A 71546-nucleotide genomic window follows, 5' to 3' on the forward strand; every position below is an offset into this window, starting at 1 on the left:
TATTATATGCAAGGGTTTATCATTCATGAGATTATCTGTGATGTTACATCAGCATAAAATTAAAACCACAATTGTTGCCAGCATGACTATCAATGGGCACAATTACTTGCTGTTTTTAGCATCATTCAGTCCAGTGTGAGCTCTTTGACTCATAAAAGTCCATGTGGGTAGATGATGGATCACTAAATGACATATAAAAGGCAATTTAATGCTGAAACCCACAGACAGAAAGCAGATAAAAGGAGTAAATTAATAAAGTTCTGACCGCTATTATCACAATTCATATTACAATTATGGCACTACCCCCAGTGTCCTCATTTCACCCTCTGCAGCGATACGACGACTCCCGCCTGCTAATAAAATGATCACGATCTGTGAAATAAACACAGAGCTGCAGCATCTGTTAGCTGCCTCCAGTTCCTCCAGTAATAAATACATTTAACTAATGCCTTGGTTGGAAAGAAAATCATTTCTTGGCAACCTTTGTTGATACAGAGCCTGTAAAGATTCTCTTTGTTTATCAGAAAAACAATGAATACATTATATCAAGATTTAAAGGGAAAATCCACTGAAAATGTGTGAAATGTAAATAAGAGGTTATTTATCATCTTAGGAAAATTAAATTAAAAAATTATGTTTGTACTAATGATGATGTCACCATCATGATATTGTTGGTCAGTTACGTGACATATGAGAATTTTGTGATCTGCTGTTAAGTTGTATTTTAGTGAGATTCAGGCACATTAACTACTTGATTAACCCTCCTGTCGTCCTCCTGGGTCAAACTGACCCCATCTGTTTTGACTGTTCGTTCGTTTGTTCCTTCCTTCCTTCCTTCCTTCTTCCCTACTTTCCTTCCTTCTTTCCTCTGTCCGTCCGTCCTTCCTTTCTTTCTTTCCTTCTTTCCTGTCCTCCCTTCCTTCCTTTCTTCCTTCCCTCCTTCCTTCTCCTTCCTTCCTACTTTCCTCCCTCCTTTCCTTCCTTCTTCCCTTCCATCCTTTCGTTCCTTCTTCCTCCCTTCCTTCCTTGACTCGAGGACAACAGGAGGGTTAAGCAAACAGTAATGAAAGTCGGTAAGAAACAGAAAATAAAACATCAGTCTCCTGTACATCACTTTATGGTCCTTCGTTTTTTGTTTGTTAGCATTTGGAATCACGTGAAGACAGTTAAAAGACTTTAAATTGCACATGAAAAATAAGCATTTCTGTATTATCCAACAGATCATAATTAAAAATAAAGGTCTGATTTGCTTTTTGTAACATTTCTGCTGTTAAAACAAACCTGTGGGAACAACATTGTTTACGTTTGCTTTGTACCTGTAAAGAGCAATTTGAGGTTATACTTCCCATTTTGGTACAGTTTTGTTGTTTGATTGTGTATTTTTCTCATTTCTAGCAGCTACAATGGAGTTTCTAAAACATCAATGACAAACGTTAGGCTTTGGTGTCAGTCACTCACAATCAAAAAGCCAAGGGCTTATTTCTAATCTCACAATTTTTCACCGACGTTCAATAATCAAACAGGGAGAAATCCATCATAGACGGCGCACAGAGACTAATTTCTCCACCAGCAACAGCCTCAAGAGACTGAATGCAATATAGCCGCGTGTTGCACTGGGAGTTAAAAGATACAGTCACTCCTGGGGCCTGATGCATAAACAATACATATGCACAAAAAGCACTATGCATACAACAGTTCCTGCACATAAACTGGCATGTATAAACACTGAATGTGCAGTGAGATTCTGCACATCTCACAGCTTCGTCACATAATCTGAGGATGATGTGATGAGATGGAGATGAAATATAAGGTGGGAGACAGAATCTTTTCATAAAACATTAGGTTGATAATAACCAGCTGCACTGATGTCATTTGTTGTGTGTTTAACCCTTGTGTCGTCCTGTTTTGACTGTTCCTCCCTTCCTTCCTCTGTTCCTTCCTTCCTTCCTTCCTTCTTCCTCCCTTACTCCTTTCCATCATTCTTCCTCCATTCCTTACTCCCTCCTTTCCTTCCTTCTTCCCTTCCATCCTCCCTCCTTTCTTCCTTCCTTCTTCCCTTCCTCACTCCTTCCCTTCCTTTTTCCCTTCCATCCGCCCTCCTTTCCTTCCTAACTTCCTTCCTTCCTTCCTTCCTTCCTCCCTCCTTTCCTTCCTTCTTCCTCCCTTCCTTCCTTGACTCGAGGACCACAGGAGGGTTAAACAGAAATTTGTACAATGTCAATCAAAGGCATATTTATAATCAAATTCAGTTCAATTCAAAAGACTTTATTTGCCCTCGAGGGACAATTAACAGAAGCACACAGAGTAGCACAGTCAACAAGCAACACAATACAAAAAAAAAAGCAAAAATAAGCTTTATGATAATCATGATATTAATGTGAGAATAAAATATAGAGCAGAATTATACTGTACACATGACGTGAGAATGATAATAGTAGTGCAATTAAAATGAATGCATATTTATTTTGTCATTGAAGTTTTTACTCAATTTCTTATATGTCAAACATCATACAAAAGACATCAGACTTCAACACAAACAAATCAATATGCATATATATATAAATATAAATATACATACATACACAAATCCCAGCCTATAAACAGTGCAGCACATCTCCCAACACAAAACACTGTGTCCACAAAAAGATATATATATATATATATATATATATATATATATATATATATATATACACACACACACACACACACACACACACACACACACACACACACACACACACACACACACACACACACACGAGTCGTCCTCCCCTCACATTATAGGAACCTATATCATATCATATTCAGAAAATGACCCCAGACCTGGTCAAATTTCCCTTTGTTATCATTCATAAAATGAATGCATATTAATAATGAAGCAATATTAGTGCAATAAAAAGTTTAAAGTTGTGAAAAAAGTATGATGCTGTGCAGTGCCTTGTACATTGTGATAATTATAATGATATGAGAATGATAACATCAGTGCACTAAAAGTATAATGGGTATTCATGTTGATTGGTAGCTCTATAATATATAGATGGTAATTACATGAACATAAATAAACAGCAAGTCCAAGCCACTGTGTGAGTGTGTGTGTGTGTCGGAGAGAGGTGACTCAGTGCATGAACCTTTAGGCCTGGGGGCGTTTAGCAGTGTGAGCAGAAGGACAGGGATGGCTGGGAGTTGAGGAGCTGAACAGCCTTGGGGACAAAGGTTGCTCTGTGTCTGGTCTGCAGTCCGGGCAATGAACCCCGCGTCCTGAGGGAAGTCACTCAAATGCAGAGTACAGGACGTGCAAGGGGTCCTGCAGGATCCTGCCAGCTGAACTCAGCATCTGCTGCTCACATAGGATGGAGAGGGCTCTGACAGGAAGTGCTATAATTTTGGTGCAGGATTTTGACTGTGCTCCGCAGGCGGTTTTTGTCCTGGAGGCTGATGGAGCGGTACTGGCAGGTGAAGGAGAATTTCATGATGCTCTCAATGAAGGAGTTGTAAAATATTGTGAGGATGTCCTTGCTGACCCTAAAGGAGTAGCGTTTTTCCTCAGGAGGTACTGCTACTGCTGCTGATAGTATTTCCTGAGGATCTTCTCTGCATTGGAAGAAAAATTGAGCAGGTTATTGAAGACTGAGCCCTGGTACTTAGATTCGTCAACGATCTCTACAGGCTTCCCGTGGATTGCAGTAATGACTGTCGCAGCAAGTTCGCTTTCCTTGTTGGAGAAGGTCACTAAAATCATCTTGGTCTTGTTCACATTAACCCTCCTGTTGTCCTCGAGTCAAGGAAAGGAGGAAGAAGGAAGGGAAGAAGGAAGGGAGGAAGGAAGGGAAGAAGGAAAGAAAAGAGGAAGGAAAGGAGGGACGGAGGGAGGAAGGAAGGAAGGGAGGAAGGAGGGAAGTAAGAAAGGAAAAAAGGAAGGAAGGAGGGAGGGAAGGGAGGAAGGAAGGAAGGAAAAGAGGAAGGAAGGAAGGAAGGAAGGAAGGAAGGAAAGAAAGAGAGAAGGAGGGAGGGAGGAAGGACAGACGGAAGGAAGGAAGGAAGTAAAGATAGAACAGTCAAAACAGACGGGAGGACGACACGAAGGTTAAGTTCCAGACGAGAACTGTCACATCTGAATAAATGTATTATGTAACATTTATTAATTACTTTTGAGTGATTATTTTTATTATTCTTATATCGATATTAATATTATACATTTTTAATCTTCAGTTGCTAAACACCTTGTAAAGTTGGTTTAGATATGAGCGCTACAGTACTAACTAGTCATTGATTATATTTCTGAGATATCACTGCCAACGTTGTAATACAAGTCCATGTGATTAATGAATTCTACAGACAGTATGAAAAGCCACACAGCCATACATAACGACAGCTGTTGTTCGGTTGGAGAACCTCGCTGGTCCAACACAATCTGTTTAATAGCACTTCTTTTTCCCCCATTTGTTTCATTGACAGGTGTACAGACTAGTGGAGCAGGCAGCCAAGTGATATGAAAACGCTCTTCATCCATTTATATCTACAGTAATTGTGAAAGTGAAAAAACACGTGTGCTCAGTTCTTTATTACTGAGGTTTATAAAACAGAACCATGCATATGCAGAGCTTTATAAATCTGATGAGAGGAAGTATATTTCTAGCTTTTAGTTTTTTATGCATCTGGCCTTAAGAGTGGTATTCCATCAACACAGCTAAAGAAAGCCGTGCTTATTTGAATGAACTTCAACTCTTTTACTTTCTTTTTTTGTGTTACTAGAAAGGCTCAAGTACATCATACACTGACTATTAACTTAGCTACTAAGTTAACTAAGCTATTAACAAAGCTATCAGCTGCAAGCGAAGTTTGATGACATGCCCAAACCTCACACACTCACACACACATATACACATACACACACACACACAGGCAGTATGTAGCCCTTCTGATGGATTCCTCTTTTCTCCTCACTGGGGTTTTGCAACAGCAATTTTCTGAATTGATAAATGTCATTAAGTTTGTGGATCTTATTGCACTATACTTGCACAGCTACCTTTACGCTTATAATGTTTTTTAGAAACTGATGAGAGGAAGTACACAGAGTTTTTTATGCATCTGGCCTTAGAGTGGTATTCCATCAACACAGCTAAAGAAAGCAGTGCTTATTTGAATGAACTTCAACTTCTTTATTTTTCTCTTTTTCTTTCTTTTTTGTGCTACTAGAACTTTCTTTTTTAGAAAACTGTGATCACCACAACTTAAACTCCATTCATTTATACTGTTGTGTTATTTTTGGCCCACCTGCGTTACTTTGGTCCTGACTAATGACTTCTCTTCTAAGTTAAATTATAGCAAAGTTGTTCCACATTTGTACCCCAAAATAGCACCTGGTATTGATAAAGGACACATGTGAGCTGTTGATCAAAATAAAAATGAGTTTCTGTCTGTAACATTATCTTTTAAAGTCACATTTATCTGCAAAGTCCTTGGATTTGTTTTTTTTTCTTAACTGTCCCTTTAAGTCCCCTATCCCTCCTGAGCCTGGATCAGAATCAGAATCCTCTCTGTGCTGAGTAGATCTGCTGGATTTGCCTGGTTTCAGTTGAGGTCTGACTATAAAATCACAGATCATAGCACTAATATATTACTTGTCAGCTGGTGTAAATGACAGCTACAAGAAGCCTGTGTGCCACCAGGCTGCATATTGTTTGCAGTCATGGCTTGATGTTTGAGCTTTTGCATATGTACGTTTGGACATATGAGCCCATGTGCACATCTGTGTGCACTGTGCACACACTGTGTGTGTCTGGATACTGTATGTGACCTTTTCAGAGTGTGCATGCATTATAAGTGTTTGTGTGTGAGTGTACACGGGGGGTGGGTACACAAAACCACGTTAGAGCTGTCACAAGCAGAGCTGAAATTGGATTAGTGTCACCCGTGATAAGGCAAAGGGGCGAAGGAGGGAAGAGGAGAAAATTAGAAGAAAGGAAAGGGCTATTTCACCATCACTACCTCCCTCTCCACCTCCACAATAATTTCATTTCAAATTCCGGGCACTGAATGCATAACCGCACTGCCTTGCCGTTATGGAGCCAGCTGAAGTTAATGGAATATTTATATGCAGACTGTGGAACCCTAACTTTCCTTTCTTTTCCAAACAGCATGCAAACCTCCTCTACTGTTCTCATATCTTTCGTTCTAGACTTGCCTTTGTTGGGATTTGACACAATTTTTACACCTCCAAGAGCACTGTATTTCATTGGCTGCAGTTGAAAGGGGCTATAGAGAGGCAGAGTGAATGTGAAGCTGCCTTTGGTCAGGTGCTATTAGCGTCACTAGACTATGCCACATAGAAATCAATGCAAAGGGAGGAACTAGAACGACCCCCACAACACATACTGTACTTTTTTAAACAGCGGTGGAAGATTTAATTAAGTAAATGCAGAGAGAAAGGCAGAGAGGGCGGACACGGCTGTTGGGGGATGTGACAAACCATAACAATAATCTGGACTGATAACGCCAAAATGCTGCATTTAATAATGATAGAGAGCTGGAGACAGCTGACGTTACAGGAGATTGAAAGCAGGTCTGCTGAGAGAAAGTGAAAAGAGAAAAGTAGCAGGTGTAGTAAAAGGATACTGGAGTAAAGATATAGATGCTGACAGGTGAAACTGAAAAGAAACAGCGTGAGAGGAAGCAACGAGGGAGGGAGGGAGGGAGGGAGGGAAGGTGGGAGGGAGATTGGGAGAACTCACAGAGGAGCCATAAATGCAGCCAGAGAAAAGGCCCTTGGTTACTGCATAAAACCACAATAAGATGCCCCGACGTCGTTAGCATTCAGCTAGCGTTGTGTTATAGCCTGGCTCCTGCTGTGTCTACAGTAAAACCAATAAGAGTGAGGTATCATGGGATTGTGCTGGAGAAACATGGCACATTCTTTTGCAGTGGTGGATGGGTGGAGGTGGGGTTATGGCTGAGCGATAGGACAGCTGGGATACATATAGACTCCCATTAATGGCATACTATGTGGGATTCTCAATTATCACTTATAACACACTAGAAGTGATTTCAGGGTGTCAAACTTTGGACAGTGAAGCTCCAAATTTATAACACTGTGCTAGACTCTAAAATAATCAGTACGTTTACATGCAGCAAAAAAAAATCAAATTTCTGATCGTATCAGATAAAGACATGCATAAGACCGGATCACTTGTTTGAGTATACATGCCATTCAGAGAATCAGATAAATCAGTCCCTCCAGGATTTCGCGGGATTTTTTTCTGATTGTTGCGGCCTAAAATACCTGATTTTGCGGCAGCATTTAAAAAAAATTGCGGTAAATGTTGCGATGTTTTAAGCACTTTTGTTGCAATTAAATTGCGGGAGACAGTGAAAATTGCACACACACCATCTCTGATCTCATTGCACATTCAACTTCATATTTTGAAGACAGTTTTCACACTGTTTTTAACATTTTATTTGACAATATTTATCTCTCTCACAGACGCATGCACACACAGCACAGACACACATACACAGACAGAGATCAGTGATGCGCGGGTCGGCTTTTTTTAACACCCGCCCCAACCCGACCCGCCAGGAGATCCAACCCGACCCGAACCCGACCCGACCCGACCCGAGGAACAAAAAAATAAAGCCAGTGAACGTATTGCCATGGAACCTGTTTAAATTGAAGTAATAGATCATATACTGTAGGTAACAATGATATTTCAACAAAACGTATTTTAAATTGAAGAAGCGCAGAGCATATAATGATATTTATAGCTGATGACTCTCAGATCGAGAGGTGAATTAATCTTGTGATCACAATTTAACTTTAGCGTCACTAAGCTATTAAACACATCCGTGCAGGTTATTATTGATTGAGCACAACCATTATGTTGATTCGGAGTGACACCCAACTGTGTTAGGACATAGCGTCAGGTTTGATCTGAAGAGATTGTGGAAAAACGGCACCATCAAGCTTCAGCTCTCTCCCGTTGCCATGGAGATTCAAAACAAAGCAGACAGAGACACACACATCGATCTCCCTCACAAACACATGCACACACAACACATACACATACACAGACAGAGACACACACAATGTTGATCTCCCTCACAGACACATGCACACAACACAGACACACAGATACAGACACACAGAATTAGTTGAGTTTACCGTTGCGGCAGACGGTATTTTTTGCCGACCTCACTCCTCCAAATTGCGGTAAAGTTGCGGTGATTGGACAAAATTGCAAAGCCCGCACATAATCGCGTGGATTGGTTGAATTTGCGTTAATTGTTGCGATCGCGACATCGCAAATTCCTGGAGGGACTGATAAATGGCTGGAGCATGGCTGACTCCATTTTATTCTGACTCTGTATTTATTTGCTGTCTCTTTGACTTATATTCTTTTTTATATTTATTTTACTCACTAGGGACTACGGATGCAAATGAGCAACTTTGCTATAAATCCGGCATATTTACAGAGATGTCTAATATCGATGTTCATCAATATGCACTGTCCCTATCCAAAAATAAACTATTACTATTACTGTTACGCTATGTGGCGCTGTAGCTCTCTCAACAAAGAACCACTTCCTGTTGACCTCTACTTAACAGCAACAACAAACTATCTGACGGCATTCAAACAAAGATGGCGTACGAGGGGATGGACGATGCTACAGTAGCGTACATTTCATGCATTATTTTCCTTCTAATAATGCATATAAAAAGAACAACGGATCTTTCACTTCCGGGTGAACACCCCAGCGGAAATTCTCAAGCATGCTCAGTATGCAAAATCCGATTTAGATACGACTGCTGAGTATACATGGCGTTCAAATGCCGACTATGAATGAATTATCTAGGTGTTCTTATCCAATTTTGAGATGTCCGTTATGCTCCGAAGTAGGTCTGATGTAGATCGGACTAAGGTGTTTACAAGTATTTTAAAAGTCCAAATTATGTCTGATACGATCAGAAATTCGATTTTTTTGCTGCATGTAAACGTACTGAGTGAAGCAACCAGGTTACATCTCTGTGGTTTTTTTTAAGCGTTTCCATGGTTCTCTCAAAGGGGAAATGGGATTCACACACATATGCAGAGCAGAGCGGCTACAGCGGACAGGTGCACTTCAGATGCATTCACACCAAATCCAGCAACACAGCACATTCCCGCAGCATTCTGCAGAGGTATAAGTGCGCTTATTTTTGTAAATGGTAAATGGACTGTACTTTTCTAGTCATTTTGACCACTCAAAGTGCTTTTACACTACATGTCTCATTCACCCGTCCACACACACACACATTCAGACAGTGATGGCAGGAGGCTGTCACGTACGCTGCCAGGAGGAAGCTAACATTCACTCACATTCATACACTGTTGGTGGGAGCAATTTGGGGTAAGGTATCTTGCCTAAAGACACATCAGCATGCACTTACATTGATCGGCAGAATCAAACCACCAATCTTCTGATTAGTGGACGACCGCTTTGCCTACTGAGTCGCAGGCCCACAGTGGATGCTTTAGAATGGCGCTTTTCCACTACACAGTTACAGCACTACTCGGCTGGACTCGACTCGGTTCCAGGAACAACCTTTTCCATTACAAATAAGTACCTACACAACGTGGGCAGGGTCGTCATAGCAACGCTCCACGAAACTGCCGTGACTTCGTTTTATACGCGACACAAACACATAAACAATGGAGGGCATGGAGGTGATGGTGTACTTGTTGCTGTATGTGGCTTTCTGTCACACACAAAGCAACAAAATTGAGCCGTATGGTTGTAACACTGTTGCCGGTATTTAAAAATGCCGGGTTTGATTCTTGTGTGGGACGGCTCATGACTCTTCCAGTGACAACTCTTCTGACCAATCAGTGGCCGGCAGTCTGTTGACTGTTGATTGTCACATTTAGTATCGGCTCGCTTGGAACCTCAGCAGAGCAGGTACTAAAAAAGTACCAGGTACCAGGTACTATCCCTATGGAAACGCAAAAAAACCGAGTTGAGTTGAGTCGTGCTGGAACTGTGTAGTGGAAAAGTGCCACAAGGTAACCGTCATGAAACAACCAGAGAATAATGTTTTGTTACTTCGTTGTTGCTCTCAGCTCAACTTTGAATGTTTACAAAAAGTAAAAGACAAATCCTATATAGTATGCCTTTAAGTATTTACCACAAGGTCACAGAGACAGAGATTTCCATTTTGCCACATGCAAGGATTGATCCCTGTCCTGCTACACCGAATGGATTTACACTTGTATCTGGAGGACCTGCTGGTTGTTAACAATAAGAATAAGAATGGCTTTATGGTGTGAATTTGGCACCCAATGACTTTCAAGGTCTGACTTGTCTGACATGTTTCAACAACCTGTGCAGGCTTCGTGCTGACGCTTTAATCAGTGTCCCATGTTTTGAATAGTGAGTTCTTTTTCATCTTTGACAATATAAAAATGATATCAACTCGCTTTTTTTGCTGGAGCTCAATAGGCCAGACTATGTATGGTTTCCTCCAGTGACCCTGATATTCCCCTGAGATTGAATCATCCTGCTGTTAGGTTGGCTGAGCCTGATAGCTCCTTTAAAAGATAACAAGCAAGGACAGACAGGAAACATATATGACTAAGAAGGAAAAAGGGGGAAAAAAATACCACCTGTGCATATGGTGGAGGGACAGTAAACAAGGATGTCTGCCCGTTTGTGCAAGTGTGAATCTGTGTGCGTTTGTGTTGTTCACATCAAACAATGGGAGGGAGGTGTTCCTTGGCTCCCTGTTAGCGTTTGAAAAATGACATGAATGGACACCTTTTGAAACAGCAGCACCTCTTTCTTTGTGGAAAGGAAGGAAGGCAGGGTGTAATATTGGCAGAGCGAAAGTAGATGAGTCATGTCATCTTTAATGAAAGCGCCCGCGGCATCTGTGTGGAGTTGTGGTTGGCATCATCAGCACATTGTTATCTCCCTCTGTTCCCCGGCTAAGAGGCAGCGGCGGACCTCCCAGGCCGCTGTGTGGCACAGTCGTACTAGAGGCCATTAAAGACAGACAGCAACACCTGGCAAATAGGGGAACGCTGGGGAGACAGAGGAAATGGAGGGAAAAAGCAGCAAAAAGTCACACAAGAAATGGAACAGAGAGCTGCTCATTATCGCTCAGAGCTAGTATTACAGGCTAGCTGTCGGCACACCTTCGGTTCCCTGGTGGAGTGTAGGAGTGCAGGTGTGCAGGTGTGCAGGTGAAAGTGGTGGCTGGATAAAATTATTTTGGCTGAAAGTGTTTTCCTAATTAGGCCTCTCACCTCCCAGGTTGAATATAAAGAAAAAGTTATTTTCATTGTTCATGTCCTTATGTTGCCTATTCATGAAAGAAAACTATATTGTGAGTCAGGTCTGAATATTTAGCAACAGGACAGATATTAAAGGCCACAAATGTCATAAAATAACAGGAAGCCTTATCTTCCTTGTCTGGACTTGCCAAAAGGCCAAGGTTGCAGCATTGGATTAAACCAGTAATAAATCAAGAGTGTTGTAACAGTGCCCCCTAGTGGATATTGTGAGAAATGAGCACCTCGAATTATCAGGTACTCAGTATGTATTTCACTTCACTTAGAGACAGAGAATCAGCCACAGTGGTTGAGAGAATTTCAATAATCAAAATAATTATTGTTTCCACAGGTCAAAACAGAGATTATAATGAATGTTTATCACATTGTTCAACCTTTGCTGATTAGCAGTAGGTAAATGGTTGTCTTAACAGGGGGCCTGAGTGTTAGGAAAGAGGGATTTATTCTGCTTCACATCTCAAATAAATACAAAACCTTTCAAATGCCAATCTCAGCACAAAGGCTGTCAGTATAATATGCACCTGACTGTAATTATTCAAATTTAAAGTAATTAGCAAAGAAACCTGGTAGAGCCAATGAGTTGTTGCAAAAGAGTGCCGGGCTAATTTTGGATAACGAGCCTCACATGGTGCACTTCAGTTTACATTACACAGAAACTTCTTTTTTAAGAGATTCCCAAATACAGTAACAGCCACCCACTGACTTCTATCCCCAATACAAATACATTACAAATTAGACCCCAGTATGGTTGCCAGTCCATGCAGCTGAGGGTCTGAACAACATTTTCTTTAGTCTTTTCTTTGCTACCTGCCACAAACATGCCTTGGTGCTGCTATTTTGGCCGAGGTCACCTGTTGACCTGACAGACGAGTGTCAGGGGAGAGCACACATGTCAGCTGCAGGTGGAAACTCTCAGCGAGGAGCGATGCTGTGGCACAGTTGAAGCCAAGGTTAACAAAGCACGGAGGGACTGCAGGTAAGGGGACTTCTCTTTTCACCTTTAGACCCTTTTTTAGCATTTTGGATTAATTAATTAATTAATTTGTTTTTCAGGAGTAGTTAACTAATGAGATGGGAGTATTATGCACTGTTTGAATTGCCTGTGATGTTTTTGCATTACCTTGTATTTACCTTGTATTGCTTGGTTACATTTAACATAGGTATAGAGCAGGCAGCAGTGTACATGCACAACCCTGAAAAAGCACTTTTATTGAGTATCATGCTCTTTTCTTAGATGTAGCTGGTGTCTGAGGAGGTTTCATGAGGTTATGTGTGATATAGATGGTTATAACAGTATGTCTTTAAGTATGTTTTTGGCACTGACATCATTTTTCATTTTAATCTCATAAGATGACCAAAGGATGAGATTTCTCATCAGTGATATTTTAAACTGTTGACAAAGAGGACATGTGTGTCTGTATTTTGGATATGTACTTTTTCTCCTTGTCTCTCCTCAGTTAAGCAGTTAACTTGGGCATCAGTCTGGAGGTTTCCAACCCTCTGAAGATGTACGGCCTGTATTTAGAAGCAGTGAACGATTACATTAATGAATCCTACGGAGAGGATGTTTGGAGACTGATCGAGAACCGAGCAGAGATACCTCACCTCAAGTTTGTCAGACATCAGATGTATAAGTAAGTCTTGATTTATTAGCATGAACAGCAATGCAAACAGGTGCAGTAATTGGAAAAAAAGACTGCCCACACACAGAAGGAGAAGTGTCATATCAAGCACACTGTATATTAGCTGAACACATTCTCAATGCTCTGACCTTTGAATTACATTGTTTAAAAACTGAAAAGGTGCAAAACAACAGCTGCCAGTTGCATTCAGGAAATAAATGTTTTAATTAGACAAAGCTCTATTTAGGAGCCAGCATTTTTAGTCTGCAGGTGAATTGCTAACTATTAAGTGTTGATATAGTTAAATATTGCAAAGATTGCACACTATCCTAGACAGCTGTGCAATATAATTCCGTTTAATACAGTAATATTTACACATCTGAAGCTTCTAATGTTACAGTTTTGTATATTATATAATACATATAATATTTGGAGATTGTTAAGAAATGATTGTGTTATGTTCACTCCTGGTTTTGGGTTTGATTAATTATACTTATTCAAGTTTTTACATGGTGGCTAACTCAATACAAAAACAAATAAATAACTTTCCTAACTAACCCTTTTAATCTACAGTGACAACCTGATCCTGCGGTTGGCAAAGGCAGCAGGCGAGGTTCTGGGAAAGACCCATGATGAGCTGATGTACGCCTTTGGGGTCTATATGGTCAAGAGGATTGGAAACTATGGATATGAGCGCATCCTGAAGGTGATTAAGTGATCTTCATTTGGTTGTCTTTAGCTAACATGCCTCCTTTTTTCTCTGCATCACTGTCTGATAAATATCAATATACATATATATATATATATACATATATATATATATATATATATATATATAGATACAATCCATACCTAGCGCTCCTGACCTTTTCTCCAGGCAATTATATTACATTCAATAATCCACATTATAGATTAAAAAGACTACTTGTGGTAGTAGTAGTAGCATTTTGACAATATGAAGACAACTTTATAAACTATAATTATTGTTTACTCTTGTCTTTTTTACCCATTTTTCTCCATGTCTTTCAGGTGTTAGGGCGAAATGTGCGTGACTTCATCAATGAGCTGGACAACCTGCACGAGTACTTTCGCTTCTCCTTCCCCAAAGTGCAGCCCCCAAGCTTCTGTGTGGAAGAGGAATGTGAGACAAGCCTTACACTGCACTACCGCAGCACCCGCAAGGGTTTCACCCAGTTTGTCAAAGGTAACAAAGTAGAAACGCTGTGGGTTAAACAGTTTACCACAGCAACAGGAAACTGGGTTTGATCACCAACTCTAACCCCATTATTCACTCTGAGGTTATGTGGGTTTCCATTGCATGCTGGGATAGGCAGTAGTGGTTTATTCATTTTTAACAAGGGGGGGTGGCCTAGTGGGGGGAACACTAACCCTAGGACTGCAGGTTAATCATATAGGTCTAGCCTAATTCTTGATATAGAACTGGTTTTAGGCTAAATACATATTCTGTGTTGGAATATGGAGACATTAAGCATTTTAATAATAACGCTTATTTTTCAAAACACATTGTAGTTTTGATGGTATAAACTTTACCTCAGATGTTATAACAGTCCACTTAGTGCTGTGCGTTCAGTGCAGGTTAAATTCCTCAGTCACATTACCTGGTCCGCTCCTAGGTTACACCAAACATCTATGGTGAAAACGACATCTGTAGGGATGTCTCCCCTAAAATATTTCGGTGGCTCTGTATTTTCAGTATCACAGACAATACTGATTGATCACAGAAATATTATCATCATCTTCTCTTCTGCCACTACATGTTGCTACTGGTCATATTGATCATGAATGTGACACTACTCTATCAGGTATACAGGCTGCAGTATTGTATAGAATGGAGTACACTGTTTAGAGAAAATTATAGATCTGATATGAAAATGACAGAAGGGTGGGACTGAGAGAAAAAGGCACCATTACAAATCCATCTGCTACTTCAGCACCACAGACAGTGCCAGGAATTTATCAATACACAGCACAGTTAGGCTACTGATATTTCAGAGCTGTGGTCAGGGTCATATATTCTAACCTGCACAAACCTTAATCAATAAGTCAATAAGGAAGACTAGACTGACTTATTCAGCTCTTCCCCTTCACACTCTCTATCTGCTACTAGGGGATGGAGAGGGAGGATGGCAGGTTAACAAGGGACAAGCATTTTGGTCATTTTCTAACAAGGGGAGTGGCATTATAAAGTCTTGAACTGTGTCAGATACCTGCAGGGTATGGGTAACCCACAATAAAGTTGTTTAAATATCACATTCACACAGCTAAAAATTAACTAAATGCAGGCGGGTGGCAGGTGAGAACAGTAAAAGAAATCAAAATTATTCGTAGGTATACAAGTGAGCAGTGATTATAACATTAGTACGCATTCTTTGTTAAGTGCATGTGTGAGAGAGAAAGCGCTGCAGTATCTGTGACTGTGTAACTCTGAGTGTGCAGTACTGCCCTTCTTGCCGAGACACAGATTATGACATTATGTGCAACAAGTTAAAATTAAGTATTTAAAAGTGAGTGACTGTGTAGCCTATGCAGTGTTTCACACAGGACAGGCATCTATTTGTGGTCCTAGCAAACTCCTCCACAACATCGCTAAAGTCCAGGTCTCTGACAGGTTCAGACTCTATTGCCAGTAATGATAAGGACTTCAGGCGTTTTTGTTTCATGCTCAGTTGTTTCATGCTCAGTTGTTCTCAGCTCATTTTTGATTCTCCCCAAATGAGAAAATGAGCGCTCCCCCTCACAGTTTGTCACCGGCAACGTGAGGAACATCCTCAAAGCCACATAAACATTAGGGAAGACTAACTGCAGGCCAAACTTCAATATGGTTTTCGGCATGTTTGAGGGTGACTTGTTTCAGCCAATATGAAGGATCGGAACTGCAGACCCTTAAAATACGCTGTTCCTCCTACGGGACGGGTCGGAGGTAGCCACAAGTTCTTCTTTAAAGTTTTACACCAACCCTTAAACATATATATTGTTGTATACATTGTTAGAAAGCTTAGATTGTCCTGATTCATTCAAGACCGCTCACGAATTATATGGTTGCTCACAGCTGTAGTAGTATTAGCGGTTAGCTCGGCTAGCTTTTATACAGTCTATGCTAGCCACTCAGCTAAAGTAAGAACAGCTATAATTTCTACATACCTTCAAAGTCTTCCCTTTATCCACAACGATCATCTTATGACACAGGACTTTGTGTACAGCTCGCCAAGTATCCATTCTTGTGAAATTGGAAATCCGTTTCTTCCTCTTCCGCCTCCTCCTCTTCTTCCTCTTCTTCTTCTTCTTCTTCTTCTTCTTCTTCTTCTTCTTCGTCGTCGTCGTCGTCGTCTTCTTCTTCTTCTTCCGGCCGACCAGGTGCATTAAGTCATAGACATAATAAGAATATATGCTAAAATATATATGCATTAAGTGTGTCTTCTTTGGTTTTATTGCCGGAGTTACTGCATAGTACCGCCACCTACTGCACCGGAAGTGTAACTACAAGCTACATTCACAGACAGAGTCCCATTATAATGCTTTTTGAGCGAGGTCGAGCGAGCCAAAAGCCGAAAAACCTATTTGTGGCGGACGTAATTCTTTCGTGGCGAATAAATGAATGTGTGGGAAACACTGCAAGACACTACAGAGCTTAATATAACAGCAGACCATTAGTGAAAATAAGCAAAGAGGAAAATAAACATTAAAGTCTTTGACCAGTTTGGGAAACATTCACACAGGAACAGAAACAATATAAAGGCCCACGTTGTTTTAGCTCATTTAATACAAATTATACATACTTGATTACAGCAGACCACGTTTCAAAACATGCCATAATTTATGTTTTTATAAATATTTTCCAACCTTGCAAGCAGCTACAGGTCAGTATGAAAATAAAAACTTCCAAAGCAGTGAAAAATGCTCGAGAGAGACAATGCAGAGAAAGTTTTGTTATTGTTGAGTTTGTAGTGCTTTATGGTAGAAAATAACCTGCACTTACAATTACATTAGCGGGAAGAAGAAGAAGAAAAAAAAACAACTTCAACGGCACACAGGGAAAAAGCATAATGATGTTTACTGAGATGGGCACGCTAACAATTTCAAACTCTTTGCAAATGTAGTTCATACTGATGTAAAATCAACTGGAAGGCTAAAAAAACACATTCATAACACACACACACACACACACACACACACACACACACATACAAAACAGTCTGCTGCAATGATTATATGTAATTTGTAGGAAATGGACGAAGACTTGTGCTGTATGTTCTGAGATGATCATATTAGGTTGTGATTGTTTTAATTTGCAATATTAAATAAATAGGCCTACTAGTAGTCTACTACTAGTCTACTACTAGACTAGTTTATCAGACTTAAAAATTCTGGTTCATTTTTAATGAAGATTGACAAAAATAAAGTCAGGCAGGGTTAATCTATCAAGCTTAAGTACTGATTAACCTTTGTGTCATCCTAAAGGGTCAAATTGACCCCGTCTGTTTTGACTGTTCCTTCTTTCCTTCCTCCCTTGATCCTTCCTTCCTTCTGTCCATCCTTCCTCCCTCCGTCCTTCTTTCCTTCCTCCCTTCCTTCTTTCCTCTGTCCTTCCTTCTTCCTCCCTCCTTTTCTTCCTCCCACTCTCCCTCCTACCTTCCTTCATTCTTTCCTCCCTCTCTTCCTTCCTTCCTTCTTTCCTCCCTCCCTCCTACATTCCTTCTTCCTCCCTCCCTCCCTCCTTTCCTTCCTTCCTTTTTTCCTTTCTCCCTCCCTCCCTCCCTCCTACCTTCCTTCCTTCTTTTCTCCCCCCTCTGTCCTTCATTCCTTCCTTCTTTCCTCCCTCCGTCCTTCCTTCCTTCCTTCTTCCTCCCTCCCTTCCTTCCTTCCAGGACAACAGGAGGGTTAAAAATTCAACAAAAAAATCCACTTATCTCCACAGTTTGTTCTGAAATTAATATTAGCCAAGTCTATTTTGACTGAATCCCTTATATGTTAGCCTCTACACATCCATGACCAGTGTGTGTTATCGACTCCTACAGGCCAGCTGTCTCAAGTGGGGCGCCAATTCTACAACACAGACATCGAAGTGGAAATCTTGTCTAAAGAGGAAACCGAAAAAATGACGTATGTGGTATGTACTCGGCCTTATGGTCAAGTATCAGTCGAGCTATTGGGCATCTGACTTTGACCTTGTATCAGTTCTATATCAGCATGGAAATGACTCCATCATACTCAATGAGACACCGGACAGGAAGTGTTTACTGGACGGAGATGAAGTGTTTATTGGGAAGGGACTTTACAGGAGAGAATATCTGAAATGTGCAAACATATTGTCATACAGTCTAGCATTCAACTAACATCAGTGTCAATCACATTGTTTTCAGAGTTTGTCCCTTAAACCGACAGTCACTGGTTTGATTCCTGAAACAGTCATTCCTTCACTATTAAAAAATCTAAATTATGAACCATATTTGCTTTGCTATAAAGAAAGAAATCCAAATTGCAATTATATAGTCCATTTTCTAATATGGACTATTCTTACACTGACATTTGACATTGTTTAGACTTTAGCAAGTACAAGTACAATAGCACAAGGAAAGTCCTGAAAATATTTTCTGAGTAGATTTTCTTACTGAGAATCCATTTAACCCTTGAGTCGTCCTCCCGGGTCAAATTGACCCTATCTGTTTTGACTGTTCCTTCCTTCCTTCCTCCCTCCCTTCCTTCCTTTCCATCATTCTTCCTCCCTCCCTCCCTCCTTTCCTACCTTCTTCCTCCCTCCTTTCCTTCCTTCTTCCTTTCCATCCTTCCTTCCTTCCTTCTCCCTCCCTCCCTCATTTCCTACCTTCTTCGTCCCTTCCTTCCTCCCTCCTTTCCTTCCTTCTTCCCTTCCTCCCTCCTTTCCTTCCTTCTTCCCTTCCATCCTTTCTTCCTTCCTCCCTCCTTTCCTTCCTTGACTCGAGGACAACAGGAGGGTTAAAGTGACACACATGGGTTTTATTATCAGTGACCATGTAAACTCAGTCAACCACAGTAAGAAAAATATCCCATCCTATCGATTAATACTCACTGACTTATCTCAGACGTTTCAATAACTTTCCTTTATTTGTCCAGGTCTACAAAATGAACTTCGACAATGCCGCTTTCAAGCATCGCATGCCCCAACAGAAGACAGCGCCGAGCTACGAGAAGCTACCTATGAAGCGAGGTATCTTTTTTGACATGTTTCCCTTCAGCGTTATCTTCCGCCGCGACATGACCATGTATCGCATCGGCGACGGCCTCAAAGAGGTCTTCTCTGATCTCCAGGGCAAGAAGGTCAACGAGGAATTCACTCTGGTCAGACCGATGCTGGAGTTCAGCTGGGACAACGTGAGTTTAAAGACAGCTGTGCAATTCAATCACATTACCTAAAACAGAACTCACTGACTGACTTTACATCAGGGATGTCAAACATGCGCCCCGTGGGCCAGAACCGGCCCGCCAAGGCATCCAATCCGGCCCACCTTCCTTCCTGTCTTCTTTTCCTTCCTATACCTTCCTGTCATCTGTCCTTCTTTCCTTCCTCCCTTTCTTACTTCTTTCCTTCTTTGTTTCCTTACATCCTACCTTCCTTCCTTCCACCTGTCCTTCATTTTCTTTTCCTTTCTTCCCTTCCTTCCTTGCTTCTTTGCTTTCTTGTCTTCTTTCCTTCTTTGTTTTCTTCCTTCCATCCTTCCTTCCTTCCATCTTTCCTTCATCTTCTTTTCCTTTCTTCCTTTCCTTCCTTCCTTTCTTGTGTTCTTTTCCTTTCTTCCTTTCCTTCCTAATACCTTTTCCTTCCTTCCTTCCTTCCTTTTGTCTTTCCTTCCCTCCTTCCTAATCCCTTTTCCTTTCTTCCTTCCTTCCTTCCTCCCTTCCATCCTTCCTTCCTTTTGTCTTTCCTTTCACTTTTCCCTTCTTTCCATCCTTGTTTCCTTCCTCCCTTCCATCTTTTTATTGGTCCAGCCCACATGAGATCAAATTTGACTGTATGTGGCCCTTGAATGAAAATGAGTTTGACACCCCTGCTTTACATGAACTCTCTGAACCTTTGCTTTATTTGTCATCACTGTTCAGTTACATGAAATTCTCTTCTTACTCTCATCAGATCTACACCCATTTGAACAATGTGTTTGAGCTGTTGTCTAAAGCGGTGGTGGAGAGCAAGCAAAAGGTCAACATCCCCAAACTGAGCAAGGAGGAGCCAGAGGAGAAGGAGGACAATGAGAAAGCAAAGAGGGAAGAAGAAAGAGGTACTATTGCAATTATCTTTTAAGTGTTTCAAAATGCATAATGTATGAAAAAGGTGAATCTAAGAAGGATGGACGGAATCGCAATGTTATTTTATGTAGATAGAACAAAATTAAATATTTAAAATATATCCAGGGGGAATGCAAACTGAACAGTCAAACCAATATTGATGACGTAACAACAAAGTTTAACCTTTGTGTCGTCCTCCCAGGTCAAATTGACCCCGTCTGTTTTGACTGTTCCTTGTTTCCTTCCTTCCTTCCTTCCTTCGTCTGTCCTTCCTCCCTTCCTTCTTTCCTTTCCTCCCTCCTTTCCTTTCTTCCTTCCTTCTTTCCTTTCCTCCCTTCCTTCCTTCATTCTGTCCTTCCTTCCTTCCCCCCTCCTTTCCTTCCCTCCTTCCTCCCTTCCTTCCTCCTTTCCTTCCACCCTCCCTTTCTTCCTTGTCCTTCCTTTCCTTCCTCCCTTCCTTCGTACCTCCTCCCTCCTTTCCTTCCCTCCTTCCTCCTTTCCTCCCTTCCTTCTGTCTTTCCTCCCTTCCTTCCCTTCCTCCCTCCTTTCCTCCCTTCCTTCTGTCCTTCCTTTCTTCTGTCCTTCCTTCCTTTCTGTCCTTCCTTCCTCCCTTCTGTCCTTCCTTCCTTTCCTTCCTTCTTACTCCCTTCCTTCCTTGACTCGAGGACATGGAAGGAAGGGAGTAATCCTTCTTTTCTTCCCTTCCTCCTTCCTTTCTTCCTTCCTTCCTCCTTTCTCCCTTCCTTCTTTCCTTCCTCCCACCTTTCCTTCCTTCCTTCCTGCCTTCCTTCCTTCCCTCCTTTCCTTCCTTCTTACTCCCTTCCTTCCTTGACTCGAGGACAACAGGAGGGTTAAAGCAATATATCTTCAGAGGTCACATACCTACATTTAAATACATTTTGCATGCCAAGTACAGTAATAGTTAATAAAACAAGTTGCCAACAGTCTAAGTGGAACTTTTGTACTAAATTTGTGGCCAGAATAAAGCGTGAAGACATACGACAAGTGAAGAATATTGGATGTCATCATTTCAAGTGATGACAATTTGTATTTTAATGTTATGTGTATGAATGAAATAAATTTAGCTTTAGACATAACCCAGATCATAACCATGATGAACGCACTAGAACTGAACTTGTGATGAATTTTTAATATATTCTCCTATTAAATATTTTGGTATTCTTCCATCAACTTAACTTAGATGTGTGATTTGAATTCACTGCACCACCTTCACACATTTAACTTCCCCCATTAACTCACATGAGTAACTCAAATCCTGGTTCATTCGGTCAATCCGTCCCCTCTGCTGTTTCTGCTGTTTGACCTCCATCAGAGTCGAAGGCAGTGGAGGAGATGAAGGGCACAGACCAAGAGTACAGCAGTGCTCTCACCCAGTACAACAGCTCTGCCAACTCTGGAGGGGAGGATATTGAGCTGCTGGCTTTCCAGACTGTCACCGGTCAGATTATTTTACACTTCCTCTTTAACCTTTGCAAAATAGTATTTATCTCTAACATTCCTATCCTGTGACTGGTATTGGATATAACCTGCAGTATAAACCTAAAGATACATTTTCCACTACCTACTACTATGACAATCTGTCCCTTATGGTTCTCCTCAGGTAAATGTAGTGAGACCATCTTCGAGGACATGCGGGAGCCACCAAAAAAGCCTCTCCACCTCAAGGGCCAGATGAAATATGTCCCCCAGTGGGACTCCCTCATCTTCTTGGGGACACCCATGTAAGACCACAGACTATGTTTTGACTATATACAATGCTGCTGATGTAGATAGATAGATAGATAGATAGATAGATAGATAGATAGATAGATAGATAGATACTTTATTGTCCCCGAAGTGAAATTTGTCTGAGTGTTGAGACCGTAGTTAAAAGAACAAAGAAAATAAAAGTAAAGTTGCACATTTGCACAACAATAAATACACATAGGATGTAATTATTATATGTAGGACTTGAGGTTTTCACATGTCCACTCCTACGCAGAGACCCAGCCAGGGAGCTAAGTCCGAATTGAATTCTGTCTGATCAGATCAGGAAGGGTCTTGTGTATTGAGCCTGTTGTCAATGTGTCTAAACTGACTCACTATTAGCTCTCATCAGGTGCATTATACTCAGAAAAAAGGTGTTGTTTGAAATGAGACAGAGATTGCAAGGTGTGAAATTCATGAAAAAAAAAATACCAGTATTGCTTTTCAACCTCTGGTGCATCATGCTGCTGCCAGCGTTGGTATTCTCTTCATTAGGGTTAGTTTGGATCAACTGCATTTTGAATGGGACTTAATTATTATATTATTATAACAATTATAACAGTTCTGACTATCCATGGGCCCTATTTTAACCGTGCAAGTGCAACAATGAGTGCAAGGTTGTGTGGGTGTCTCATGCGGTTCCTGCTATTTTGGTTCACGTATGTGCAGCAGTGCAAACATGCAAATAAATGATTCATATTTTGAGCATTAATCTGTTGTTGTAGCATGTCTGCAGCAAGTATTTAGTTTCAACTCTATTGATGAAATCACTAAAGCATCAGCAAACTGACTGAAGATGTAGTTCTGACACGGCAACATATAAGACCAAATTCTAACTGTCTTTGCTCTGCTTCATTTGAATGAACCTCCCACCTCTCTGCACATCTCCTCCCACCACAGCACTGTCCATTGAGATGAATCTTCTGTGTTTTTGTCATTTAGGAGAGAGACCAGGTCTTAAATAGAAACAGAAATTTAAGACACTTCTTTGTGGTTTGTGTACGTGATATCTTAGTATGAAGCCTGATCTGTTCTCATTTGCTGTTTCTATTTGACGTTAGTGTAACCTCAACACTTCCTTAAGCTGTTTCACACCCATAAACATATTTCGAGGTTCACAGGGTGCGGTCCCTTTACTTCCTTTGCTGCCTTCCCTTTGTAAGCATTAGTTGTTGTTTTGAATTTCTAATGTTAATCAATACAGTACAGTACATTATACATGCATACATACATTTCTGTTTTTCAAGCCTACAATGTGTTGATGATGATGTATTATCTATCTGTTGCTGATATCATCATCCAACTTTTCTTTCATTTTACAGTTTATCCCTCTTAAATCAATTCCTTCTTTTATTCTTGCAGTATTGAGACAGTGGAAGACATGATAAAGATGGGTGTGTACGTAAACGATCTGAACCTGCATGACTCCAGCAGAGAGCTCATTTTAGCCGGGACACAGCAATCGGCTGAGCTACAGCTGGCACTCGATCAGGTGAAAGAAAACCTTCATTCAAAGTATTACACTAACAAAGTCATGACTTTTATTCAACAAAGGGAACACGTGGGAAAAGCTATGGACCTAGAGAGCAGTTTGAGGTAGTACATCTTCTCTTATGTGAATGCAGTTATGATACACGTATTAATCAATGCAGAGCTCATATTATATGATACGCTAAGTGCACACAATGTAAGAACTGCCAATTCTCTGCATGAAACAGCCCGACCAGGTGAGCTCAGATGGAAGCTACCTCCCCTATTGATTTCACCCATTAAATCCACTTCAGTCATGCAGGAGAGATGTGGATTAAGAGGATTATAGAAGGCAAAGAGGGATTTTTGAGCTTTAAAAAGAGGTGAGACTGTAACTGTAGACTATTTTGTCCATTTTTTTTGGGTGATCCTCTAGGAACAACAAAAGTACGCTCAGCTGCAGGAAATCATCAAGAAGCTGGACGAAGAGAAGAAGAGAGGAGATTCCTTGCTTTACGCCATGATCCCCAAAGCTGTGGCCGACCGCCTCAGGAAGGGGATCACTGCACTGGAGACATGCCAGGTACATGACATCGCTTTTTTTTAACAAAGATTGCTGCATGCCGAAACATCCAAATGTCTCTCAGTAGTAAAATAACACTTACCTGATGGCTTGTACTCTGCGGCTAATGCTAAAGCTGTAAACATTGTCGAAATATCACAAGATCCCGCAAGACCACATGGTATTTCCGTGATCCGTGATATTTGAAACAGCTGAGGCACGATTAGCTAGACCTCATGGTGCATATGGTCGAAATTATGCCGAACCATCGCTTTAAGCTGATGCATTTTGGCAAGTATTTATCAGAGCATCTGGCTTCAAAAAATAGCTGAAGACTCTCAGCAAATTAACTATTTTGATAATTGAGTAATTGTGTGCTAAAATTCACCTGTTCAATTTGACTACTATAAAAATCTTCAAACCCTGAATTACATCAGCACAAATTAACCCTGAACAAATATCCATCTACATTAAAATACAAACGCCCAGTTGATAAGTAACCTGTGACTGACTGTACTTGGATGACTCACAAGCATCTCTTTCTGATGTAGGTATCCGATGAGTGTACTAGTGTTTCCTCTCAGTGTGAAATGATCATAACCTTATGTGTATATCTGTGTCCCAGGTCTTCCCAGATGTGACCATCCTGTTCAGCGATGTGGTCAAGTTCAACGAGATCTGCATCCACATCACACCCATGCAGGTGGTGGACATGCTCAATGAGATCTACATTGTCTTTGACACGCTCAGCGAGAAACACAATGTTTACAAGGTGAGTCCAAGAAAGCAGCACATCCAGCTGCAGGTACGAAAAGTGTGTTGTGTATTTTGAAATATATCGCTGATGTTTTGAAAAGGTTACTAATTGAAGCCTATTATTATATTAAATCTAAAATGATGCAATGCACATTTTTCTAAATAAAACCTAAATGTAAATAAAACCAATAGAGAAATACAGCCCATACTTATGCAGATAAAAAGAAGTAGTCAAGGAGCCATTTGTAAACTATTTATCAGTCTAACTAACTGTATAGTGCAGTAAATGTACTGTATTTGTAGCCGTAGTAGGTTTGATTTTTATCCATTATTTAAACATAAAAACACACATTCTGGTAGAAATTACTGATGCACACATACCTGGACTTTGGTTACAGAGTGATGGAGGTTAAAATATGCCAAAAAAGATTTCTTCTTAATGTTATCACAGTTTAGAATGTGTCACTCTGCCTTGTGTCCAGGTGGAGACGATCCGTGATGCCTACATGGTGGTGGCGGGTGTTCCTAACAAGACCACCTTTCATGCACACCACATCTGCGACATGGCTCTGGACATGCTCAGCTCCATCGACCACCTCAAAGACCCCTCCACCGGGGATAACATCCAGATCAGAGTTGGTGAGTAGCACTTCAGTGGCTCGGCTGTGATAAAGCATCAAGATTATTTTGATGTTTTGGGGTCTGTAGGGAGGTGATGGCTCAAGGTCAGCCACACAGCACTGCTTCTGCTTCTGAACTGGTAGGGATTCAGTGTCGTTATCCATGTACTTCAGACAGTTAGAGGTTGGGCTATTTATCCACTCAACCACTCTCACCATTAAGTAACAGCTCCAAAAATACAATCTTGAGATCTTGGGGCACAATAGAAGGATTTTCCTTCAAACAGAGAACTCTAAAAGGTAAATCGAGATGATTCCCAACTGCCTCAAAAGGTCACCGTTCTGATATCAACCCTGACCACTTTTGTAGCAAAGAAGATTTTCCCAACATGCTTGAGGTCAGAGGACCTGATCCCTGTTAAGCTCCTCTCCAAATAAAAAGCTGCTCTTCAGACACAGTTGAACAGACGCTCCTGTAGGGATAAGTGCTGTTTTAAAGGGGATCTGACCCACGATAGGCTAGCCACCTCCTCTAAGGGCCTAGCGGTGGCCTAAAGCAGGTGAGAGCAAACACAGCAAGGAAGAGGAGCAGGCAAAAAAAGGATTGTATGTATTATAAATTATAAAACAAGCTAAGTTTTACACTACAAGCTACAGTCATCCATTTTCACACACACTCACACAGCAATGGCATATATATAAAAAGTCAAGTAAAAAGATTTTCCTAATATGGATTAAGTTTTTATCATTAGTTTAACTGTATTTAGGATTTGGTCTGATTATAAATGAGGCTATGTAAATAGTGGCTAAATCATTTGAATTGAAGAAGCATTAACCTTCGTGTCGTCCTCCCGGGTCCAATTGACCCCGTCTGTTTTGACTGTTCCTTCTTTCCTTCCTTCCTCTCTCCTTTCCTTCCATCTTCCTCCCTCCTTTCCTCCATTCCCTCCTTTCCCTCCTTTCCTTCCTTTCTCCCCCTTTCCTTCCTTCCTTCATTCTTCCTTCCTTCCTTCCCTCCTTCCTTCCTCCCTCCTTTCCCTCCTTTCCTTCATTCCTCCCCCTTTCCTTCCTTCCTTCCTTCATTCTTCCTTCCTTCCTTCCTTCCTCCCTCCTTTCCTTCCATCTTCCTCCCTCCTTCCCTCCTTCCTTCCTCCCTCCTTTCCCTCCTGTCCTTCCTTCCTTCCTCCCTCCCTCCCTCCCTCCTTTCCTTCCATCGTCCTCCCTCCTTTCCTTCCTTCCTTGACTAGAGGACAACAGGAGGGTTAAATAACGTATAATTTGTATCATTCACTAATTATGATATTGGCATTAACTGGAGCACATCGTAATGTCTGTAAGTGAGTGATAATAAGTCATACTGCTGCATTAAAGACTTGGTAAGTCATATCTAAACATCCATTTATCAATATATTATGCAAATTGTTCATTCCATATGGGCATCTGGCCTATCCCAGCATGCACTGGGCTAAAAGGTAGCAGGGTAGACCCATGACGTGTCGCCAGTCTCAATGCCAAACACCTAAAAAGAAGAAAACGTGTCCTTTGAGCTCTCAACAGCAGGAAAAATGTCTTTTCAGTTCAAGCTTCAAAGTAAAAATGGAGTCATTAGCATCAACAAACAACAAATCTACAACTCCTGCAAATATATTGTGCTCATGTTGACAGACAGTAACAATAACCTTTTCAAACTGCTGTTTGAGGTAAAATATGAAGTGCTGCACACAAAGCGATGATGATTCAATTGTATTTTTCACTCTCAACAGAGGAGAAATAATCTGTTTTCTACAGGATGCAGTTTTTTTTATTTAATTTGTGCACTGTTGGTTGCTTGTAATGAAAAAGTTCGAATTTAACCCTTGTGTCGTCCTCCCAGGTCAAATTGACGCCATCTCTTTTGACTGTTCCTTCTTTCCTTCCTCTTTCTTTAATTTTTCCTTTGTTCTTCCCCTCCTCCCTCTTTCTTTGATCCCACTTCCTTCCACACTCCCTCCTTACTCCCTACCTTCCTTCCTTCCTTCCTTCCTCCCTTCCTCCTGTCCTTCCTTGACCTGAGGACAACAGGAGGGTTAAGTATCTGGATATACTTTGACTAGGTGATGAGTGCAAGATAAATGACTGCATATAAACCAGTTTTTTGTAGGGGCAGTACTGTAGCTGCTATAAAAATAGACTCAGGCAGTTTATGAATAAATCAGATCACGTTGAGTTTCTATAAAGTGTTTTTCCTCTCTCAGGTATCCACTCAGGTATGGTGGTGGCTGGCGTGGTGGGTCTGAAGATGCCTCGCTACTGCTTGTTTGGCGACACTGTAAACACAGCCTCGAGGATGGAGAGCAACGGAGTGGTGACTACACTAACATACTTAACAACCCATAGCCCCAGCGAAATGTGCCAAATAACCCACAGCAATAGTATAAATAACTGCAATAACATTAACAATTTCCCTCAAGTCAATTTCATGTAGATTGGTACAGAAAACCATTTTCATGTTTAATGACGCCGCTGTACAGTACGTGCAGCTTTTCGGTTAATGCAACGAGCTAATCACTTCATTTGCTTTCCATTACTTACACTAATAGAAGTTAATGTCATGTTGTGGGGAAAATCTGTTCGATGATAAACGGAAAAGAAAGCAGTTTATTCAGACTAAATTTCCTCTTTGTATTCACACAAAGGAAGAAACCTCTGAATGAACTCTCATTTTAAGTGTTTGAATACGCTTAATGTTTTCATAGCCTTTTGATGATTTTTAAAAGTTTCAGTAAAATAAATGGATTGTATTTCAACACAGAGCCTTAGCAGCAGTTGTCTGTATGTGTCTGTGTGAGCAGGGCATGCAGATACACATCAGCCAGACCACCAAAGACCACCTGGAACATGAGCCCTATATCATCGAGGAGAGGGGCAAAATCTTTGTAAAGGTAAGTGGTTAATACAAGCCATGGATGGATACCTTTTACTATCATGTATGGTAGGGCTGCTCGCTTATGGAAAAAATCATAATCACAATTTTTGGGGTCAAAATTTAAATCATGATTATTAAAACGATTTTTTTTTAAACTTTAGAAACATGCTGCATTTCTTGTCTATTCGGCTTAAATAATTTTCTCTCCCAGCAGCAGCCTTTTATCTGCCGCTTAACGCAACACACATCAGAAAATGTGCAGAGATATTAGAGCTGAGCGGGTTACCATGACGATAGTTCACCCATCACATCCTGGTTTTTAATAATCAGTCAGTAAACTCAGCATCGTCTGACGCAGGCTGGAAACTCTGCACTTTTATTTACAGTTAAAACATTTCGCCGTGTGTTTCAGCTTCTGTTAAACTAACAGAGCTGCGGCGGCTTCCTGTCTAAGCTTTTCAAAATAAAACCTTTGTTATTGACCGCTATCTCATTATTATTAAAAATAGTTTCCCCTCGATTTTATTAGTTTTGAGATCGTTTGGCCCCTAAATCGTAATCATGATCAAATTTCGATTAATTGAGCAGCCTTAATGTATGGCCTTTCTTATCCACTATCCACTGACTGAAATGGACATTAATGTTTTGCTTTTCATCATTTCTTGTAGTTATAATACTCAACACATTGCTGTTGAGTATTAATGAAGATACTCATTATCTTGAGCCAACTAAGAGACATTTTGAACCTGACAATGAATTTTAGATTTAATTTTCTTTCTAACATTTACATATGGCATTTTTGATCAAAACCTTCAATCTCCCAAACATCTTGTAGGGTAAAGGCTACATGAAAACCTACTGGCTGAAAGGAAAGAAAGACCTATCATTCAAGACTCCGGCAGAGCTGCGCTACAGCAGTGAACAGAGAGACTCTGAGGATAAGAGCTCTAATGGGTGAGTAGACGGGGGGTGGAGGCGGCAAAGAATCACTTTTATTCTATACACAATGTAGACTCACCACGTCCCCTGTTGATTCAGCCAGAGCTGCGTTTATTGCCCCCCTGCAGCACCAGACAGCAAAGTGAAAGGCTGTTTCAGGCGTTTTGTTTGAAGGAGTCACGCTGACCAACAAAAGTTTTGACCCGTATGTGGCAGTGCAACATCTTGGGTTACTGAAGCAGCACAAGAACAATGTAAGATAAAACAGGAAAGATATAGCACTGCAAAAGCATTTATAATTAACAATAAGAAATAATAATAATAATAATACATTTTATTTATAACGCGCTTTTACAAGTGCTCAAAGATGCCCTCCCTCCTTTCCTTCCTTCCCTCCTTCCTTCTTCCCTAATTTCCTTCCTTCCTTCCCTCCTTTCCTTCCTTCATTCCTTCCCTCCTCCCTTCCTTCACTCATTCCTTCCTTCCTCCCTCCTTTTCTTCCTTCCTTCATTCCTTCCCTCATTTCCTTCCTTCCTTCCTTCTTCCCTCCTTTCCTTCCCTCCTTCCTTCTTCCCTCCTTTCCTTCATTCCTTCCTTCCCTCCTCCCTTCCTTCCTTCCTTCCTTCTTCCCTCATTTCCTTCCTTCCTTCTTCCCTCCTTTCCTTCCTTCCTTCCATCCTTCCCTCCTTCCTCCCTCCTTTTCTTTCCTCATTTCCTTCCTTCCTTCCTTCCTTCCTTCCCTCCCTCACTCCTTTCCTTCCTCCCTTTCTTCCTTCCTTGACTCGAGGACAACAGGAGGGTTAAAAAGGTGTGTTTTTTAGGAGTGATTTGAAGGTCTGTATAGTCTCTGATGGGTTTGGGGAGTGAATTCCAGAGGGTGGGGGGCGGCAGCAGAGAAGGCTCTGTCCCCTTAATTTTAGTGCTTGGTCTGAGGGGGGGTAGGGCAAGGAGATTTCCCTCTGAGGATCGGAGGGCACGGGAGGGGGGCCGGGGGGGGGGGGGGGGGGGGGGGGGGGTAGTGGTGGAGCAGGTCTGTGAAGTAGGTGGGGGCCAGGTTGTAAAGTGATTTGTGGGTGAGCAGGAGGATTTTGAATTGTATACGGTGTGAGATGGGGAGCCAGAGCAGTTTTTGGAGGACAGGGGGGGTGATGTGTTCTCAGGAGCGGGTGTGGGTGAGCAGGCGGGCAGCAGAGCTCTGAATATATTGGAGTTTATTGAGGAGTTTGGATAATTCTGATATAAAATGATTATGGTCCTCCTTTAACTTTAACAGATCAAAGTGAGAACAGTCTTCTATTATTCATCTGTGTAAATACATCATTCTGCACAAATGAAGGTCAAACATCCAAATTAAGTTAAAACAGTAAAGGGGAACTTTATAATGTATTGATATGTGAAATATTATAACTCCCACTCACACAGTTATTTGCTTGTAAGACTTTGTTACAGGCTAAATGAAACCAAGGTCTTTAAAACTATCACTGCAAAAATTCAAATACACTGTCTTTAATGTTTTATGTCTTTTGTAAATCACTGTGATATTCTACTAATGTATAACTGCACTAGTTCCACAAGCACCAACGCCAAGTGCATGGCCTCCAACCTCAACATCACAGGCAGTGAGGGGGAGCAAGCAGAGGGGAAGCCAAGCCCCAGCGATCTTCCACTGGACACCATGCCTCCACCAGAGGCCGCTAACGAGCTCCCTGTCATTTCAACTGAGCTGCAGGAAAAGGAGAAAGCCAAAAAGACTAAGAACAACAAGGGGGCCAGGTTGGATATCCCTCAGGGAAACGCAATGCCGGAGAATTTGTCGCCGGCTGTTGGGCTGGAGAACCCGGGTCCTTTACTCAACAACAAGAGAAACAGCTTCAGGCTGCAGTATACCAAGCTGCCTGCCAACCTACCCATGAGAAGCACCGCCTGCTCCATTCTGTGAGCGGATGGTTTTAGTGTGATATTACAAGATGACACTGACATGTGACAAAGGGTGCGATATTAAGAATATAATGGAAGTGTAGGAAGAGGCAGGACAAAGAGAGAAGTTTCAGATTTAACAAGATTTATGGTTAATGGTGATCTGCATTTAAACACATTTTGAATGCCAGGAGATTTTGAAAGATAAAAATAAGAGTTAAGTGGCAAATTAAACTGAAAACAAACATGTTTTAAAAGTTAAAGTCCACTTGAAATAAAGTAAAAGCTTTGTTTCATTGATGTCACGCATGAAAAGATGACTGGTTTAGAAACTTTTTTTTTTTTTTAAAGATCAGTTATATCACCACCCTGAATACTGAGAATTGACAGGTTTCACAACATGTCTTCCTTATGTCGACTATTTAAAACAAAAAAAGGAAGTACAATGTCCTCTACACGCAGAACAGAACATGCACAGAAAACACAGAACTACAAAACTGTACTATAGGCAATCACAGCCATGACAATGAGTTTTTATTTCTTTTATTTTCTTTATGCTATTTGCTGTAATATTTTACAGCTGTATAAGCCATCCATGAAGTCACTGCTATTACTGCTACAGGAATTATGTCTAAAACTAACTGTATGTATGGATGAGAGTAGACAGAGGTCATCAGAGGTTGCCCTTTAATTTTGTTTAAACTAGTCGTATTGTTATTCAGTTGGTATTTGGCTAGACGTTAACAGCATTGTCTTAAAGATTTCTGGTTCTACTTTCTGTATTTAACTGACTGCATTTGTTTCACTGTATGATGGTAGTGTTTGTTCATATAAAACTGTATGTACAGCCACTAAAAAGCGGTCATGTTTTTAATTTTTGTTTTACTAAGTCATGACACTCTTTCTCATATGCAGGTGGTTTCAAAACATATTTTTTATTAACAGGTGCAACCGACATGCACCTCAGCTTTTGGGGTTGTGGCTAGTTTAGACTTTCCATCCTGATAGCTGAACATAAAATTCTGGTAACACTATATTTTAAGTTAAGAACATAATATTCTGATAATCTCCTGAGCAGTTTCTTGAAAGAACTATGTAATTTGCTACTAATCAAAGGGAAAATAGTAATTTCCTTCTGATTGAATCCCATGTAATTATTCATTCATTCATATTTTAAACTAACTACATATATCTTTTGAATATTATGCTTGCTTTTGATCTACTTGGCAAACAGACTATCACTATCACTTGATTTTTGTGTTTAATTAATTTATATAAATATATTGAATTTACAATCATAAGTCAGAGAAGTGCAGTGAATCCTCACATTTGTGAAGCTGGAACAGACAAATATTTTACCTTTTTGCTTGACTGATGGCTTCACCAAAATCAATCCTCAAACCTACAATATGTGTCTGTTGAAGGACTTAATCAATTAATTGAGTTTTCTTTTCAGCTCTATGTGAATGCAAAAGGAAAGGAAAAGCTAGTCTGTTAGACTCTTATAACACAGTTCCTTAGACCTGCAGAGAGGATGTGAGTAAAGGATCAGGATCTTGATCTTGTAAGGAAGTGAGTTTCAAGCTTTTTTGTGTCAACAACCTCTAAACTGACATCGATCAAAACATGGACTCCCACTAGACAAGATTTTGTCCGAGGGTCCTCATCTGAAGATTTTTGCATTGAGATGTTTAATTACATAAAGTGTATGAAAACCATGACCGAACTAGCCATATATTCTGTAATTGTGTCACTCATAAGTGGAATTATAGGAACATATGAGGCTGCATTCACACTGCAAGCTAAAATACGATTTTTAGTCCATGGACAGAGGACCAAACCAAAGTCTTAATCTTTGGGGAGATGGCTTTGTTCAAGAGAAGCTCGAGGTTTTGTTGTTGCTGTCGCTCTTGCAGTTATATGACATCACACAATACACGCTAGATGACGCCTCCGCTCTGACAACGTTGCCACGGCAACCTGTCAGATTGGTCATTAATGTGGCCAAATCCAATTTGGACACTTGCTAAAAACAGTGTGGACAGTCAGGCCTAAAAATATATGAGATATGAGAAGGAATCAGATTTGAATCATATTTGCCTGCAGTCTGAACACAGCCTAAGTGATTCCCTTTTGTGCTTGGGAGTGCCCAGAACCCCCTCAAGGAATCCCGAGGGTCCCCATCGTGAGAACCACCGCTTTAAGTATTTAAATTGGTTATGAGTAATCTATAGACACTGCTGTCATGACACCCATATAGGGCTTAAAGTGTTTCATGGTTTCAAAAAACATGTATTTATGTACCAGATTGTTAACAGGTGCAACCACCATACAGCTGTTTTTGGGTTGTGGCTAGTGTGGACTTTCCATCCTGATTACTAAACCTAAAATATGGGTAATGCTAAAAGTATGAGGTTATAATTCTCTAATAATCTCCTATGCAGCTTCTTAAATAATAACTACGTAACTTTCTACTAATCAAAGGGAAAATACTCATTTCTTTCTGATTGAATCCCAGGTAACTCATTCATTCATATCTTAAACTTTCTCTCCATATATCATGTTGCCGTTGGACAAAGTTCACATTCCTGCATGCTTAACTGACCTACTTGGCAAACAGACTATCACTAAATTCAAACTGGGATTTGATCTGTTGATTTACTAAAATTAATTCATATAAAGATACTGAATTTACAATCACATGACAGAAAGATGCAACATATCTTCATATTTTAGCTGTAACTGTAACTTTTTGCTCCATAGATAGTTTCACCAAATCAATCATTAAACCTATGGTGTCTGTTGAATGTACTAATCAGTTAACTGAGTCATCTTTTCAGCACTGTGTGAATGTGAAAGGAAAGGAGCGGCATTACTCTGTTACACATATATATAAAGCTGCCCACACAGTTCCTCAGACCTGCAGAGAGGATGTGAGTAAATGGTCCTGTGAGGATCTTGTAAGGAAGTGCTTCTAAAACTTTTTCCGTGTTAAGGTCCCCTAAACTGACATTAATCAAACCATGGACTCCCACTTGATAAGATTTCCAGATCACAGATTTCCCCATCTGATCCAGAATTTGTGCTTTGAGATGTTTTATTACAGAAAGTGTATGAAACCCATGACCAAACTAGTGATTGTGTTACTTATATGTGGGATTATAGTGTAAACAAATTATTCCCTTATTTTGAAAGGGACCCCCCAGAAAAACCACAAGGACCCCTATTGGTCCCCAGTCCCCCACTTTGAGAACCACTGCTTTAAGGATCTTGTAAGTTGGTAATGATCATGCCATCTATGGGCACTGCTATGCCTTTTAACAGCCACTAGGAGGTGATAGGCTAACCACAAGTTAAAGACTAAATAGATGATTAAATAAATCAGAGACTAAGAACAACGTGTGAGTCAATCTTTGGTTCTCTGTGGTTCTACAGATCCAAAATACAAGTGAGTGGGAGTTTTAGTCTGATCACGCTGTGGGGAGAAAGTGAATCCCTGTTAGCTGATCAAATTAAATGTCTGGCCTCCTCTGAACCGGCATCTGTTCATCTCAATTTGTGCTCACCATCTATCTTACAACACTGTGAGCGAACGGACAGGGCGAGCTCGCACAGAAAGAACCTAAAGCTCACCAAATCCTCCATCCAATTCAGGCTCCAAATCTCCAGCACAGTTCCCTGACCCCGGTGGTTATGAGGTCGGTTATTCCTGTCTTAGTCATCTGATGATAACACACTGCCATTATGTGAGTGACTGTACGTGTGTGATCTTTTAATGAAAGATAAGTGGCATAATTGAAGTTCCTCTTACTATCTCATAACCGAAAAATGCAAGTGCGTTAGCTGTGTACAGTATGAAGGTAACGCAGGTAACAGCTCATTTCAGGGCCGCTGCGTTCCTTCACACACACAACACATGTATGCGTGCACACTTACACATAAAAAGATATTCAGCCGAGTGCTCCCTGCTGATGTTTCCTTGTGAGATGTCATTACACGATAAAGAGGAAGCCATCAGGAAACCGCTTAAGCACTACTTCCTGTCTGTTGCCACGGTGACAGACCTCATTCTGCAGTTGCAAAGTTTACCCATGTCTTTACCAAGCTAATTTCTTGCAGAAGGGCTGAGTGGGAGGCAAAACAAAGAGGCAGGTGTGCCTCGGTGTGCACTGCTCACTAGTGGGCTGGTATCCTGTCCAGGGACTGTCAAACACTCCTCTCAGTCCAGCTGGGTTTAAGCGTAACCTTTAACCCCGACATCTGACAACAATTAACATTTATGAGTGTTCATTGGACGGGTGTTTCTGAATGGCCTGAGCTTTAGCCGACTGCCCTTCAACACAGCTGGTTGCCATTCAGATAAAACCCACAGATAAACAACACAGCTTCAGAATCAGGGGACTTCCTCATTCGTGATGAATCGTTGAATTCATGACTTCAGAGCTGCAGACATGTTTGTTATATAGCTGCAAAGAATGATTATTCTGTTGTGAACAAGGCAAGGCTCAGTGTTAGTTAGTCACTCTGGGTTACATCCTATATCACCCTAATTTGTATTTATATTTAACTAATACAGATAAGACTATAAAAGGTTGACAAGTTTTATGGCAACCAGTTCAAACAAAGCTCAATTCATAAGACAGAAAATCCTCATGTTTTATTAGCGTTTGATACATCAAAGAAAGCAGCCACTCAGGGTTAATTACTTTATGAAGTTTATCTTTCACAATGACTGATTTTTCACCGGGGGACAAAGTGCGCTAATTTACACCATTAAGATGTCAGTGTCCCAGATTTAAGTGGCTGAGTTGAGTTTATGTGTCATTTAAACTAAAACAAATCACAGCACCAGGGTTTAAAAACTTTAAAATACAAACTGTTGATCTTACAAAAAATGTAATTAAGCATATATGAGAATTACGTAACTAAATTCAACAAAACAAAATATTTAATTACAAGCAGAGAGCAAGATAATTGTTACATATTGTATCATGCTAGCACTGCTGTTTGTCCCTAAACTTTAAATCAAATACACCATTAGTTGTTCTATATGTTAAGTTTGAGTAGTTGGTGAGTTGTGACAGTGTGCACGTGTGTCAGACTGAGACACATCTGTTTGCTCTTTGTTTTGATTCTACCTTGAATTAGAGACACCCGGGGAGGGACGTGGAGCTCAGCAGTGACAGGAGCCGCATTCCAGTGAAGGTGAACACAAAAAAAAGGGTTAAGCCGCTCCCCTTTCAACTAGCTGCATCACTGGATTATTGCTAAATTCTTTCTGGGGTTTTCACTTGTCAGAACAAGCAGACGCACAACGTCAGCAATACAGAGAAGAGCAGGGACAGAGGCGGAGAGATTCAGAGAGGGTGCCAAAGTGTGATGAGTGAGGGCAAGTGAGAAAATAACAGTTGTTTTTTTTGAAGGGTTTGAATTTGAATTTCAGAGGGAAAAACAAGATAGGCTCGAAGAGGAAAGAGAGAGAGAGAGAGAGACTCACACGCTGAGGGGTGTGTCATAGCAATTTAGTTCCTCAAGGAAGTACAACTCAACATTATCTTAAGACAGGGTGGCAAGCAGTGACAGAAGCGCAGCAGGAGGGCTGTTTTTTTGTGTTTTGGTTCTGCTCATAGTGGAGATGAAGGGATCTCATTAAATCAAGCGGCCTTTGCTGTCAACGTGAGACACAGAGCAGAGGGAGAGAGAGATATCTGACACAGACGAGGAGGGAGGGGGACTCAGCACCCACAGGTAAGACACTATCTGCCGTGTTCAATGTGCCAGTTAGAGAGTAAAAATCCTTTGGGCCCAGATTAGTGTTGTGCCTCCTTTTATGTTCTTGGAAAATTAAGAGTGTTTGTTGCTGGCGCCCAGCAGGGGAAGGCACAGGAGAGGGATGATTGGAACAAATTGTGTGACTTCTCTCCACTTCCCCATGTTGAGTGCGAGTTGGGAGATATGCGTGTGTGCTCAGTCATGCTGGAACAAGTACACTGACATGCACAGATGTAGAGCTCACACTTTTGTTTGCACAGGCTGGGGAGTTGCTCAACTCAAATCTCAACGCTGTGGATTTTCCCTTCTGCACTTGATGTGAAGTATGCTAAATAAGAGCCAAAGACAGTGAAAGGTTGTGATGTCAAGGGACAAATACAAGCTGTGGGCCGTTTTTTAGGCTTATAGCTCCCCACCACAGACCCAACAGCTATCTGTTTCGCTTCCCTTTTGAGGCATTGCAGATGGGTGGCAGGCTTGAGCAACGGCGAGTCAGAAGAGTTGTGCAATGTTGAATGAGAAACTGCAATATGTACTTTGAGAGAATTTCAAAATCTTTTCTTGTCTATGACTAAACGACTTATGGAGGAATTTTGTGAAAACAAAGGGCTTATCGAATGAAGAGGGCAATTTAGTAATAGAAAAATATAAGAAACCAAATTTAACCTTTACAAACTTGCAAAAAAACATGAAACCAGAAGTAGGTTCAAAGGTTCAAATGAAGTGCAAGAAGTTACATAACAAGTTAAAGATAAAAAAACAAGATCTTATATCTGCACAATCTTACAACTACAGTACTATTTCCACCTCCCCTTTCAAAACACACAACGGAAGTGACATTTCATCCTGGTGCAATACCGTTCTTCTCATCTTGCAGAAAGTTGCTGTGTAAAGATACATATCTACCGTACCATAGTTTCACTGTTGTTGTTTAATCGTGGCTCTTCAACAGGAGAAAAATAAAAATTTCTAGTTCAATTCTAAACAACCCTTGTAGCTCAGTGATGACCTTTCTACAATGGCCTTCTTGTTTTCATCTGATTGACTGACACTGGCTTTTCTGTGTGTTTTTTCTGGAACATTCTCATTGTTCAATCTGATCAAAGGCAGCGGGCAGCTAAAAGAGACCTAACCCCTCCTCTCAGTCTCACCAGCTACAACTCAGTCTACACAACCCCAGGCCTGGTGATGAAAATGAGGATATCTATCTGCCAAGTTCAAAGTGACAAGGCCACGCTGCACTCTGCAACAGTACCAAGGCTCATTTTTGAACAAATGAGTCAAAAGGGGCTTCATGCATCCCCTTCAAAGCCCTGAGAGACAATTTATCTCTAAACTCTCACACACACACATATTGCAAATGTGGATTGGTCAATGACACAACCACAAAAATACACACTCAAAATCCAAAGCATTCTTTTGTTCTCAAAAATACCTCAATGCAAAACCAACCCGGAAACCACTTCTACCCAAAAATGTGCATCCACATGCACGCAGGTTCATGCATGTACACAAACACCGGGGCTCAATGTTAGTGCCATTTGAGGAATGCTAAATATTTACCTCTCCTGCCTGCCTGGATGGCTACACCAATCAGCACCCTCTGTTTGACTGCCCATTAACTGTTTAAAGATTCTTCACTGTCTGGCTGCTACAGTAACTCTGAGAGCAACCACACTCATCTCTACTGTGAGCACCACCTCTGCTATGGGTTACTTTTCCTTTTTTCCTCCTACAGACAGTATTAGATCATCCAGAGCGTACAGGTGCATGTCAATTCAAGCAATTCAGGTATTTGGGAGGGAAACAAACACTTGAAAATGTAATGCAGTCACTCCCTGGTGGATGTCAACAACAAACCGTCGCTTAAAGGCCCTCTTCAATCCATCTGTACCAGAAAATTGAAGCTCAACAGCGAGAGTGTCCTTGATGTGACCGACCAAATGACGTCCATTACATACGAGTGGATTCATGGCAATGTGCTGCTGTAACACAAATGTTTTCAACGCTTCACAAACAGGCTCGACCCCCCCTGATAGATGTGCATAAAATAAACAATGTAGACGCACAAAAAGCAGAGTAGCAAGAAGTCTCCAGCTGCGGAGTTACATTTCACTATGTGGAATACTGGCTGATGACTACACACTGCAGCCGTCCCTCAGATCCCTGTAGTCTTTTTAGCAAATAAACGGGATTGAAGCATGAATCTGAAATAGCTATCACGCTGCTCCACTTCCATTATCACTGTTAAGGGAAATTAATCTAATGAATGTTCTTTAATTCCCCACAGGGAACCCGAAGCTTTTGTAACGAAGCGAGCTATTAGAAATGTGACACTCAAAATGAATGGCTGTGCATGTAAATTAACCTAGTGAGATATCCTATAAAAGTGACTGTTTGGTTATTATGGATGTTGCAGCTGGGATCGGGGGTGCGCGGCAGGGTTGGGGAGAATCACAACGAGCGCTGCCTGTTTTGCATGATATGATCGTTAATGTAGCTGGATCACTTTTTCATTTATTAGTGAGCCACGGAGTCGTTTGTTCACAGTGCTGACAGAGCATCATTGGAGTGGGACAATGGGAACACTGTCATTTGAATAATTCTGTCTAATAAGCACAAATAGGCATGAAAATACCACAATACCATGTCTGGCGGCCATTCAACTGACTGAGATTTTATGGACAACATGTACAGGATGTCTCGATAAAAGAGTCAGTGATGAAAGGCAGATTCCAGGCCAATAATTAAAGTAGGTATTGGGTTCATAGTCCTCATTCTGTACTGGCCCCAACATTGATGTAATCTGTAAACAGCAGGCATGGACCTGCCTCAACTATGCAGCCTACCTACTCATCTCATATACTTGTCTGCACAGGCCATGAGTGGGATTCAGTGCAGAAAGTCACACTGAAAGATGTTCAAGTCTTCAGTGTTTTTCGAATTTTAGGCCTGTTTGCACCATGAGGTTTTATAAAGGTGTGAATATGAGGATATATGACACAGGAAGTAGGAGAGGATACACTGCAGTCTTGTAGCACCAATGCACGCTAGAGATACTGTATGTCTTTGTTGATTCTGTTTTACACTATAGTTTGGATGGAGAGGAAAGCATTTAGACTTGGACTCAAGTATTTCTCTGTGTCCCTTTGTGGTGCTGAGGATGTATCAAGGACTTAGCTACCAAGCTTAAGTATTTTTCCAAGGATATACATTCACTTAATCTATAATAGGTCAAGTTATTCTTATACTTTCAAATTTTTGTCATTTTAATGATGTAGGAATTTGACCTATTTTGTTCGTCTAGTTTTTTTTCTTTTACACGTCTCTTATACCAACATCAGCTTAATAGCTAAAATGTAAATATACTTTTCCTCCTTGTGAATGATCCACTTGGAATCTGCCTCCTTTCATGTCTGAGATTAAGGAATCATTAAAGGGAATTAAAAAGGACTTAATTCAAACTGTGTTGACAATCAAAGATAAACAGTGGATTTTGTGGTTCTGTCATCGTGTGCTGTATGCATGCTGATGACCTCCCGGGGGGATTCTCTGTGATGGATGATGCTAGGTGTGGTTGAGATCTCAGTGGAGAAATTAAAAGCCTCAGTGGAGTATCTTCCATGGTGCATTTCCCTTTTGGCTTCATATGTGCATGTCGGATACAAAAACAAACACTGGAATTAACATTGCATAAAAGCACATTTCAGATTTGACATGACACAGTATAATCGATGTTTGTTAGCCCTGTGGGGATATACGTTTACTTTTAATTTTAAATATAGATTTGAACTTGAAGAGGTATCAGTGATGATTCCGACATGGAGGATGTCAAGATGGATGAAAATACGAAGGGTAGAAAAGTCAAAGTAATAACTGGAGGGCCGCCAGTTCAAATCCCAAAATAATCTGGGAAATTTGGATGGGAGAGATGAACATGTGTTGCCCTCCCCAGTCTCCACAACAACAAACCGTTTACCCTTGAACATGGCACTTAACCTCAACTACTCCACTGGAGCTGCTCGTTGTGTGGAAGTAAATGACTGGAGTTGTGCCGAGTGGCAATGAGGTGCAAGGGTGATGGTCTTCCTCTTGCGTCTCTAGATATCTTTATTATTTTTAGTAGAGTGGAAACTCATCTTACATTTAACACTTATCTTCTTTTTCATGTGATGAAAAAAGAGGCGAAAACAGTGTAACCATTCCTATTCCTTATTGACTGATGTATTTTTTCAAAAATAAGATTGTTGTTGGTTACCAAAATTAGTGAAAAGTGATGATACAAAATTTTGTGTGAAATTCAAAGACCTGTGAGAAATCAAACCGCTCAGGGTAAGATGGACAAAGTTTGTGTCTTCTGTCTTTGTGACTGGGATTCATAGTTTACTGGAGTCATGGTGGAGGATTTATGAGCATAAGATCCAATGTTGGAGGCAATTAATTTGGAACAATTACAGAGCTGCACGGTTTTAATCAATCGACTCTTAGTGTCTGGGCTAGTTGAAAATTCAGTGAGAAGTAACATGTTTATTAGAATACCAGGGTTGAAATTATAATTAATGTGCGATATACTTTTTCCCGACAATTCAGGCAACCATGGACGGCTTCAGCTCCAAGGACATGGCCTTAAAGGCACAGAAGAAGATCCTCAGCAGCATGGCCACCAAAAGTTCGGTGCAAATGTTCATTGACGACACCAGTAGTGAGATCTTAGATGAACTCTACCGCGTCTCCAAAGAGTACTCGGGTAATAAAAGTGAGGCCCAAAAGGTTATCAAAGACCTGGTCAAGATTGCTGTGAAGATTGGCCTGCTGTTCAGAAACAACCGATTCAGCAAAGAAGAGCTGGGAGTGGCCCAAGAGTTTAAGAAGAAGCTGCACATGGGGGCCATGACAGCTATCAGCTTCTATGAGGTACATTTAAACATACCAACATAAATGTTTCTGTTTTTTTCCTTTATTCAGGTGTTAAACTGTACTGTATGGCTGTTTCCACATGCAAATGAATATCCGGAGAATCAGGTCGAGGTCGCCCTTTCACACATGTAACAGACAGCAGGAAATTGTCTATGTCAGACATATTCCTCCTGGAAATGCTCTGTTTAGTTAAGATGAGGGGTGAAGAAGGTTCAGAACATGATTTAAAACGTATGCTGCGGGAGTAATTCAAGATTTTTAAGCTTTTGACCAGAAACACAACAGCTGTTACTTGACGAGAAATCACAGGAAGTCCTCTCTCCCATTACCACAAGCTTCACAGCTGAGCATTCAGCCTCAATCAGAACAATACAGCTTAGCTGGCCTGCAGTGTTTATCCAGCTCCAGTCACGTGTGTAAAATAGCGGCTGTGGACGAGAGGGGAGTTTACTGCTGGCTGCCATATTTAAGTTCATGTTCCACTTGTTCAATTGTATTGTCTCCATTATTGCCCGCACTGACGGGAGTAAGCAGTTATAGCCCACTCGCTCTGAAGTATTCACTGCTGCAGTCACACATGCGCTCCATCAGACATTAGATGAACTTTGTACTAGAGAGCTTGCAGGGTTAAGTCCATTAAAAGTCCAGTCTGACTGATAGATAGATAGATAGCCTTTATTGTCCCATGGGGAAATTCGTTTTCACAATCAGAAACACCACCGGACACGAATAATATACATACACACACCCGCTGTACAAACACCTGATTTGGACATTTGCGTTCATACATACAGCTCCTCTGAGTTAATGTCCACAAAATTTTAGGCTTGCAGTGCATGTGTGAACGGGGCTTATGTAGCTCAAAACTGCAATGAAGTGTTTGTTGTTTTCAGCAACACAAGAACCTCAATTTAGCTTTAATCCAACTTTGAGTCCATCTTTGCCTTAATAACACATTACAGAACATAAATACAGTAGGTCTGTATTGAACTCTGATTTTATAATTACATCAAACTGACAGCTGCAAAACAAGGTTGTCATTACCAGATAAAAATGCTTTACCTCTTATAATTGTGTGCATGTGTTGTATTTAAGTGTATTTAATACCCTTCTTTTTTTCCTTTAAAAGTCACAATCATCTGATCCTCCAGATGATGTAAGGCATAACACTCTTGTCAATTTTCTAACGAGTTTATCTCCTGCAGGTGGACTTTACCTTTGACAAGGCGGTGATGGCAGAGCTCTTGACCGGCTGCAGGGATCTGCTGCTGAAGCTGGTCAACACCCACCTGACCCCTAAATCCCACGGTCGCATCAACCATGTCTTCAACCATTACGCCGACCCAGAGCTCCTGACCAAACTGTACGAGCCCAGTGGCCCTTTCCGACCCAACCTCACCAAGATCTGCAAAGGACTCAACAAACTGGTGGAGGACGGGACAATATGACACAGAAATAATAAAAGTATCAGACAGACACTGGGAGATTAACAGGCAGATTCATCTGAGACTCTGAATTGTTGGACAGAATTGGTCTTACTGCTGTTGAGGACTGGCACTGTAAGACTTGATTTGAGAACAAAACTGTTGCCCCCATAGTTCTCAAAGAACATGTGGGATAATAAGTTGTTTGAGTCGAATTCCTCATGTTTTTAATGTTTAGAGGTGGTATATACTGTACAATTGTGATGCACACTTGTCTACTAAGACAAAGATCACAGAAACCAGACTTGAATATAAACTGGTTCATGCTATATCAGAGATTTTATTAGTATTTGAAATGTCATCCAATGTTTAATATTTGAGACCTTGAAATGTTTCACTTATAACTACTGATGTTATATACTCTGGATAGGAGGAGTTTAAAAACAGCTGCACAGAATGCAAAAAGAGAACAGACAGGGAACAATGCTGTAATACAAGACTGCCACCTGGTGGTCAAGATGTGGCTTCAGCAGCTCAACGTACTGTATCTGCTAAAGCATCCAGAAGACAATGCAGCTATAACAATAAAGCAAATAACCCCACAGTGGACGATTACTCGTACTGACAGTTTGTAGTTTCTGCTTCAACACATCTTTAGAAACATCCACATAAAGACTGACTCTTAAATGATGTTGACTGCACACAAGCTTGAATGTTAATCCTCTAATTCATGTTATTCTAAGAATACTGTAGATCACAGTCAGTGGCTGATATTAACGCTAAGCAAGCAACTAAGAACTAAGACTTTGACCTCTTCTTGTAAACAATAACTTGGAGAAAAGAAGAAATCCATTCCAAGCTCTTAAATTACAGAAAACAAGCGCTCCAGAGACTTTCTGCAGCTCCCTTCAGGATGTCCAGGAGAGCTCAACCTTGTAAAACAAATGTGGACAAACATACATATTCAGACCTGCACAAATGATATTAAAACATTTTTAATAAACTATATAAAACTTAATCAAAAACATACCCATACTAAACAACACAAAATTGCTGTAAAAATATATTCTAAAAAACTTTGGCTACATTAGAGATCTAATTATTCAGCAGTAACTGACAGGGACACATTTCCAAGTCTTAATATTACAGTGAAATGATTTATATGCTTTATTATGCAATGGCTAAAAGGTTCTAGTCAGAGTGCTTGGGCAGCTTTGCATAATCAGGCTGTGAGGTAGCATTACACACAAACCACTGGCTGAGTAGACCATATGAACAATCACATGACTAAAGCAACATGTGACTGCAAATTCTCATTTTTGAAATTTCACACTCCCTATTTCCTGCCCAACACAGCTTTGGGCTATATGAAGCTTTTCATAATCTACAGTGTATCTTAACAAATAAATAACAAGGCTAAAAAATGCAATATGTGTAAATATTTTTTTAGATGGACCCAAGTTACTTCTTGTCACAGTTTCAGGTCCATACAGCAGCTGGGAGTTAAAGAAATATTCCTTTTATCTCCATTATTCCTGGAGGTGAAACCCTGTGACATGAAGTTCTGGGAAAGTTTCTTTAATGATCAAAGTGAGAAAGTAGAAACAACATGTCACAGTTCGAAGATCTCATCTTCCCTGTCTCTAAGTTTCTTGGTGAATTTGGTGATAGTGAGGGGTACTGCCCCGTGTGCCGCCTGCTGCTGTGCTCTCGAAGATGTAATGACACTCTGAGACCTTGTGAGCGGCCGCCAGTCCGATGTCCTGCTGGTGCAAGCTGCTTCTAGGTCAGCAACCCTGTGAGTAAAAAGAGATGAGAAGATACAAGGAGTCTGAACACTGATAGAAGATAAATACAAGAACACTTGTCTCTTGCAATTCCTGGTCATATTCAAAAAGACTGTCTGCTGCTATTAGAGAGAGGTAAGTCCCAATGAATAAGTCGCCTATTAGTAGGGCTGTGCAATTAATCAAAAAATAATCGAAACCGACATTTAGAAACTCTAATCGAGTTAATCTTGCTCATGTCAATTAATCGTGATGTTCACTGTTACCATGACAGCAAAGGTTGCATATCTTTAAGGAATTTGAAAACGTGTCTCCAGTAATATTTTAACCCAAACCATGATCTTTACATAGTTCTAATCAAGTAAACTAGACATTAACCACAGCGTCACACCTTAAAACATCTTTATTTTCACTCCCTAAAGATCCTCATGTGTGAGGGCAGCAGTGGAAAATACTAAACTAAAGAAACTGAAAATACATAATAGTTCATCAAGGGTGGAGATAATCATTCATTAATCGTAATCAAGGTTAAAAGTTCAATTAATCGTGATTTTGATTTTTGCCATAATCGCTCAGCCCTATTTATAAGTACATATTATGCATTAACACTTCTACTTTCAGTGGCAATATTTAGTGCCAAAGTAGGTTGTTCAAAAAGTTTGTGCCAACAAAAGCAGCATCATTGCCATGCACAAACCTTTTCTCTGCTTCACGGCATCCTTTGACAGCAGCCTGCTTGGACTGGTTTATCATGCTGTCCAATCTCTTCAAAAAATCCTCCGGAGTAAGGTCTGACAGCCTTTCCTTGCCATCCTCTTGCTTTATCTGATTTGACCTTGCTGTGTGCCCATTTTGACCAGAAGCGCCGCCAGCGCACTCCTCTGAGTCCTCTTCTGCCAAATCTACACCATTACTGCAGTCGGACAGCTGCACAGGAATCGACAAGGACTTCTTCAGGAATATCGAGTCATTGGTGTACAGCCTGTTTGCTCGTTTAATTTGCTCCATCTGAAACAGAGGAATACCTTATGAGTGTTTCATGCTAGTCTTTCTTATTCTATTATTTTATTCACAAACAGAAGAGCACTTGAATTAAATTAACTGTTGAGTCAAAAAACAAAATGTAATTCAAGTGCTATTTTTTCATTTAGATTTTGAGATATACAGAAGCAAAGTCTGTTCATTCACTCTCAATTTATTTTACTGGAACATCAAGTTGATAAAATTATATTAAGGGTTCAAAATAGTACAAATAAGTGCCTGATTGACAAACAAATACCACAAAACAAAGATAACGATGACAAGAAAGAACATTACTAAAACAAATAACATTATTATATTTAGAGCCCGACCGATGCTGGATTTTTTGGAGCCAATACCGATATATCAGCTGGCCGATAATCTTATACAGAATATGTAAATAAGCACACATTTTCCCTTAAATGAGGTTAAGATATGTAATGGGGGTTGTGATATTTTACTGTTTAACTTTACTGTAAAAAAAAAGACATCAGTACACTGAAATAGTAAAACTTCGCTGGGGATTTAATAATTATAAATACATATGAGTTATAGCTGGGCAATATATCGATACTATATTGAAATAGTGATATGAAACTAGATATCATCTTAGAATTTGGATATCATTATATCATCATATGGCGTAAGTGTCTTTTCCTGGTTTTAAAGGCGACATTACTAATCAGACTGTTTTAGCTGGTGTATTATCTGCTTGTTAACCACTTAATCATTATATCCAAATTACATCCCTATCGATATCGAGATATTTGGTCAAAAATATTTGATTTTATCCATATCACCCAGCCCTACTATGCATTAAAAAAACAACCAAAAACATATGTACGTATGTATTAACTTATGTAAATATACGTTTTTGACTAAAGGATCAAACACACAGAAAAGACTGCCTACATGAAGTTAAAAAAATAAAAATATATCAGTAGATCAGGCAACATCTAGGCCAATAAAGATATATCTATGATGGATGGATAATATCTGCTGAGGGAAAAATCTTTACTTTCTGAAGTCATAGACTAATGCACATAATCAACCATGCTTGCTTTGTGCATCCTAATAGATAAAAGTTATATTTTAAGGTGTGTTATCATTTTATTTTACACTATCACATTTATTGTACTGCTTTTGCTTTGTCTGTCAAAGCACTTTGTACACTTTGTTTTTAAAAGGTGCTATATAAATCAAGTTATTATTATTATTACATTATTAGATTAAGTGGTTCGTGCTTTCACACACTCCATATTGATCGGGCTCTAATTTGACTTTCTGAAGTCATAGACTAATATACATAATTAAACGTGCTTCGTTTTGTGCATCCTAATAGATAAAAGTGATATTTCAGGCGTGTTATCATCACAATAGTAGTTTAAAATTAAATAACTATAATGCTAGATTAAGTGGTTCATACTTACAGACACTCCATATTTCAGGGCCAGGCCTTGCAGAGTCTCTCCTGGCTGGATGTTGTGTTCAATGTGTCTCTGGTGAACCGGAGACAGAGGAGACCGGACCAAACTACCGTAAGACTTAGTTCGGCCCCCGCGAAGCAGGCTGCTCCTGCCGGCCGGTAGAGGAGCTCGATCCCCGGACATGTTCGGGAACAACCACCGCCTTCCTCTGGTTGTTGTTGTTGTTGTTTTTAATGTAGTCAACTCGATTAAACAGCTGGTAATTTGCGGTTACCAGCAAACGTTATTAATATAGTTCACATCATATCAATGCAGCTGATGTATCCTAAAATGTAAACACGTGTTTCACTTATCAAACTAGCAGCTTAGTTAGCCTGCGAGCTACACGTCAACTTAGCCTTCATTAACTTTGACGCTCGCTTGCTACGCTTCTTTAATCAAATTATGACTTTTTTCTCGTAAACCTTACCTGTAGAAACTCTGACACAGCTACTGACACATTACTTATTTACTTAACTTCAAATTTAACCTACCTTTATCCCTCAAACAAACACCTGACGAGTCGCTGCGGTCAGCTGTCTGATCTGTGTTGCCATGGCTGTCTGATCTGTGTTGCCATGGCTGCCACTGACCGTCCCATGGTTCGTCAAATGCGCTGCGTTCATGACCCCTCGTAATAAGAAGCACTAATCTTGAAGCACTTATAATACACCTTATTGTAACACAAAAGTGCTTTATATTGTCAAAAAACAAACAAACAAACAAACAAGAACGCTATCATAAGTCACATGAATCTGCAGTGATGAAACAACAGAGGTATGATACAAATGTTTTTAAAAAATCAAGAATACCCAAATAAAATAAAAGGTAATAAAAGACTAATACAAATATAATAAGGAAAGAATAAAATAAATCTACTAGAATAAAGTGAGTAAAACCAGACATGTTAGGAGGGGTATTAAAGAGGGGGGAAGAGGAAAATAAAATAATAAAACAACTAAGAAAGTAATGTAGTAAAACCAGATATAAAAGCATGATTATGAAGAAGAGAGTCGTATTTCCCATTTTCTCCCTTTGACTTGAAGGCAACATTGCTATGAGAAGAGCTAACCAGTCAGGAAGTGGCTAATGAATTAACTAAATCATCTAATTTCTCTCTCAGCGTGTCATCTATAATTATGTCTTTTAAAAGAGAAGGTGATGACAAGAGTCAGCTGAACATATTGAAGGTAAATCTTTATTTTACAGTTCACATCTCCTCTTACAGCTGAGAGCATGCATGTTGTTGTTGTTGTTAGCATCTTGTTAGCCGACATGCTAACTTACCTCAATGAACAAGTGACTGTATTAGCTTCTCTTCTGTGGTTTATTAGTATTATTTCTAAGTGTTTGTGTTTTATTTCAGAAACGCCGTGTCGCTGATCTTCTCTCTAACTACATCCCAGAAGATGAAGCAACACTTATGAAAAACGGAAGGTGAAATTAATTTAAAAACACACCTGGATGTTTGGTTGGACACCTTTTAAACTTGATGCTTTTTAAGGTTGTTTAGCACTTAAATAGATATAATAATTATTGTAATTTACCTATTTATTCTCTCTGTAGATACGCCTGTCTTGTGTGCTCCTACCGACCTGTGTTTGATACTGTTGACATGCTGACAGTCCACCGGAACGGGAAAAGACATCTACAAGGTGAAACATTTAATACCAGATATTAGACTGTGAGTGAGAGAGTTAATGTTTATGTTTGTGATTTCACAACTTTTCTAAGATCACTGATATTGCAAATGAATCAATGTGCAGCCTGTGTTGTGGTAGCATTGTACTCAAGTCCAGATAAGATAGTCCTTGATTAGTTTCACAGTGGGGAAATGTACAAAATGTAAACTGCGTCTCTCTATTAAATAATGTTAAAAGGCTGATTTAAAGATATTATGTTTAGCAGTGTGAATGATAGAGATCAGTAATTTATCTTCAAGCAAAGTTATCTTTTTACGTATGAAAAACATATTGACAAACATCAAAATAATCTGCTGTTGGGTTTTATGATCTGGTTTCACTGTTAATGTACTGTATTCTTTACTATTTATAACTTTTTCCAAACACTGTTTATTTATTTATGACTAAGTTTCAACTGAGCCATCATGTCTACTTCTAAGAGTAGAGGATATGGATAAAATCATCGACACATCAATCAATCAATCTTTCTTTATATAGCGCTAAATCAAAGTCATCTCAAGGCACTTAACACACAGGACAAGTCTAGACTGTACTCTTTAATTTAATTAAATTTAAAGAGACCAAACATTCCCACATGAGCAAATACTTGGTGACAGCTGCAGGGAAAAACTCCCTTTTAACGGGAAGAAACCTCAGGCAGAACTGGACTCTAGGTGGGCGACCGTCTGCCTCGACTGAGTGGGGTTGAGGGACAGAGAGGGAGAAAGGACAAATAAACAACCATGTGTGTGTATATATATATATATATGTATGTATGTATATGTATATGTGTGTGTAACTTTGGTATTATGTTTTTGGGCAGTCTAATCACTTCATCTCAATGGTGTAGAAATCATTTTTAAATCTAATATTGCCATAAAGCATTTCTTCAAAGTGAGTAGCAACATTTCCCACAGTGTCATATCACCCACTCCTACTGTGTATGCACATCTTAAATTATGCATGAATAGGAGAATAAGCTTTTTTAATGTCTTTCCTATTTGTTCAGGATTAAAAACATTCTATGGCAAGAAAGCACGGCTGAAGAATGAAATCACAAAAAGGCAACATGAACTCTTTGTCCAAGCTGAAGACAGAGAAGAGGTCGGTGAGAATATCGTGATACTGTACATGTACAGAGAAGTCATTTCTGGATCACGAGAACAACACACAGATGATAGTCTGAAAATTGAGCAGAATGAACTCAGTCTTCAGTTCTTTTGACTGACTGAGGCTTTTGATCCACGCTGTTATCTTGTGACCACCATGTGACTCTTGACATTTTACATCCTGTCAACTGTGTCAAAAGTTTTTGTCTGTTGAGGAAAACATGCCTGATCATTTGGAGGATAATGTCAGCGGAAAGTGCTAATACTAAATGAGTGTTTAGCAACCTTTGACACACTTTCACAATAACACACACAGCTTTTTGTTGTTTATAGGAGCCCTCCAGTTCAGCCCCTTTATTGGAGCAAACACGGAAGCTCACCCATCATGCTTTACTGAAGACTACACCGTATAACAGTTGTCATAGAAAAACCAGGTGAGTAAGATTATGTAAATGTCCATGTGTATATTTTACATCTTTCTACCCTTCATGGAGTCTAAGTGGCCGAATAATTCTCTTATTTCTAGCTGGCATCCTATGTTTTATTTTTATAGCTCATATTTATTGATCAAGGGTTAGATGGTGTAAATGTCCATGTGTGTATTTTACATCTTTCTACCCGTCATGGAGTCTTTGATTAATGTCTTATTTCTAGCTAGCATCCTATGTTTTATTTTTGACCACTGATATTTATTGATCAAGTGACATCATGTCCTTAATTGTATTTTTTATTTATTAAATGTTACCATTTTTGATATTTCTCTATTCTTTCTAATCCTCATTATATTGGCTCACTGATTAGCAAGTGATTATTCAAGTCCTCTTATTGTATGATTGAGGCAGCTCTTGATTGAAGGTCTGAGAGAACATAAGTGAGCGAGACAATGTGTGGGAGCTTTTTTTTTTTAGTAGCACCTTCCTCCTACACACCTGCCTCAGGTGTGCAGATATTTCTTTATTTATTTTTAGAAAGACATCTTAGAAAAGGGAAAACATAATAACATTTTTCATTCTCTCTCTTTTTTTTTTTTTTTTAAGTACAAAACCTGGAAAAGAACCAGAGAGCATCGGCTTAGATCCCAGTGGGGACACTTGCAGCAAAACGCCATCTGTAGTAGAAAAAGCATGTCTGAGAAGTGAAGTTTCTAACAATTCATCAACATGCAGTTCTAGTAGCTGCACGGCAGGTAAAACCTGTTATGGGAAATATTTTATTAACTTTGTGTTGGCAAAGATCCAGGATTGGTCATGCTTTAAGTGTGGATGTGTTTTATCTTATTGTCTTGTCTTTTTCATATCCATCAAAAGACACAGAAGGATCTCAGCCTGCAGTGACACAAGAAGAAGAAAAGCCTGTAACACCTCAGAGGAGAAGAGAGCTGGAGCATTACCTCAAACTGAAAAGGTACAGAACTGTTTTATTTGACCTATTATTTTGAAAGATCAGAGCACATTACTCCAGTACTAAAGTCTTTACACTGGCTCCCAGTCAGCTGTAGAATAGATTTTAAAGTTCTGCTACTGGTCTACAAATCACTGAATGGTTTAGATCCAGAATACATGAATGACATGTTAGTAGAATATAAACCCAGTAGAGCTCTGAGATCTACTGACTCAGGTCAGATAGTTGAGCCCAGAGTTCAAACTAAACATGGTGAAGCAGCTTTTACACAACTGGAACAAACTACCGGCAGAACTGAAATCATTTTTAAATCCAGGTTAAAAACATTTCTCTTCTCCTGTGCTTATGATTGAGCTCTTTCACCTTCGTGTCGTCCTCCCGGGTCAAATTGACCCCATCTGTTTTGACTGTTCCTTCCTTCCTTCCTCCTTTCCTTCCTTCCGTCTGTCGTCCCTCCCACCTTCTTTCCTTCCCTCCTACCTTCCTTCCTTCCTCTTTTCCTTTCTCCCTCCGTCCTTCCTTCCTTTCCTCCCTTCCTTCTTCCCTCCTTTCCTTCCTTCCTTCTTCTCTCCTTTCCTTTCTTCTTTCCTTCCTTCCCTCCTTCCTTCCTCCCTCCTTTCCTTCCTTCTTCCTCCTTTCCTTCCTTCCTCCCTCCTTTCTATCCTTCCTTCCTTCCCTCCTTCCTCCCTCCCTTCCTTCCTTGACTCGAGGACAACAGGAGGGTTAAAGCATTTTAATCTTTCATTTGCACTCTATGTCCTTTTAATGATTTTAAAGCAAATCATTATTTTATGCTGCAATCTTATATTTAATGCTCTATTCTAGCATTTTATTTCTCTCTTTCTATTTTTCTGTACTTTGTTTTTATTATTAGTGTGTATATGGGGGGGGGGGGGGGAGTGTGTCAGATCAATATCAGTCTCATAACTCTCAGCGTATTTCATCTTGCTTTGTTCCTTTCGTAGTGACGGGTGGGTGCGAGACCGGAGCGGCCAGTGGATTAAAGACGAGAACGTGGAGTTTGATTCAGATGAAGAGGAGCCTCCTTCGCTCGCACCTCCACCTACAAGTCACTGAGAGGACTGAGAGATGTGTATGGGGGGGGGGGGGGGGCACAGATTCACTTGTACCACAGTGGTATGTTTAAGAGACCACAGCGCTGTTTGGAAACGGCTCCACGCGCAAGAACCCAGCTACCTTTTACTTTTCTGACTCTTTATAAGTTGGAAGAGAATCGTGCTAATCATCAGTGGTCATCAAATCATTAAAATCATTAAAAGTGATGTTTTTTTTTATAACTTTGTGAGCTCAGATTTTTTTTCCCGTATGTTATAAGATCTATTTCCTATTACTTTAACCCTCACATACTATTCTGGCTCAAATTTGACCAATTTCTACATTTGAAAGCAGTTAATACTCTAAATACTTCTTACTTTTAGCTTGAAGTTTGATGACTTCTCCATTTGACTGTAGCTGATAAATATTATTTTTGACCCATATTTATATATATCTTATATCAGTGGTCACCAACCCTGCTCCTGGAGAGTTACTGCCCTGCATGTTTTAGGTCTCTCCCCACTCTAACACACCTGATTCTAAGTACTAGCTGATTATCAAGCAGCCGAAGCTCGTCAACGGGTTCGATAACGAGTTCATTATTAGAATCAGGTGTGTTGGAGTGGAGCGAGCCCTAAAACATGGGTTGGTGACCACTGTCTTATGTGGTCTTAAACTGTTTAAAAACTGAATAATAAACTCTCTCTGCTCTCTGAAAGCTTCATTAAGGATTAATCTTGCTTATTATCTGTGACTGATGACGTTTTCATGAATGATTTGTTTTGCAGAAATTTGGTAGAGACTAATTATGAGGGGATACTGTGAAGAATCTGAGTATAGACAGTATGTGAGGGTTAAAGGCACTGTGTGTAAAACTTCAAAAACCCAAACACTAACTCCCCCACTGCAGCTTTAAGATCATTAAAGGAACAACAACATTGTGAAAAATGGATGCAATCAGAACCATTTTAAGTGTTCAAGAATAGAGGATACTGTTATAATGATCAGATTGTAAAGCCTCCTCAAGCAAATTTGTGACATCGAGCTACATAATATAACTAACTTGACTTGAAAAAAGAAAAGTTTATTACATTTTACACCACAGTTATATCCTGATAGCTGAAAGTTAGTTTTACACATCTTAAGATAATCTATTTGCATGTCCTACTTGACCCTTGTCCATGCTGGTTACTTTCCCACCACTATGTGTCACTCTAACGTCCTGATTCAACAGGAAACATGTTTGACATTAGAAGTAAGATGTCACCCTGCTCATACTGCTCATCTTCTGACCAATCACAGTCTCTATAACAAACTTCTGAACCACAAATCATTCATAAATATCTCATCAGCAGTCACAGATAAACATGATTAATCCTTAATGAAGCTTTCAGAGAGCAGAGTGGTTATTTTTTTAGTTTTAAGGAGAAAAAACTATAATGGTCCAGTGTTACATTAAACAGGAGAACAAAACTATTTCAGCAAATTATATTAAATGTGAAGATTTAATATAAAATACGGGTCAAAAAAAGTTGAAATATTTCCTTTTTCGTATCTTCATCAAATGTCAGGTATAAAAAAGGTATTATTTCAGCTCTCAAATTTTCCCCTTTATAGTATGTAAGGGTTAAACATTATTACAGTGTCATCATGTCTTTTTCACAGACTCCTCAAGAACAAAAAAGCTGAACTAACACTTGATTTCTCATCACCTATATGGCAGGGTTGAGACTATTTTCATCCCCGCTTTTGTTTCCTGTCACGTGCCTTTCAATTTAGCTCCATCACGTCTCTCTGGTCTCTCTGGTCTCTCTGGTCGGACTAATCCTCAGTCAGCTTAACCGTAAATCAGCAGCAGATGGGCAGTATTGGTGCTAATTTGGGTAGCGGAGCCACCGGTTAGCATTCTTCACAGGGTGTTCGGTCGGTGCCTCTTCCAGCGGAGTTGGTATAAATTGGATAACACCTTCAGGGGGGTTAGTGAGAGAGGGCAGGAGGACTTATCATGGGTTACTTTCTGATGACACCGTTAATGTGCGTCATTATTTGGGTGCTCGCAGTGTCACAGCCACATGGGGAGGCTCTCGATACGTTGAAGATGTTTCTCACTCATCATGGAGACTTTGCAGCGCTGCATTTAAACACTATGTCACGATGAGAGAGAAGTCAAAGTATCCTTTTCTTTTAACCTTTAATATCATATTTGCCCCCCCCGTACAGCATTTACAACTCACACAGTCCTCTGATGCAAATATGACAACAAAAAAAAGGAAAATAAAGGAACACAATATGGCAAATACGTCTGTCACAGCATGCATGGCACCCAGCGTTACAATCCAAAAATACTCATGTGTTTTACTGCCAAACAATGATCAAAAAGGAAAACCCTCAAAATAGACTGTGGTGAGGCAACGCTGACTTTAAATCACTTATAAGACACCAAATGTCAGTGAAGCCTGCGTTGGTTTTAAACGTGACCTTTAAGAAATCTTAAAATCTGACTTCCTGGTTATTACCTGGTTGGTCATGTCACACTTGATATTAAATCAGAGTGTTTTTTAAAGAAATAGGTTTTAAAAAAAGAAATAAGGGAAGAGGCAGGAACCTGAGCAATGCTGTCAGAATCCTCAGAGGTTAGCAGCTGTTTCTGTTCATAAATCTCAGCGGATACACATGGGTGCCCCCTTCTACCCTTCGTCCAACCCTCTTAAAGTTGGTTCTTATATATAGAACAAGGTAACTCAAGCCCAGTGGACTGAGTTATCAGAGTTGGGGAGGTGGAGGGGTGGAGGGGGCGGGGGGTAAAAATAGCTCAGGTGCTTGGGGGAAGTAAGAGGATCAGAAAAGACTTTAAAGGATTAAAGCGCTGTGTTTCTGAACATGAAGAGTTCATCCTTAAAATGATGCATTATACATCAGTTTTTGGTAGTTAATCAATGTTTATTATTCCGTAGAGAGTAGATCAGCATCTAATTCAGATTAATAAAGGCTGAAAAATTAAAAGTTGACCCGTTTTTTGGGTTGTGAGCTTTGGTTAAACAGTTACGTCCACTTTTAGCAGCAGATACTGAAAATGAAAAGTACGAGCTGCTTTGGTTAAGAATGATACTCCAATATAAAATACTCATGTCAACATCAGGTGTAGAAACAATAGAATTAAACTTGCCAAACATTTACAAAAAATTATTTGAATATATATTTTATTTAAAGTATTTACAGATTTGTTTTCTTCCCACAGATAGCACCATATTGAAAACGTTTCCATGAATGAAAAGAGTTAACCTTTTGTTTGGGATGATTTTTAGGCGATGCACAAACGAAAAGCACAACAACAACAAAAAAAGAAAAAAAAAAAGAAAAGACACTTCACATTTTGCTTTTTTGACCTCTACACGCCTTTATGATGAATTCAGCAGTCTACATAAAGCCGGCTGTGGTAAAATGAAACAAAATGAAATGAAATGAAATGAAATGGATGTTTTGGCGGTTCATTCAGCTCTCGTGCTCCACACTGACAAGCTAGCACGAGTTTGTCGACGGCAGTCAGTTAGCAGGCTCCAAGCCGTCGAATGGGGTTCTTCTTCTTCATGTTGCTTTCATCTTAATCTCTGCTGGCGAACTGCAGAGAGAAAGAAAGAAAGAAAGATCAGATTAATCAAATATTTACTCAAGAATTTTACATTAACCCTCCTGTTGTCCTCGAGTCAAGGAAGGAAGGAAGGGAGGGAGGGAGGAAGGAAGGAAGAAGGGAGGAAAGGAAAGGAAAGGAAAGAAGGAAGGAAAGGAGGGAGGAAGGAAGGAAAGGAGGGAGGAAGGAAGGAAGGAAGGGAGGAAAGGTAGGAAGGAAGAAGGAAGGAAAGGAGGGAGGAAGGAAGGAAGGGAGGAAAGGAAAGAAGGAAGAAGGGAGGAAAGGAAGGTAGGAAAGAAGGACAGAGGAAAGAAAGAGAGAAGGAGGGAGGGAGGAAAGAAGGAAGGAAGGGAGGAAAGGAAAGGAGGGAAGAAAGGGGGATGGAAGAAGTACAGACGGAAGGAAGAAAGGGAGGAAAGAAGAATAAGACGGGGTCAATTTGACCCGGGAGGACGACGCAAGGGTTAAAGATGATTATCTGAAGCAGGCAGGAAGATGGTTTCTCACTCATGTCGTTGTTTCTTGTGATGGCCATGGCGGCTCTGGCACGAGGACCCTGCTGGGTGAAGTGATAGCCGAACCTGAGGATGCTGGAGTTGTTCTCCAACATGGAGGCGATCTCCATCTCGACTGAGTCTCCCAACTTCTGCCTCTGTACCGGAGAAGAAGAAGAAGTAGAGGAAGAAGAAGAAGAAGAAGTAGAGGAAGGAGAAAAAGAAGAAGAAGAAGCAGCAGAAGAAGTAGAGGAAGAAGAAGAAGAAGAAGAAGCAGCAGAAGAAGAAGTAGAAGAAGAAGTAGAAGAAGAAGCAGCAGAAGAAGAAGAAGAAGATTTAAAAGAAGAGTCAACCACATCAGGAAAGTCACAAAAGTTAGTGTCCCTCTAATTAATATATAATTGGCTGAAATCAATCATTAAACATTTTTAAAGAGTTGTAATTTAGTATTTCAGACCTGGTTGTCGATCTTGAGCTCCACCAGCGTGGCGTTGTTGGCCATAGCCTTGACAATCGCCATCATGCCATCTGCAGTGATGAAGTTGGACTCGATATTAAGACTCTGCAAGCTGGTGTTCTCCTGCAGCATCTCAGCACATGCCTGAAACACACACACACACACACACACACACACGCACACACACAGACAGACACACACACACACACACACAGACAGACACACACACACACACACGCACACACACACACACACAGTTAAATTAATTTATCTACATCCACCTCATACTTTTATATCTCCACAGCACTCTTAACCTTTGTGTCGTCCTCCCGTCTGTCCTTCCTTCCTCCCTTCCTTCCTTCCTTCCTTCCTTCCTCCCTCCTTTCCTTGCTTCTTCCTTCCTTCCTTCCTCCCTCCCTCCTTTCCTTCTTCCTCCCTTCCTTCCTCCCTTCCTTCTTCGTTTTCTTTCTTTCTTCCTTCCTTCCTTCCTTCCTTCCTTCCTCCCTCCCTCCCTTCCTTCATTCCTTCCTTCTTCCTCCTGTCCTTCCTTCCTTCCTTCTTCCTCCCTTCCTTCCTTGACCCAAGGATAACAGGAGGGTTAAAACAGTATTGTCAACGTCATGCTTAATACTATAACACAAATGAGAAGAGATGCAGTAACACAAACAGCATTTGTTGGCTGTCATATAAATCAATGTACTCACGTAGGCCACAGGGTCGTTGCTACGGGTCGCGGCGATGCTAAGAGACTCCACGAGAGAGTTTCCCTTCATCGCCTCAAAGATCTCCTTCAGTGTTGGGATGGGAATGTCCTGCAACACAGACAGAAGTACATCACCTTTATGAGCTTTGTTTTTTCAATCAAGTGTTGCCAAGGCTCACAGATCTGCAGGTTTTTACCAATATACTGATCAATACAGCAGTTTATTTCAGTGATTTATTCCTTTACTCCTTGGAAAAGTTCAGATGCATGGTTCAATTTAATTGGAACATCACATTGGTCATTTGTTTTTTTTTCTTGTTGGGCTGACCGACCTTAATATTGTTGAGGTTGACTTCAGTCAAGCTGCTGTCGTTGCTATGGATTCTCTCCAGGGTTTCCTCCACGTTGGTGGTGTTGGGCGGCTCATCGGGGAAGACCTTGAATGGATCTGCTTTTACTACACCTAAAGAAAACGCAGTATAAGAGTATAATCGTCCTATAATCGAGCTCAGCATTTAAAGCTGCAGGGCATCTGTGCAATGTATTGATGGAGATGTTCTGGTGTAGACAGATGTGTGTGTGATACTGCATGTTAACTGTAGTTTTATTGTATATGCATATGGATATATTGTGTGTATATGGAGAGGCTAATCTATTCTGACCTAATCTAGTTTTATCTAATACAAAAAGGCATCGTTCCAAATGATAAGATACTGATGTTGAGCAAAGAGGAGGGAACTTTAAGACGATTCCCTCTTTGAAACCACCTTTAAGACAAGACAAACCTCAACATAAATTAATATAAAAGGATATAATAAAAATAATAGATTTCCTTTTTATTCATATTGTTTGAATACAGCGATTCCAATAAGTTACTGTCCAGCACATTTAAAGCTGATACCACACATTAAGTTCAGGAAAGTAAAATAGGCTAAATGATAATTGAAATAAGGACTTTTTTACTTATTGTCTTATCAATGTTACATATTCAATATTATAAAATATTTTGGCCATTAAAAAAACCTGAAAAGGTTAATGTAACTGTGTCATACGTACTGTTGATGCCCTCTGTGTTGGCGATGGTTCCTGTGACGCCCAAAGCATCGTAGTACTGCTTGTTGCTCATCAGGGTGTACATGCCAAGGATAGCTGCAAGTACAAGAAAAAACTGTTACTATGACGACAAGATGAAGACATCTGTGATAATTAAATGAGATTATAGTGTATATCTTCGGGTTTTGCTCGTAATTATCATGTTTAGCTTTTACAATCTGTGCCGTTGCTGCTTGGCTGCACCACAACAAATACGTTGTCATCATCACTGCTGCATCAACTTATCTGATTTTAACAAGAATACTTTTTTTTGACAGAAAGAGTTACTGTAGGTTTTCCCGCAGCTCATGTGTGGCTCGATGCTGCGCGTCTGTTTGACAAGATAAGGATATTGTTGTCTGAGTTCAGCAGGAAACTCGGCAGCTAGCTGCGATCGCACAGTGTTCAGGGGCCCAGAGGAAACAATACCACACATTTGCAGACATAATACACAAGTTGGCAGTTGAGAGGGTGGAAACAACTTTCTCTGTGTTATTGTCATTAATACTGTGTCTGTGTTAAAAGACCAAACACAAGAAATAAAGAGTCAATATTGGTCTATGGAGAGTGAAAAGAAAAAGATACATTTTACCCTTAAGTTTTGTAGTTTCTGTATATTAACCCTCCTGTTGTCCTCAAGTCAAGGAAGGAAGGGAGGAAGGAAGGATGGAAAGGAGGGAGGAGGGAAGGAAGGATGGAAGGGAGGGAGGGAGGAAGGAAGGATGGAAGGGAGGAGGGACGGAGGGAAGGAAGGAGGGACAGAGGGAAGGAAGGAAGGAAGGATGGAAGGGAGGGAGGAAGGAAGGAAGGATGGAAGGGAGGGAGGAGAGAGGGATGGAAGGGAGGAGGGAAGGAGGGAAGGAAGGAAGGATGGAAGGGAGGAGGGACGGAAGGATGGAAAGGAGGGAGGAAGGAAGGATGGAAGGGAGGAGGGACAGAGGGAAAGAAGGAAGGATGGAAGAGAGGGAGGAAGGAAGGTTGGAAGGGAGGAGGGACGGAGGGAAGGATGGAAGGGAGGGAGGAAGGAAGGATGGAAGGGAGGAGGGAAGGAAGGAAGGGAGGGAGGAAGGAAGGAAGGAACAGTCAAAACAGACGGGGGTCACCCGGTTTGACCCGGGAGGATGACACGAAGGTTAAGGACATACATACAAAACTATTTCTTGTTAGTTTTCATGTTGAGTTATTACTTTTTAATTTTTCCAAAACACACAATATATGCTGAAAAAAACCCTATCAATGCATCATTCAATCATAGTATCGGCCATGGTGGAACATATTCATATTTTTTGTGTACTAATACTAATACTAATGATAATAATGCATTTAAATGACGGAGCTAAAGTCTGCTATGATGGAAATCCCATTTACATGAATGTTGAATTGTTGTGTTTTTCATATCCATCCGCTGCTAGAGGCCTCTTCTAACAGGCCTCCATAATTACATATTTAGCCCATATTTATTATTTAATGACTCATACTTGCACTGTCTTGCCTTATCTTTTGCACTCTTATCACACAGCCTCAGCACATTAATGTGGACCTTGGTTTTTATTTATTTAGTATACTGTTCTTAGTATCTTTATTCTTATTTAACTTAGATTTTACTATGTTATGTGTGATGTCTCTACATGTATTAAGCTGCTTGGACCCTAAATTTCCCCTAGGGGATCAATAAAGTCTCTCTCTCTCTCTCTCTCTCTCTCTCTCTCTCTCTCTCTCTCTCTCTCTCTCTCTCTCTCTCTCTCTCTCTCTCTCTCTCTCTCTCTCTCTCTCTCTCCTCTCTCTCTCTCTCTCTCTCTCTCTCTCTCTCTAGTACATTGTAGATCCAATTTTAAATATATAAATATTGATTAGAGTAGCTTTAAGCATCAAAAGTAAAAGAAGTTATGATGCATAATGGCCCCTTTCAGAGTGCTAAATTATTTCATTGAATTATTTGATGCATTTCAAAAAATTGGTCAAAACAGAGACAATTGGTATGATTTTATATAGTATACTCTTGGGTAGTTGATCATATTTTCCTTCAACCAACTAGTTTATTTACTTTCAGTATTTTAGCTATTTTGACTGACTATTCTGACTCCTGATTAGTCTGTGTTGCAAACTTGCTGCACTAATTTGAAGAATCATAGTTTTACACTTAAACCGAGTGAATATTCTCCACACTGCCTTGATCAAACTGCTACTGTTGAGTTTTCTCCTGTGTTTCCTGTCTATGACCAGGAGGAGGCAGACCTGCTGAGTCTTCTCATGCTCTCGTTGTAACCGCCGGCACCAAACTGTGTCACACACCAACTGCTGTGACAGCCACCCCTCACCCCCTTCCCACCCACCAGCCTGCTGACCCGGTGTGGGGAACCATGGGAAGGGCCTTGTGAGGAGAGGGAGGCTATAGTGAGACAGCTGCCTGCTCAGATGGGCGTTACTGGTCATAAACACCCCCACGTCATCCCGTTTTGGCCCTGAGAATAACCCACGGTAGCTTACAGCACAAACTGGAGTGCATTTAACTAGAAAGACCAATATAGCAACATGTTAATATCATGAATAAAAAGTGAAAATTAAGTCTCCACGGTGACTTAACTCTCTCTGGCCTCATGGAACAGGTCAGCCAAGCTATTCATCCCCTTTTAGTATGTTTGCCAAAAAGCTCAAACAAAAGACTGACACAGGCTAACGGAGGTTTAATCCTCATCTGGACACAATCCAGTGTTAAAACGGCGGTCTCTTTGACAGGCTGATGGAGCCGGACAAACAGGCTCTCCTGCTCTGCCTTTCCGGATGCCTGCCTGCCTGTTTGGCTTGTCAGAGAAGTGTGGCCGGGTTTTCAGGGCTGTCAAAGGATCACACTCAATATAGAAAACATGTTTTATAATTCAATTGATCCCCAATTATGTCATTAATGTTTATTCTGCATAACGAGCATAGAAGATAAAAGCTTTCATAACGTTTATGGCTTTCAGGTGAACCAGTTCGTAGGCCTGACTTAAAGGAAAATGATGTTCTTACTCTTGTCCATTCTGACTGTGGATCATTATAACTTTGCACACACCTCCACTGTGGAGATTATTGGGACAGGCAACACACATCTAATAAAACAGACATTAGCTCCCTGGATTAGCTATTGTAGGTATAAACATAGCTACATAGGAGATATATTAGACAAAATTCACTTTAATTCCCATAATTTTGATGTAATTGTGCCATATTTAGCCAAATGGTAACTGTGTATGTACAGTCCCTGGGCAGACAACAATCTGTAATGTAATAATGTAATATAACTTCACTTCTACTCCTCCTGTATTGATTTAATGTTTCAATAAAGAATCATTTAGAAACAGACTCCAAACAAGATGCTTCCCTCATCATATTGTTAATTTTAAGCTTCAGGAAACATGAAAAGGGTTAAGGTTAGCTATCTGTGAACATAGTCGCTGCCCATTTGTCTGTTTTAAACAGATACTGTATCGTTGGCCCTGCTGCTCATTACATCCACTCCACCCTTCCTTTGGTGGCTTCTGGCCAGGCTTATTTATTTCTGTGTTGCTGAGCATGGGGAATTGGAGCCCATCGCATGTTTGACCATGTCCGTTAGCCAGGGACTACTGTGTAGTCTCAGTGTTCGGTGAAACAATGTGAAGCTGTCAGCAGAGAGACTGTGTAATTTCTGTGAAATAAGTTATCTGGGTCACTATAGTGAAAACGCTGAGGTCACACTATGCTGTGTATGTGATAATGAGTTAATGAGCATTTGCTGCTGAGAAACAACATGCGGACAAACAGATGATACGAAGAACAGTCAATCAAATCAGAGTGTAACAATGAAACCTGCTCTTCATCACAGCTTGAGCATCATTCTTGCATCACTGATGGCAATAGTGGAAGTGGGTCACCACGTTAGGAGTTAACCCTTTGAGAGAGAGTTTGACACTAGACAACTGCTGCCTGCCACTGTTACCAACAGTCCAGAGGATAAACTGCACTGAGGAAGATGAAGCCTGATGAAGATCACCAGTTTTTCTTTTCTTCTCTTCTGAAATTATGCCTATCTTCTACTTTAAATGTCTATTTGCCTCCCTAATAAATTGTGCTACACTGAATCTTCATATCTTTGCCACCATCAGAGCAGACTGACACATTTTGACTTGTCACAGTAGGAAAACCACAGGTGAAACTAATCACATTAATCATTGCTCAAGTGCATTGCATTGGGAACTGAGTCAACCTGAAAAAGCTACATGACGAAGATGAATGGAGAACTACTGCTGTTACTAGTAGTAAGTAGTAGTGGTTGTTGTCGAACCTGCAATATCACACATCTCTGCATCAGTGGCGTTTTTCAGAGCCTCCTCCAACTCCGGCTCCAGTTGCACCTGCTCATGTTCGGGGATCTCCTCTGGTGGCTTGGCCACAAAGGCTTTTCCTGAAGATAGAAATAAAGAACAGATGAGTAAAGAGACACAAACAGGGTAAAACAGACGGTGGGATGAGCAGAATGAGACTGGAAGGGGGAGAGGTTTAGTTGTAAAGAGACAATTGAGAGTCTAATAGGATGAGATACAGATTGAGATGGACAGAAATAAGCATTTGAAAGGATTTAATTTGTTGTTCCAGGATTTCTTTTGCAGCAGTGATAATTTACATTTCTGATCTTCATGAGAATTTATGTGTAATCCGCAAACCAAAATTTCCCCAACTGACATTTAACAAAGAATTAAATAATCTTAATGGGATTTCTTCAAGCTGAAAGTCTCAAGCCATAAATGTGTCTGTGTTTTGGTAAAAGCTCTGTTCAGATCATGTTTCCCAAAACACGAGTAAGCCAGGGTTTATCACAGATTTGTGGACCAACTCTAATAAACTTAGTTTTCCACTGGAGCCAGATTATGCTTTCTTATCTTTCTCATTTGTCACAGTTTTAGTTCTGAAAAACCCTAATTTTAGACTGAACATATATATGCCGGTTCTATCATTGCTTTCCATTTATTAGATGCATTGCACTGAAACTGGAACTGCAATAAAATGTTCCCAACAAAGTAATTTCCTGGTATAGGTTTGGACATGTCAGCCTGTTGGACTATGATGGAAATTCCCCTCAAAACTCAATGAGCTGCAAAAACCCTGCACAGATCTGACACTAACTGCTAGTGTAGCTGTGCAGTGGTGCATCACTGAGTAAAACAGTGTGCAGCTAGCTAAAGAAGAAGAAGAAGAAGGAGAAGAAGAAGAAGAAAAGGCATGTGGAGATTTGTTGATGTTAACAGCTATTGTGACCATTCAATACATGAGCTATATACTGTTATTCTTTAATTAAGTTTCCTCTAATGTTGTCAGTCTGTGGTCTGTGCACAAAAAGTACATATTTATATTTTTGTATGTGCTGTTCATAAAAAGCCCTGCCAACTCTAAAAGTGAAGGCAAAATTAGATTTGTTATATTAAATATTATGTGCCATTGTCTGAGTTTTTCTCCCCACCTTTCTTCTCCCCAGTGAAGGGCACCAGGTCTTCCCTGTCCTCGTGCTCCAGGGCCTGCTTCTCCAGGAACTGACCGAGGGCGTCACGGTCATATGGCCCCGTCGGGCTCTTTTTCGTCTGGTCACGCTGCCGTAAACCAGCTGGCAGCATGGCATTCTGGGAGAACACAAGGTCAAATGTTATGTTGATGTGGCATTAAGAGTGGAGGAATCATTGTTTTAGTGCTGGGGTGGATTAAATGAGAGTAGAGACAGTGAGCAAAGTGAATGAATCCTCAAAGTGTTGCCACATCGAGCTAATGTAATCTATCCCTTAAATATGAAATGCATTTTCGCAATAATGTCTTTGATTAGTGAAACTAGTTTTATTTGGCAGCAACAACAAAGTAGCACATGCATTTAAAATGACTCTGCAGTGGGTAAACCAGTTTAAACTATATGCATAATTGTTGGCTTCTCTCTCAGCTCTCTCTGGCATAGTTTTTCAGGGTAATCATACTGTCCCTGTTGTGTATGAACATTGAAATCTAAGATGTAATTAAGTGTATATAACTTCTGCTTTCAGTGTCTGTTCATTTACACGCTGCACTGTGGACAGACTGTTGAAAGTAAAGAAGCATTTTCTTTCATTATTTCAATTACAAAAAAGTCACTCCCTTTTACTGGTTGTAGGGGCTTTCATTTTTAAACTATGAACAGTATTTTGCCCTTGATCTCTCACAAATGTAATCACAGGTGGGCTCACAAGAAAAGTCTACCTGCAACTTCTTCTTTTTAATGTTCTGTATCTTGCAGGTTTGTGCTCCTCGGACAGTTAACAAGCTACACCTTGTATCAAGTAGCTGTAGACTGATTGACCACCTGCAGGAACAAAAACCTGCAGGACTCATATCTGCCCACTAAGGCCTTGTGGCATGACAGAAAGTGTTCACAAGTCAACTGCCTGACAGATTAAGCACTAATCAACCAATCCTCCGTACCTCAGGGTCCATCTCCTGCAGCTCATACTCCAGCTGTTCCAGCTCCTCGGGGCTGAGGCCCTTGAGGAGGGCATCCTCATCAATGTCCCTGGGGTCCGACATGGCTCCTGAGGTTCTGGCTCACATACACACACAATCACTCATACACACTGCTGCACACCCTTGGGTGGGATGGCACTGTGAGAGAAGACAGGGGAGAGAGATGTATTTGTATATATTCATATATTGTATCATAGCATAACAATATCGTCTTGTACCATGTCATAAAATATTGTCCATAATCACACCACATCGTATTGAACAGTATTGCAAGGTATAATACAATACACAATATGTCATCATAATTTGACTAGTTTATACCTATATTGCATTATATTGTATTTTTATACAGTTTCATGTTGTTTTATTTAGTATTGTATCACTGTTGTTTTATATTATATTCTATATCACATCATAGCTGAAGACAGAAAGTTTTGTTGTATAATCTTGTATCACATTATATTGAACTGTACTGTATTGTTTTAATATACAGCATCGTACTGTACCGTGTCACACAGTATAACCTATAGTGTTAATATCATATCATATCATTTTATATCATATCATATATCAAGTTTGTATTGTATCGTAAAGAGACAAAGGTTGACCTAAAAAACTGTAGTCCTAGGGAATTTCTAGTAAACAGATAACACACCGAATGGATTTTTAATTAGACTATTCAATAACCAAACCTTTTTATACACACTCAATGACATTTTACTGGGGGACCCCCTGAAATCCTGTCAAGGACCACTGGGGGTCCCTGACTGTGAACCGCTGTCCTTGCCAAACAGTTTTACTGGGCTTATCGGCTACTCAATCTAGAGCACTTCACTGATGTAGTGAAGATAATAATAGACTTATTTCCAATAATACATTAGCAAAACTCAGTAGGGCAGAGTCTGTATAAATATGTCACAGCAGCTTCCAAATCACATGCTTATATGAGCCTTTCTTTCATCTTAAAACACAAGAGGCGAGTAACCACCCACTGATGCCATGCCGTTTGAAAGGCGAAGAAGCAGAGAAGTGAAGAAAGTGAAGGAGAGACAGAGAGAGAGAGCAAGGTCTTTGTAACTCTAAACCCTTAGCTCACCACACAGCAACTAAGAATAGCAGAATGAGAGAAGAGGAGGGTGAAAAGTGCAATCCCTTATTTATCATTGATGGGCATTCTTTCGTACAGTAGTGGACCCACCCGGAACGTATCTACACCCAGTGATGAAAAGCCTCAAACACATAATGACAAACAAAAAACAGTCTCTTGATAGAGCAAAGGGCAGCAAGTTCACACTACGCAGCGGGGCCCTCGAAGTAGGAAATACCATAACGATAGCATATGTATACCTCTGGGTTAAAGTATGAGTAATGCAGCTATCAGGTTTGAGGTCCAATGTTTTCATTTTCAGTCCAAATTTCATCCCAACTTGGCCAGAGAAGAAAACCCATCACAGCCCGGGTCAGAGTGTGGTTTCGTACAGCCAATCTGCTTGTGTAATGTCGGTAACAGTTAACATCTGTAAACTGTGACGGCAACAAGAGTTCAAGAATTTTACAGAAGATTGTCTTTCTGCATCAGGATTTAATCACGCGTTTACTGGATTAATTAAAGGGATTTTGAGTCATTTTTAGTATGTACAACGAGTAGGAATTCCATCATTGTTTTACCTCCTACAACAGCCTGAATAACTATGTCTTGTAAATAGATTTAGCATTGAGCAATTCTCATTAGGACAGAAAGCCCTGAAAAATGTCTCATGAAATGGTAATGCATGGCTGTCTTAAAACTACTGAAATCTTTCCAAAATACTTGAATTTCCACTGCAACAGAATTGACTTGCAACTCTAGTGACTCTGCACAGTAGAGTTATGGATGTAATATGAACGTGAATAAAATCTCTAAGCTAGATATGAGAGCATCAAGACTTGAATTCATGACGTCATCAGCTCCACTGGCATTGATCCGAGTCCGGCCACGTCACTCAAAATGAGATTTCGTTTGAGATTTCCCATTCAAATTAATTTAATGTGAATGTAGGTCATCCAGATGTGAATCAGACCCACAAGCTGTCTCTCTGCTGTACATTATAATAGAGATAACGTATTTACATTCTATTTTAGGGTGGATTTCAGTCTGATATAGTAAACAAGGCGTCACTGGTATGACTGCAAACCTGGCAATATCCCCCCTGTAGTTAAATGGTAAAATGGTAAATGGACTGTACTTATATAATGATTTTCTAGTCTTTTTAACCACTACGTGTCACATTCACCCATTCACACATTTAGGGGTTACCACGCAGGGTGCCAACCTGCTCATCAGATGGAGACTAACATTCACACACCTATTGTATACATTGTTGGTGCAGCCATCGGGAGCAATTCGAGGTTAGGTATGTTGCCCAAGGACACATCGACATATGGACTGGACAAACTTCCGATCTCTCGATTGGTGGACGACTGCTGTACCTCCTGAGCCACAGCCGATATACTATACTAAAGGTCAAATATTTGTGAAGGACAAGTAAATTTATACTGTGGCTCCACAAATGTAAAAATTAATGGTATGTAAAACTCAATCAAAACAGCACATATAATTTGTGTTTGTGGTGCCACAAAGTCACCACACAAGCTCCTGCACAAAGAGCATATTAAGGTCCTGACATACCACAAGCAAATAGGTTTCCTTGACAACAGTACAGAAGCTTGGTCGTCATGGAAATGGAACTCCAAAATGATTCCGGAACTATAATAATCCCACAATTAAAGAACGTTATCAGACATTCTATGCTTGGACATTCCATTCTATTCTGTTCTATTCCATTCTGTGCTGTTCTGTGCTGTGTACCTTGCATTGCTTTGCTCCAGTGACACAAAAACTATGTAACTGTATCCTTGTTAGTCTCGAGGTAATGCCTGTTACTGATCAGATTACACTTTATTAGACGGGACACACACACAGAATGTAGACACTCAACATGACTGTCTGTACTCACATGCTTACACGCTACAGCTGGTGAAACAATAACTACCACGAATTAATGAGACACACGACAATTTTGTACGTGTGTATATTTCAGATGTGCTGTATTTTTCTCTGAGCCTGAAATTTTGAGATGTGTATTGTTAATTTATATCAGAGAAACACTTTTAAAGAGGACATATCATACACACTTCCAGGTGAGTATTTTATTCTGGGTTTCTATTGCAATATATTTTATGATTTTGTATAGTTAAAAAAAACTTTTATCTTATACTGATCCTTTATCTTATCTTATACTTTTTTGCATTTTTTTAGCTCAAGTCTCTTTAAGGCCCCCCTTCCAGTGAGCCCACTCTGTTCTGATTGGTCAGCTTCAGGAAATCATCCAGCAGCTCCAGAGGCTACGTAAACAAACAATAGCTGTCTGACTTTGCTTTTCTTCTGTTTCTTTACTTGAAATATGAACTTCTTAAATACACCTGTACATGTTCAAGCCCTATAACCTATGTGAATGATCTGACGTCAGTTCAATGGGAAAATTGAGGTAACTTTGCTAACATAGCGTTCACAGCAGGCTGAAGCCCTGGACTTTGACTTTGAGGTTGCATTTTACATACACTCACTTCAAGAACTTGAGTTGACCGTGTTAAACATGGACTTTGGACATTATAGCAGTATAAAAGGTCATTTCAGGTCTTCATTTTCCATGGCGACCAAGCTTCTGGTTCTGTTGTCAAGTAACAAAACCCTTGAAACATTCATCCACTTTTCACCATTTTGTAGAGAAATCTACAGTTCAGGTTGAAAATATCATCCACTTTTATGTCATTTTAACCAATTTCCAAATTATAATGGGAATCTCAATTATCTATCCATTACAGTACATACCCAGTAAACATTAGGACAGCAACAAGCCAACTGATATGAACTCTTCTTTGTCCACATAGAGATAAAATATTCCTGTGTCAGGGCTTCTTTTAACTTTAATGCCTAGAATGCAGTTCAAACAGTAAACCAATTAATATGAACCACAACTTGGCAGAGATATAAAAGAGAGAATGCAAGTAGCAAACCCCTTATTTAATTTCAGTAAGAACCCATCCCATTTAAAAAAAATTTAAAAACACCTGTTAAAACATGTGCCTGTAGGCCTAGCAGCTTCCCATCTGCGCAGCGTGGCTCTAATGCGTAAAGCCAATGACACAAACATGGGATCACACAGAGTGTTGAGGAAGATGGAGAAGATTTAAAGGATGAAGGGAGGCTGAAAACACACCACCTTGGTGCATCATATGGCAAATGTCATACGACCCAAGAATCAATATGAAGTACAACACTGCAGCATGTTTACTTAGCAGTGACCTGAGCCTAACTCCAGTTGTATGAGTACACCGCAGGATAATGAAATGCTGTAGGTGAGGTGTGGGGCTGTAATGCTACATGTATTCTTCCAGCACGATCACAGTTCAGTGCAGTTGTATACACAGAATAAGCTCCATGATCCACACAATTACTATCAAAAAAGTTTAATAATGCACTTCCTAAGATGTATGGAACAATAATTCTGTGAGTGTGAGTTCCACCCCAACTCGTTTTGGCAGTGGCTCTCTCCCATAAATGTCAACAAACAACTAGCAAAACTAACAAAAACCTGCTATCCAAATAGAAATACCCTGCAGATATTAGCTCTCCAGATAATGAGACAGCTGGCTGCCTTTATCAACGACCACACATGTCACAACAAAACACTCCCACGATGACCAGTCGCCCACTCCCCAGCACACATACAGCTAAAACATTATATCCTCAACAACGGAGCAGAAAACAAGCTCCAGAGTGATAGCAGAACATAGCTTACTCCTTTTGTTTTTTTCTGTTGGTAGTCCAAAAGTGGTAATAAGCACACAATTCACAAAATAACTGCAGCCTGTTGCTCCCCAGCCACAGATTGTTGCCCCCCGGCCACAGCTTGTTACTTTGGCTGTGGAGTAACGGTAATAGTTTTGTACCACTGCTCACTCCGCAAGTAAGCCCAAGTACGACCAACAACACGACAGCTCACTTCCATCGGTATTACTAATTAGAGGGAATTTGGAATTCTTATGTATCGAACCTTTAATGCATAGATAAGTCTGTGAAAAGACAGAACAAGCTAACACAACTCGGCGCTCCATCCAAACAAGGCTCATGTGATTTTCCTGCGTTCGAGCCATTGAGCCTCGCTTGTTGTTCATTTAAATACATGGTTGTTTTCTGATTCTTGAGCTTACAGTGAGCTACAGACACATATCAGCCTGCCAGAACATAATACTAAAGAACATAACACTTACATATATAGCATACAGAAGAGTACAATTCCAACTTAAATCAATATTTTACAGTCCTGGAGAATATTTGTCAGCTTTGAAATATAAAATAGGTCAGACATGAACAGATACAAGGACTTTAATAGATAATACACTCTGGAAAATTGATGAACAACAAGAGCATTTAATGTGGATCGTCCCAGGAAGCCTCCGACTGCACTGGAAACAGACTGGTCATTTGTGAATGTGCATCTGTCCCCAGCAGTCCCAGTCGGCATTCTATATGGACCAAAACAAACAGGGTGTGGAGGATGGTAGTAGCTGTCACCTGCCACTGCCAGCTGGCTCTGAACGCTTCTTTTCCAGTCAAAAGTCTCAACCATCTCCTGCACCTGCAGCTGCTGTCTTTATGAGAGCGGTGACATGAACTGAGCCTGGATATAAATGCATGTCTAACTTTTACTGCGATTTGATGAACAGCTCATTGCCTGTCAAGCACTTTTATTATGTTTGAACTGTAAGTATGTCAGGTACTCACATGTGACACAGGTATGACACAAGGACAATGGCAACAACAAACATACAGTTCTG

General features: G+C 40.3%; 5 protein-coding genes across 5 annotated transcripts in view; 3 read left to right on the forward strand and 2 right to left on the reverse strand.

The window, feature by feature from the left end:
- Positions 1–11109: 11109 nt before the first annotated feature.
- Positions 11110–36560, forward strand: LOC128366890 (soluble guanylate cyclase 88E-like). The gene is made up of 21 exons (XM_053327654.1): positions 11110–11203; positions 12790–12961; positions 13523–13655; positions 13979–14153; positions 17986–18077; positions 19061–19318; positions 20076–20220; positions 21561–21686; positions 21849–21969; positions 23357–23486; positions 23901–24047; positions 24652–24798; positions 25265–25421; positions 27637–27710; positions 28234–28323; positions 29143–29261; positions 30813–31181; positions 33310–33348; positions 34599–34611; positions 36312–36368; positions 36462–36560. Exons 1-21 carry the CDS (start codon positions 11110–11112, stop codon positions 36558–36560), a joined length of 2757 nt encoding a protein of 918 aa, XP_053183629.1.
- Positions 36475–43897, forward strand: tnfaip8l2b (tumor necrosis factor, alpha-induced protein 8-like 2b). Its single transcript, XM_053326299.1, has 3 exons — positions 36475–36911; positions 41526–41849; positions 43058–43897. Exons 2-3 carry the CDS (start codon positions 41532–41534, stop codon positions 43298–43300), a joined length of 561 nt encoding a protein of 186 aa, XP_053182274.1. The 5' UTR covers positions 36475–36911; positions 41526–41531; the 3' UTR covers positions 43301–43897.
- A 135-nt stretch (positions 43898–44032) lies between these two features.
- On the reverse strand, positions 44033–48093 carry lysmd1 (LysM, putative peptidoglycan-binding, domain containing 1). Its single transcript, XM_053326298.1, has 3 exons — positions 47514–48093; positions 45761–46071; positions 44033–45072 (listed from the first exon to the last, which is right to left on the reverse strand). The coding sequence occupies exons 1-3, from the start codon at positions 47691–47693 to the stop codon at positions 44889–44891; spliced, it is 675 nt and encodes a 224-aa protein (XP_053182273.1). The 5' UTR covers positions 47694–48093; the 3' UTR covers positions 44033–44888.
- Positions 48094–48586: 493 nt separating this feature from the next.
- On the forward strand, positions 48587–53061 carry scnm1 (sodium channel modifier 1). Its single transcript, XM_053326295.1, has 8 exons — positions 48587–48739; positions 48916–48986; positions 49116–49204; positions 50241–50335; positions 50674–50774; positions 51378–51526; positions 51648–51744; positions 52707–53061. The coding sequence occupies exons 1-8, from the start codon at positions 48689–48691 to the stop codon at positions 52816–52818; spliced, it is 765 nt and encodes a 254-aa protein (XP_053182270.1). The 5' UTR covers positions 48587–48688; the 3' UTR covers positions 52819–53061.
- A 2919-nt stretch (positions 53062–55980) lies between these two features.
- tmod4 (tropomodulin 4 (muscle)) overlaps positions 55981–71546 on the reverse strand; it is a 19755-nt gene continuing 4189 nt past the window's right edge. The window contains exons 2-10 of the mRNA XM_053326286.1: positions 65628–65804; positions 64648–64804; positions 63475–63594; positions 59136–59228; positions 58412–58542; positions 58081–58188; positions 57377–57520; positions 56933–57077; positions 55981–56416 (exon numbers count right to left, since the gene is read on the reverse strand). Of these exons, the coding sequence (XP_053182261.1) occupies positions 56394–56416; positions 56933–57077; positions 57377–57520; positions 58081–58188; positions 58412–58542; positions 59136–59228; positions 63475–63594; positions 64648–64804; positions 65628–65729 (1023 nt within the window). The 5' untranslated portion in view covers positions 65730–65804 and the 3' untranslated portion in view covers positions 55981–56393. The remainder of the gene's footprint in view (positions 56417–56932; positions 57078–57376; positions 57521–58080; positions 58189–58411; positions 58543–59135; positions 59229–63474; positions 63595–64647; positions 64805–65627; positions 65805–71546) is intronic.

This window comes from Scomber japonicus, chromosome 10, assembly GCF_027409825.1.
Source record: "Scomber japonicus isolate fScoJap1 chromosome 10, fScoJap1.pri, whole genome shotgun sequence".
Taxonomy (NCBI): domain Eukaryota; kingdom Metazoa; phylum Chordata; class Actinopteri; order Scombriformes; family Scombridae; genus Scomber; species Scomber japonicus.

What these genes read in the sequence shown, in the direction of transcription:
- lysmd1 (XM_053326298.1), bottom strand. Translation starts at nt 47,693, where the DNA reads ATGTCCGGGGATCGAGCTCCTCTACCGGCCGGCAGGAGCAGCCTGCTT. An exon ending in CCCTGAAATATGGAGTGTCT is followed by an intron (nt 46,072 to 47,513) that starts GTAAGTATGAAC and finishes CCTCTGTTTCAG; the next exon opens with ATGGAGCAAATTAAACGAGC. An exon ending in TGCCGTGAAGCAGAGAAAAG is followed by an intron (nt 45,073 to 45,760) that starts GTTTGTGCATGG and finishes TTTTACTCACAG; the next exon opens with GGTTGCTGACCTAGAAGCAG.
- LOC128366890 (XM_053327654.1), top strand. Translation starts at nt 11,110, where the DNA reads ATGGAACAGAGAGCTGCTCATTATCGCTCAGAGCTAGTATTACAGGCT. An exon ending in GGCTTTCCAGACTGTCACCG is followed by an intron (nt 21,687 to 21,848) that starts GTCAGATTATTT and finishes GGTTCTCCTCAG; the next exon opens with GTAAATGTAGTGAGACCATC. An exon ending in ATCTTCTTGGGGACACCCAT is followed by an intron (nt 21,970 to 23,356) that starts GTAAGACCACAG and finishes TTATTCTTGCAG; the next exon opens with TATTGAGACAGTGGAAGACA.
- scnm1 (XM_053326295.1), top strand. Translation starts at nt 48,689, where the DNA reads ATGTCTTTTAAAAGAGAAGGTGATGACAAGAGTCAGCTGAACATATTG. An exon ending in AAGCTGAAGACAGAGAAGAG is followed by an intron (nt 50,336 to 50,673) that starts GTCGGTGAGAAT and finishes TGTTGTTTATAG; the next exon opens with GAGCCCTCCAGTTCAGCCCC. An exon ending in CATTACCTCAAACTGAAAAG is followed by an intron (nt 51,745 to 52,706) that starts GTACAGAACTGT and finishes TTCCTTTCGTAG; the next exon opens with TGACGGGTGGGTGCGAGACC.
- tnfaip8l2b (XM_053326299.1), top strand. Translation starts at nt 41,532, where the DNA reads ATGGACGGCTTCAGCTCCAAGGACATGGCCTTAAAGGCACAGAAGAAG. An exon ending in CAGCTATCAGCTTCTATGAG is followed by an intron (nt 41,850 to 43,057) that starts GTACATTTAAAC and finishes TATCTCCTGCAG; the next exon opens with GTGGACTTTACCTTTGACAA.